The sequence below is a fragment of the Primulina huaijiensis genome, chromosome 7 (genome assembly GCF_012295235.1).
Source record: "Primulina huaijiensis isolate GDHJ02 chromosome 7, ASM1229523v2, whole genome shotgun sequence".
In the NCBI taxonomy this organism is placed as follows: domain Eukaryota; kingdom Viridiplantae; phylum Streptophyta; class Magnoliopsida; order Lamiales; family Gesneriaceae; genus Primulina; species Primulina huaijiensis.
In genome coordinates this window covers 6,415,495-6,487,583 of record NC_133312.1, presented here as the reverse complement: position 1 = coordinate 6,487,583, position 72,089 = coordinate 6,415,495, and the positions used below count along the sequence as shown (strand labels likewise).

General features: G+C 35.5%; 7 protein-coding genes across 12 annotated transcripts in view; 2 read left to right on the top strand and 5 right to left on the bottom strand.

The window, feature by feature from the left end:
• Window positions 1-1,049, top strand: part of LOC140981434 (J domain-containing protein spf31-like) — a 7,283-nt gene extending 6,234 nt beyond the window's left edge. Inside the window, exons 8-9 of the mRNA XM_073447837.1 lie at window positions 601-639; window positions 735-1,049. Coding sequence (XP_073303938.1) covers window positions 601-639; window positions 735-821 — 126 coding nt within the window. The 3' untranslated portion in view covers window positions 822-1,049. The remainder of the gene's footprint in view (window positions 1-600; window positions 640-734) is intronic.
• A 6,111-nt stretch (window positions 1,050-7,160) lies between these two features.
• On the bottom strand, window positions 7,161-17,737 carry LOC140980500 (serine/threonine-protein phosphatase BSL3-like). 2 transcript variants are annotated; one of them, XM_073446343.1, is made up of 21 exons: window positions 16,881-17,736; window positions 16,430-16,490; window positions 16,273-16,351; window positions 16,105-16,181; window positions 15,881-15,975; window positions 15,704-15,803; window positions 14,584-14,653; window positions 13,722-13,823; window positions 13,532-13,613; window positions 13,230-13,409; window positions 12,220-12,490; window positions 11,898-12,132; window positions 11,632-11,802; window positions 11,042-11,280; window positions 10,174-10,258; window positions 9,983-10,081; window positions 9,699-9,898; window positions 9,534-9,609; window positions 8,125-8,260; window positions 7,898-8,037; window positions 7,161-7,778 (listed from the first exon to the last, which is right to left on the bottom strand). In XM_073446343.1, exons 1-21 carry the CDS (start codon window positions 17,278-17,280, stop codon window positions 7,695-7,697), a joined length of 2,982 nt encoding a protein of 993 aa, XP_073302444.1. In that variant the 5' UTR covers window positions 17,281-17,736; the 3' UTR covers window positions 7,161-7,694. The 2 variants fall into 2 exon arrangements, with proteins under 2 accessions (XP_073302444.1, XP_073302443.1); XM_073446342.1 differs by having other exon boundaries at window positions 9,699-10,081; window positions 16,881-17,737.
• An 18,053-nt stretch (window positions 17,738-35,790) lies between these two features.
• On the bottom strand, window positions 35,791-38,515 carry LOC140980221 (glycosyltransferase BC10-like). Of its 2 annotated transcripts, none has more exons than XM_073445941.1 (2): window positions 37,263-38,515; window positions 35,791-36,452 (listed from the first exon to the last, which is right to left on the bottom strand). In XM_073445941.1, the coding sequence occupies exon 1, from the start codon at window positions 38,389-38,391 to the stop codon at window positions 37,285-37,287; it is 1,107 nt and encodes a 368-aa protein (XP_073302042.1). In that variant the 5' UTR covers window positions 38,392-38,515; the 3' UTR covers window positions 35,791-36,452; window positions 37,263-37,284. The 2 variants fall into 2 exon arrangements, with proteins under 2 accessions (XP_073302042.1, XP_073302041.1); XM_073445940.1 differs by having other exon boundaries at window positions 35,870-36,452; window positions 37,273-38,515.
• Window positions 38,516-48,797: 10,282 nt separating this feature from the next.
• LOC140980966 (protein IQ-DOMAIN 5) lies at window positions 48,798-54,567 on the bottom strand. Of its 4 annotated transcripts, none has more exons than XM_073447117.1 (7): window positions 54,412-54,567; window positions 53,609-53,703; window positions 52,859-53,110; window positions 50,890-51,117; window positions 50,225-50,338; window positions 49,563-50,070; window positions 48,798-49,248 (listed from the first exon to the last, which is right to left on the bottom strand). In XM_073447117.1, exons 2-7 carry the CDS (start codon window positions 53,690-53,692, stop codon window positions 49,097-49,099), a joined length of 1,338 nt encoding a protein of 445 aa, XP_073303218.1. In that variant the 5' UTR covers window positions 53,693-53,703; window positions 54,412-54,567; the 3' UTR covers window positions 48,798-49,096. The 4 variants fall into 4 exon arrangements, with proteins under 4 accessions (XP_073303218.1, XP_073303219.1, XP_073303221.1 ...); XM_073447118.1 differs by having other exon boundaries at window positions 54,279-54,417; XM_073447120.1 differs by lacking the exon at window positions 50,890-51,117.
• A 5,030-nt stretch (window positions 54,568-59,597) lies between these two features.
• Window positions 59,598-60,648, top strand: LOC140980185 (NDR1/HIN1-like protein 10). Its single transcript, XM_073445890.1, has one exon. It carries the CDS (start codon window positions 59,723-59,725, stop codon window positions 60,488-60,490), a length of 768 nt encoding a protein of 255 aa, XP_073301991.1. The 5' UTR covers window positions 59,598-59,722; the 3' UTR covers window positions 60,491-60,648.
• Window positions 60,649-63,497: 2,849 nt separating this feature from the next.
• Window positions 63,498-64,243, bottom strand: LOC140981449 (NDR1/HIN1-like protein 1). The gene has a single exon (XM_073447858.1). The coding sequence runs from the start codon at window positions 64,177-64,179 to the stop codon at window positions 63,544-63,546; it is 636 nt and encodes a 211-aa protein (XP_073303959.1). The 5' UTR covers window positions 64,180-64,243; the 3' UTR covers window positions 63,498-63,543.
• A 5,369-nt stretch (window positions 64,244-69,612) lies between these two features.
• LOC140980864 (secreted RxLR effector protein 161-like) lies at window positions 69,613-70,266 on the bottom strand. Its single transcript, XM_073446942.1, has one exon. The coding sequence runs from the start codon at window positions 70,264-70,266 to the stop codon at window positions 69,613-69,615; it is 654 nt and encodes a 217-aa protein (XP_073303043.1).
• Between the last annotated feature and the right edge of the window lie 1,823 nt (window positions 70,267-72,089).

Genomic DNA, 72,089 nt, shown 5'->3' with positions numbered 1-72,089 from the left:
CATTAACTTGGTTGTTTATGCTATATAATGTAACTCAATTGTTTTGGGCTGTGTTTGATTACTTATATTCTGATTGCATACTCAGAGATGTGATTTTGTTTTATGGGGTTCCTTAGTTGGCTGTATCATATTTGGGGTTACCAAACTTTGGAAAGCGGATAGAGTTAATACTAAAAATTGAGGTCCTAATTCTTCCTTTTTATGAAGTAGAAAATCGAAAGGAATGGATTATATAATATAACCGCTGAAACTGATGCCAAATGACGCAAACATCCCCCCACCCCTTTTTTCGCTCCGCTTAGCCTTGCCCTCCTCTCTTTGTTACCCGGGCCTCTAGTGAGTTACAAGCATAGTTCAAGAAGGTAAAATCTTTGATGATTCCATCATTTATGATTGAGTTGAGAAAACTTCTGTATAAGTATCCTACCTCCGAACCAAATTCTTTGAATCTCTTTCTATTTGCTCTGGAACAAGTAGGAGATTAAAAAAAGCTTGTATAGTAAACCTCCTACATCTCATTGGACTTGACATACAATCCTTTGATATCTCTGATGCCAGTGTATTTATTTGGTTTCTGGCTTCGTTTCATTTTATTGTCAGGTTTCTAGCTGGAGGGACTTTATGAAGGGTGGGAAGAAGGTGAGATATATATATATACTTCTTCCATTTTGTCATACCAAGAAGAAATACAAAAGAACATGACTACAGAAAATTTTGTTTCCGTGCTTGTATAGGTTAAGAAAGGAGAGCTTCGACCTCCAAAGCTCAAGACCGAGGATCCTAACAAATCCTACGTCCAAAGGCCAGTGAATCGAGGTTGATTAAGTCGGTACCTACCTGTACCTCTCAAACGTATAAACCAAATGTACTTTTAATTGAGAAGCCTTTGAAGGCACAGTGCTAGCATTTGTATAACCTGTGTTTGCTGTAGGCTTATATTGTGCACAGCTTACTTTGAGAAATACAGTATTTAGTGCAGAACATGAATTTTATACTATTATCCGGTAACAATTGGCTCTTGCTAGCTATATATATGTTTATTTTGAGAATGACCTCTCTTTGGCATTTCTTTGAATTAATTAGCAAAATATTTCTCCTTAATTTGTGTTGATAGCCATAGACATCTTAATGAATCCAAGGATTGATTTAGTTTTTGTTTCTATTGTCCAATTCGTACATATTATTGAAGATTGTGGTAAAAAAATAGGCCTATGAATTTGCCATATGCTTCATGTCTTTTTTCAAATGTCGCTCATTTTCATGTCTTGTTTAATGATGTAATGTTCAAATATCATCTCATTGTTACTAAAAATAACTGTTTTATCATATTTTAAAATATTTCGTCATTGACTCGAGATACTCTATTTTTAAGAGAGTGTTGTTTATATTCCAATTTGTTAACCACATTCTATTTTACGTATTTAATACTTTTTATTACTCATATTAACCTTTTAATATCATTACATCCGATTAAAGTTCTAGTGTGTGTGTAAGTGTGTGTGTGTGTGTGTATATATATATATATATATATATATAATTCCATATCATTTTTTTCTCTCATTTGTGTTTTTTTTCCAATTTAATATTACTAAAAGTTATTCCAGAACTTGCTATTTTTTCATGTGAATATGATAATACATGTAATTATTATACTGCATGATAAAAAAAAACAAAAAAAAGCACTTGATTCTTAAAAATGGATTATTTTTTTCCTGTAAACAATAATATACCATGTATTGAAAAAAATAAAATCTATGGATAACATATTTTTTCTGATTATCAATAATATTTAGACTATTATATATATTTTAAGAGTAGGTCTTTTGTGAGACGGTCTCACGAATTTTTATTTGTAAGACGGATCAACTCTACCGATATTCACAATAAAAAGTAATATTCTTAGCCTAAAAAGTAATATTTTTTCATGGATGACCCAAATATGAGACATGTCTCACAAAATACGACCCGTGAGACCGTCTCACACAAGTTTTTGCTATATTTTAAAATAGTGGTTATTATTAAATAATTATACATCATGATTTTTTTTAATTTTTACCGATAATAATGTAATAAGAATTTATTGAGTATCATATAATGCATGTTATATTATTATTATTTAAATTAAAAAGAGTAATAAAAAATTGAAAAATCTAGCATTTTTCTTCCAATTTTACCCTTATATGATATTAATATTACACTTTTGTTTTTTGTTTTTTTTTAAATTTCAACACACTTTTATTTTTATTTCAACAATTCAAATATCAATTTAATTCCTCCATAATTTGTCAAATTTCACTTTAGTCCATCGATAATAATAAAAAAGATTGTACACACACGTATCGCGTGTGCATAGTAATTAGTAATTACTATGATTCAGTCTAAGTTAAAATTAATAAAATACTTTTGAATCCAAACTTTTTTCATGTAAAGGAGAAAATATATTGAAATTCCACGTATTCATAATTGTGTTGAAACGGTTCAGTTTACTAAATTTTTTGATTTATTTAATATTTTTATTAGGGCTGAGTTGTTGTTCGGTTCTACATGATAATTCGAACCAAACCATAATATATTGGTTTACAAAATTTCAAACAAAATCAAACAAATTTTTTATAATCAGTAGCAAAAATATTTTTGGTTTCGGTTTGGTCTAATTGAATTATTAATTATTAATTTTGAATTTCACATTAACTCAGTTCATTATATATTGTAATAAAAAAGAAATAATTGACATTTGAAAGAAAGTCTAGTAGATGTTTTATTTGATTGTGTAATTAAATGATTATAAGTAAAATATCATAAATTAAAATAATTATGGAGGTTCCAAAATTTTGCAATTTTATAAAAACATAAACTTTTATGAATGTGATTATGTTTATTTGATCTAAAATCTGCAATAAATAAATTATCAATGTAATTGAATGTTACAATTCTCACTATGAAATAAAAACTAAAAATCAAATATAATATTTCTTTGTTTCAACATAATCGATTTGGTTCAGATTATTTTCATCCAAAATTTTAATTAAATCAATTTTTTAGGTATGCTTGTTTTTTTTTAAACTGATCCGAACTATGATCGATTAAAAACCGATCCAAACTATGCGATTTGTTTTGGTTTAATAGTTTTGTTTGGTTTGGTTCCTTTCTTGAATACTCCTAATTTATCATTCATAATTTTTTTTATTAAACTCATAAAAAATAATCTTAAAATTACTAAAAAGTACAGAAATGATGGCAAAAGGGCTAATGAAAGCAAATCAAGTTTTAAAATATATTTTTTAAAAAATATAAATAGCATTCTGTTTTGTTGGAAAAAACTTTNTATATATAAAAGAATATTCATTTTATAGGTTTATATGAATAAAATGGAAAGATATTTACTAGCGTTTCAATTTGGTGCAATATATCAAAAAATTTTAAACAAAAACAATAAAAGAAATTATGGTCGCCTTATAAATAAATTAAAAGGATAGAATGAATCATGGATTAACATAAATTGAAGGTTCTCAATCTTTAAATCTCATACTATTATCGCATCAATTTGTTCGATATTTTTCTATCGGCATACATGCACAAATCTCTTTTGAAGTATGCTCAAACCCAATCATGGTCATAAACTCAATTTGAAGGCATTTTTACAAAATCAATGTAAATACCACCATATTTGAAACGTCCACAACTCATTTTTTTTTAAATATAATAGAATTTTTTTTTCTCCACTAAGGCATTCGGTCGAAATTACTCTATGCATACGTATATATTTTTTAAAAATACTTTTGCAAAATTTAAAATAAGCCAACCAATTATTATTTGAAAATCCAAAATAAAGTAATTCAAAGCATAAAATCGTAAAAGTCAACCAACCTAGACTAACATTATTTCAAAAATAAACTTAACTCTAATATCCTTTCAAAAACCTCTCAAAATCATATAAGACATAAAATCTTTTAGATAATCATAAATATAGTTTTATTTGCTGAAAACTAGCGATTATCACCGGGTTGTGTGCACATTCAGTCCAGCTAGATCAACCATCAAGACCTCCATTAACATCAATCTTATACTCGACTGCATCAATCACAACTAATGATTCTATTGACTCAGCAAACCTTAACCATGATAACAAGTAATACATATACATTCACAAGTAACAGTGAAACTACTTTTAATAAAATAGTTTTTTATGAACATAAACTTAAACATTTTTCTTTCAACATATCATATCATATTTCCTTTCATCATATACGTATACTTTCTCTTTTTATTGAATTCAGATCCTCAATTGTGACTTTCATATTAGCTGAAGGTCGATGGATCCATCTACGTATTACCACGGTACCGGGCGGCGGGGACATCAGCGACACTCTCACCCGTCAACTGAGCCTTGGCCTTACATATCATCGTATTAGTTACAATCAATTCACCTCCTTCAACTTTTCATATTTCCATCACTTATAAAAATTCATGCACGTATAAACCATTTTTCTTTTAAACCAATCGTGCAACATGTCTTTTAGCATTAACGTTTCATCATAAAATTCCATAATCATTTAAAATACATATTTTAACATATATTAAGCATTCAGGGTACTTCCAGGACGTCTACTATTTTTCAGGTGTAAAATGACTGTTTTGCCCCTGGAACTCTAATTTCTCAATTAGTTTTTAAACTTAGACGTACATCCCGATTTGAATCATGTTGACTCGAAACTTTACCAAACTTTACCAAATTTGCACCAAGACTTAATAACACCTAACTAAACCATATTCAACCTAATTCCATCCCATAAAAGCCTTTGAACACCCTAGGACGGCTACTGAACCCTTGCCCATATTTTCGAAACCCTAGTTCGTATGGCCATGCAAGCTTCGACCCTTGCCTTCAAGCAACCTGACCAGACCCTAGACCTCCCTCCTAGGACCACGACCGACCCCATTAAGGGCCCCGTTAGACCAGCCCCTAAGGCCCATGCACGTGCGCCCTAAACCTCAAGGCCGAGCTAGGGAGAGTCCTACCAGTGCACCGCCTCTCTTCCTGTCCTCCCAGCCCTGCGTGGACCACCTTGGCTCGAGGCTAGAACCCTCACGAGCCCAGCCCTTCGCTTGGACGCACCCCGCGCGGCCTCCCTTCCTAAATCGCCCAACCCGAGCCCTAGCCATCTTTAAACCCTCGAGCCGTGCAACCCTTGGCTCCCCATGATCCAGCCTTGAATCGTGACCCTCAAGGCCCTTAAAACAATCTGAATTTGACCGCTTTTTACGTTCCTATCATGGCAGCCCCCTTGGTGCTATATTAACATAAGTTTGAATTATAAAATCATGTGTTTTTGACATAGCCAATAAATAAAACGAAAATAATTACAAGACACATATTTTTTTCATGCAAACATACATTAAACACAAAATATGATGTGATAGATGAGAAAAAAGAGATTAAGACGTGCATTTGCGTTTATTACGCACGAAATTAACTTGGCAATGAGAGGAATGATGGCGGAGAGGAGGCCCTTACTGAATTTTTTCCAAAACCGTGACCTTCCCTAGAGACGTGAGGTGTGTGGTGTATGGTGTGGCTGATGAGGAGTCCTAGAATTGCTTTAGGGGTGCGCGCGTGTGAATTATGGGGTTTGGGGAGGGTTTGATGGTTTAATATTAATTAAAACTAATGGTGTAAGCTTAAACTCATTAACCTAGTATAATATGCCCATTAAGATTTTTAGTTAATATTTAAAATATTTTATTTAGGAAACTTTGTGAAAATAATAGTCGAGTTCTCAAAAAATTTCATATTTTCGTCGAAAATCGAATACCGTTTAAAAATACGACTCGGCGTGTAAAAACACCTCAAAACACCTCATTTTCGAAAATTTTATTTTAAATACACCACACCTTAAAAAATTAAAAATAATCATTCAATAAAAATCTCTCCTATGATCCCCGGTCTCCGTTCCTCGATCGCATCTCGAATAGCCTTTAAAACACAGTTTGTATACATTAATGTAGAAATGTACATTTTAAACATGCAAACATGCACACCGTATTAAATTTATGCAATTAAAACCATTTAATTAATTATTTTCCATTTTCTCTAAATTTGCATGCAGTTAGATTGCGTCATCGTATTTTGGACCTTACAATATTGATCCAAATTTAACATGAAAATGCCAATCTCTTTTAAGTTTATAAACTCAAATTTTAAGAATATAGTAAGAAGAAATGAATGAATCTGACCAGGTATGGCGTGCTAATGTTTGGAATGAAGAGATTCAAGGAAGCACTGCATGGACTCATGAGTAATCGAGAAGAGCTTGCAAGCAAGGCGCTAAATCTCAAAAGGTTCATGATGCATGGAAGTGAGTTTGGGGACCATAGGATTGTTGTTCAAGTGTTAAATAATGAGGAGGACAGAACACTCGGCGCAAGGGGGGCCAAATCTTACCGCCCGAGCGTGCACTACTCAAGACCGTGGAGTCCAGAACACTCGGCGTTAAGGCGGCCAAATCCTACCGCCCTAGCGCCGCCTTGCGGGAAATTTCTTTGTTTCCTAGTTTAGAATCCAAGTTATTTAGGGAACTAGATTTTGATATCTTTTTGATTTGTTAATAATATATACACGGAATTTGATCGTTGTAAACAATTAATCTTGAGTTTTAATACAACTGATTGAATTTTTCTCTCAAATTCAAAGCTTGTTTTATATACAACTTTGTGTGTTTATCAAATCAAACTTATCAAAATTTAACATTTTGTTGTGTTTATTAATTGTTCTTCACTCAGGTTTTCAAAGACGAATTCTTTAAAGGTTCGTTTGACATCGATTGTTATCTTCGTGAATATTTGTTGTTAGGTTTTTCGTAGCTTAGAGATGAATGTCACAACAATTACTTGTTTCAAAAAGATCGGGACAACACAATGTTCTTTGTTTCATCGAATTCAGGCTTGACTCCGTTTTTGAGCGCGTTTGTTTTTCGTGATTAAAAAATCACATCAAGACATTTTTACAAAAATACCACCAAATTGTCACCAAAATTAATATGAGCTTGTCAAGTTATGCAATCAATTGTCACTTCCTTCTAGAGGAAACTACTCGAGAGATGTTAGCTATAGGATATTTGCAAATATTATTATAGAAAATTAAATTATTGTTCAAATGAAGCTCAAAAGAAACAGGCTTAAAATCAACAAATGACTACCGTATTTGGGTGTACAAATGAATGACCAAGAAAATTTCAACATGATACATCCCACCAATCACGTAAAAGAGCCTTATATCCTCTTATAAATTAGCAAAGACAACAAAAACCCAAATGAAAAACCAAAAATACATACATATAACACTTAAAAACAGTAATATATAAAAAAAAAAAAAAAAAAAAAAAAAAAAAAAAAAAAAAAAACCCAATATGCCTGTTCGAGAAGGAACCAAATCATTGTGTAACTTCTACCTGATACCTGTGTTCCTTCAAGTCCCATGTACAGATGATGTCATTTCAATTCTTGATTTATGTCTTTTTGGGATCAACAAATTAACGGTAGACCTTTCTGGTCAAACATGCCTTCTCATTGTGTCGATGTCACTCCATTGTGAGACCGATAAATTCAACGAATTCACTCTGTGCAATGGACCATGAACAACTCACTAGCCCGAGGCAAGGAAAGCTACAGGAGGAAGATTGGGAAGAATAGCATATCTAAATCCAAGCAAGAGAACCTCGGTCGTTGGCAACTTGGGGACGGCCTCTAGTTGGCGTAGGTGGCCTATTGGCGTTGAGCTCCTACAAATATATGACAAAAACAAGCAGAGGGAGGGAGAATAACTGAGCTTCATCACAAGATGAAAGATGAAAATAAGAATCACATTAAAAAATGAAAAGTAGGAAATAATTGTAGATACCTGCATCCAAGTGTCTTCTGTATGGCGTTCAGGAGAGGTTTCTGGAGATGAAATTGCAGGTGGCAATGGATGAATCAGTTTAGGTACAACCACTAAATCTCTACCAACAACCAAGATGGCACCGGCATTGTTTGCAGTACCTGCAGAAATGAAAAATAAGAAGATTGGACAGCTAATCTTCAAATAAATTGTGACAAATAAATGGAGGACATCCTGGCCAACCATACCACAATAATTTGTGGCAGAAAACAGTGTAATTAAATGCCCCTGTGCAAATCTTTCAAATCCATCCATCACACATTCATGTGCCCGGATAATCAATTGAAGATCATTGTTGTTACAAAATTCCTTAACGCGATCAGGCTGCAATGACGAAGAAACATTGATTAACTCCAGAAAAGTCTCACCAAAATATTAACAGAAATGGACCTTACCTTTGCAATAGACAATCAGTATTTAAAACTTGTCATAAATAATTGTCACACTCTAATCACAATAACTGTTTTTATCAGAAACTATTGTTCAGGAATGCTAGAAACAAGCACACTTCAGAAATTATGAGTTATACAAAAGCTTATGTTCTTGATTCATGCAATACCGTAATAATTATGTGTTCAATAAGCTCCATATCCCAAAGGCAGGCACACAGTGAGACAAATGATGTTTATGACTTTATTTATAGAGTGCTCTTAAGTGCAGTCTACGTAAACCTTCTCTCATAAGGCCAGGGAAAACATTTTGGACTTAGCTTCCACGAATCCCAGAGAGTATGAGGATTTAAGCACCTAAAACTGTGTCAGATGGTTGAACAGAACTTGCAGGCGTGAGATGCGAAAAGGGAAGCACTTAAGAACAACCCGGTTTTAGAAAAGAATCTTAACATAAACGTGAAGACTAGATTCTTTCTTCAACTGTCATTTCACAAAACCCACACGTAAATATAATCCACAGCTCTTAAGGACGTTATTCATGATGAAAAATAACAACCCGTCTTGCCCCCATCGACACAGGAAATGTCGCTTAATCGAGTGGCTCAGAGACAAACTCAATTTAGATTTTAATGAAAAAAACTAAAAAATAAAAAGAAATTGAACCTCCCAGTTTTCTTGTGGTGAAGGAGCCTGTATATTCCGAGATTGACTGAGCTTATTTCAAAAATCCTACATTTCAGTTTTGGAGCTTATAAGATGTTATCAACCAAGCACCACACTGAATACATCTTTAAATTCCAGAGACCAACCACTCCTTCGATGGAAAATAGAAGGCACATTAGAATTCAATATCCAACCGGAATTGGACTCTCACAACGCTATTAACTTTTTTGTGCGCAATTTTATTTGAATTGCTTCCTATCCTTGATTTGCTAACTGTGGTTTTTTTTAATTGCAAGTGCATCTGCAAAAATATAACTGTGATCTAACAAATCATCGAACCCAGGGTCTAAGACAATGCAGGCTAGAACAGTTGCATAGCTTGACCACATAAGGCCAGCCCGAAAAGAAAAAGAAAAGCAATTACACACAAATGCATTTAATGAAGAAAAAGATTTAAAAGCCTCTGAGTCAATAAGCACATTAGACATATTCAATTTTTTAAAAAAAGGTGGTTTGCAAGAAACTTTGCAAGAAATACCCACCCCAAAGGTAACCAATCCAGGACCTCTAGCATTTGGCCGTAATCCTTCTACACTATCATTTTCGGTGGGATCGGACCTACAAGGAAATATTCATATCGAGAATATCAGACACGGATGTTAGAAGAGCAAGAACTAAAAACATGAAGACAACAAGTATGCACTAACCACAACAAATCCATAAGAACAATTGATCCCGCTTCCATTGCAATGGGACGCTGAATATTGTCAATCTGTTCTAAATGATTTATAGATCTACCAATACCACCATGCATACAAATAATTTTCTTTTCAATCAATGCGGCCAGAGGGAGCCAGTTGAACAATCTGTTTATTCGATGCCACGTCCAGATTCCATCTCTCTCACCCTGTACAGAAAACCATCCTGAAGTCCATGACGTTATGCCATAAAACAAAAACCACCAACCAAATACAGTTTTTTTATGCATTACCATACGCTCAATGCACTCAATTCGAAAGCCAAAAAGGGCATTGATATCCGCAGCTTCATGATTACCACGAATCAAATGTATTTGATGGGGATGTTCGACCTACAAATCATATATATCACATACGCACTATTCGACAACTAATATGTGGGGGTGGGGGGAATATGGCACTAGCAAACAGAAGGGAAAAGTACCTTAATAGATAGGAGAAGAGTAATTGTCTCCAAGCTGTGTTGTCCGCGATCAACATAATCTCCCAAGAAGAGATAATCAATATATCTGACAGACATTAATGCAAATCAGTTTCTAGTACAAAACCTAACTTATGACATTCGAATAAGTACTTTATGTCGATTGATGAAAGGAGTCTTTTTCTCGCTACGAAGTTTTAGGAGTAGTTGGGGTTGGTTAGGGCAAGACAATATCATAACCAACGGTGACCAGGGTAACAATTTTCCTAAAAATACTTGAACAATACAGTCATGAAGTAGTTAAGCAAAAAAAGGAAAAACAGAGCAGCGGATTTGGAAACATCAATAGAAACAAATAATGAGTTAAAGGGAATTAAGAATGAGCGAGGACAACAAGAAAATTTCAATATAAGACAATTAGCATAGTTCTTTCAGAAAATAAAAGGTTTATAACATAAAGAATGTTGGTCCATCCAATAAAAAGACTAGAAGATAAATAATATCAATTTCATATCCTGAAATCCTCTCTCCGCAAAGCCAATTAAAAGGGATGAGTTAAAACTTCCTGGTTAAACAATAGCTGACATCAATTTAAATGGTTCAGACACTTCCACAGAATAATAAGCCAATTAATGTAATACCTACCACAAAAGTGTTTCTGCGATGAACCAATAAAATGAATTCAATGCTTGGACATCAAGGTTTAGACGGTGCTTATTGATCCGATGGAAATGAACATAAAGTTCAAAAAGTCATTTAGCCAGTATGTCAAAAATGTGTCACAAAAGAAGTAAAAAAATTGCATTAAACAAAATAATAACTTATCAAGAATTTTAGTATGCAGCGAAATGTTATAAGTTCTACAGCTTACGCTATATCACCAGCAGTCGAAGGGGAGCCATATTCATCAAAAAGCCGCATAAGATCCCCAAATTGCCCATGTAAATCGCCAAATATCTTAATAGGAGCCTTCAGCTGTAGGACAGTAGGTTCACCAGCAAATATTTTCTCAGCGCTATCACATAGATCTGCAATCTCATTGCAGTCCAAGAAAAAATGTCTGCGGACAGGAGGCTTCCAACCACGAGGTTTCAGCAGATGAGCAATGACCTGGGTGACGTGCAAACAGAGTACATAAGGCTGCTATTTAAAAAAAATGTGTAGGATAGACAAAAAAAAAATCGAAAATAAAATTGAGATGGTCAGTAGAACAACTTTGGGTGATGATGTACATATTATACTGAAACAAAATCAGAATAACAAGGAACATGAAAAGTTTAACTCTTTATCAGATTCCTAAGCATGAAATATTTATAAAAAGCACCCATATTGATCAGCAACGTGTGTCATATGAAGACATAAGGCAAAAAGAAAGCATGAGCAAGAAGCAGTGCACTTCTAGAACTCATCAACAACGTTCATCCTGATAACCTAAAACCTGAACAATGGGCAAAAGGAAACCTTCTTTGGCACACTGTTAATAGACATCTGGCGATCAAATAGTTTCCTAGCCGCAGTTGCATTATCAGGAGTCCCATAACTGACTCGTCTGCCTTCATTTTCAAACTGATCTATTGAAAGTTGTCTGACCATACCACCCAAAGCACCACCAGTCTCCGCAGCTATGACAACCTGCAAACATATTAATGAAAATAATATGTTCAAACACTCAATCATTATTACTTGAGATATCAAGGTTATGAAATATATATTATACAGATACTGACAGCACGATGATGTAGCCTGACTCCAGCTGGTGAAGAATTATTTGACACCACGGAGTCAGGCTTGAACATGGTAGATATCTGTTTTCCACTAGGAGTTGCCTCTGCCCCACGATCTCTATCTGACAGCTCAACTTCTCCATTATTTTGTCGAGCTTTTGCAGCTGCTAATGTCGCACTGATAGCCTCAGCTTCTGCTGCTGCTGCCTCAACCAAGTAGTCGGTGCCTTTACTCAGTCTTCGATGGAAGATATTTATTATCAGAAATCGAAGCAACACAAAAGGTGATTATATCACAAAATATAAACAACGATGAAAAATTTACCTGGATCCTTGAAGTGTTGCATTTTCAGTGGTCATATCTCTAAAAATGTCCACGTTGACAGGGGTAACAGGACTCCCCACCGATACTTCACCATCAGCAGCAGTGTCGGGCAATGGCACCCTTGTCCCATCATCAGTAAATCCATATCTACCTTGTGCATTCTCCTGCTGCATATTGGACACAGCAGCTGCGGCAGCTGCATGAGAAGCTGCACTAGTTGTTTCAGCAGCGGCCAGATCTTCAGCAACAAGTAAGTCGCGAAGTAACACCCCTGTGGTGACAAACATTCAAAGTGTCAATACAAAAAGTGGATATAAGTCAACTGATTTGTAGCATTTATCTCAAGATCTACATCAAAGCTTTAAAGAAACAGAAAAAAAAGCTTTAAAGTTGCATGCAACAGACTGCCCATGAGAAACCATGTACAACGGGTATCAATTTAGGAGCATAAAAACACGTACAGAGACTATTCATAGACTTGAGTAGGAATGATGTTCCATAAAATGGTATTGAATAATTGCAGATTATAATCTTAATCAACTTCTCAGCGTAACGCTAGGAGGAGGCGTGTAAACTGGCAAATCTGCCCGACTTCTTATATTTCAGTACACACTCCATGTTCAACTCTATACACACATGCAAAGGTTTTGGATGTGCATCTCTTAATTGCTTATACAATTCAGCAAACAAAAAAAAAGGGACAAAAAAACACCTCAAAAACATAGATCATTAACTTATGAAATTCATCATGCTTAAATTTTATATAGTTAAGCTGTTCTTATAGCAATGTTCCCAATCATTTATGATAAAGTACACAAAAAAACTTCGGTTGATGATGTCACCATGAGTTCCAAGTTATCAACCAGATCAAATCATGTGTAACTTGAAAAAAACTTCCAGATTGTTCAAAATTCAAAATATGGATGATACGAAATAGAAAACCGGTAATAACTGGAATAACCGCAATAAAAATTAACGTGTTCCAATCATGAAGCATTATCATATCTTACCACCACGTAGACCACCGTAGATGAAGATCAAGTCACCAACAGCAGCAGCAGCATGCCTACAACGCCTTGTCAATTCAACTTCTGCATCACCACCAGCAGCATCAGCACTGTATCTACCAGTTCTTGGACTTGTAACAATGGACTTTGTGTCACACCAGACTCCTGCTGCTGTATCCAAAACTATATAGAGAACGAAAAAGGTGATATTTTTAGTAGTACAAAAAGAAGTGCTCTTTTAACGCAACTCAAATTTATGATATGTACAAGGAGATCGAACTAGAAAATTAAATAAAGACATATACCAGCGACACTTGAGGAGTCCTCCACCATGCGTCCGCCTCCAAGTGCCCCCCCAGATACATGAAGTCGTGCATTAACAAAAACCTGTAAAAACGATAGATTTCACATGGAAAAAGGGACAGTAATTATTTGATTTATTTAATTTCACAAAATAAAAATACGAGAGTTATCAAATATTCATAAAGAACTTGCCGCTGCATGTTGGTATCTTGGAGATGGTGAAACACCGGGAGCAATTGCCCATTCCCATCTGCCATCTCTATGTTTTGCTAGACCATATGCACTAGCTAGTGGCTGCATAAGATCATTTTGATAAAAGCAGTTACAATACTCTTAAAGCAATCAGAATGTTCACGACCCTAGAAGACCAAACTCTTCAAGTTAAAAACAATTGAAATCTAGATGCAATGATAAAACCAACAGTTATTGGTGCCATAATTAAACGCGGGATATAGGAAGAGTCAAATAGAAAAAACAACCAAAGCTTTGAATATACTCAACATTACTAACAATAACATTTGATACCACTTAATGAATCACCAAAATAAACATCTGGTTGATCAGAAATGTAGTATTATGTGTTGGGTTTTAAATAAATCATGCACTTGGGTAATCCATGATGACAGAGAAAATATGGAAGTGGAGAGCACCATAAGTTACACACTTGGGTACTCATGTTATAAATTAAACTCATAAAGTCTCATATTATGTTACCCTTCGGTACAAATTTCAATTAACAGCTTCGGCAATGTAGAACCATAAAGAACTCAAATACATCCCCCCCCCCCCTCCTCCCCCCTGGTTCCCAAGGCGGTATGGAGAACTAGCAAAAGCATGGGAAAACCGCTTTTAATTATCATGTGAGTAACCAAATGTCAAATACACTAAACAGGTAAGCATAGTGTTAGGATTCCATAAAAGAACACGAATCATTTATTTTCTTTACAAAAGAGTAATAAATCCCGTGACAAAGAGAATTCATAAAACAAGGTCAAGTGGATCTCAGCAAGTCTTAAATCATGCACGATGCATTCGCCATAGGACTCCCACTAACCACGCTATTCGCATCCCTCCCACCAGACAGTAGAAGAAGACCATCAGAGCGAGCACTTGTTGTTGCATACCTGCAAGCAGAGACACATGATAAATATCAAAATAGGACACGCTCATACAATTTCAGAAAACCATGAGATGTCATAAAATATACAAATTTTCTCCAGTGCAAATTTAATAAATCTGTTCGGTATAGGCTAAATAATGAAACAAGACCACTTTTAAGAACCAAATTTCTAGTTCATAAAACTGATATGGAGAAATCCAATCATGGCAGCTTAACAAAAAGAAAAATTAAAAATAAATCCAAGTCGATGCAAGAAAACATTAATTCAAACCCATCAAACAGAATACAATCTTTAGAGCACTCAGGTATTAACTCAAGAGAAGCATTTACAGGGTGAATTCTTGCCTCCTAAGTTGTCACATCCAAGATTCTTCCAACTCAAACCCACATCATCACACTTGAGTGACAATTTACATTTCAGTAACAAACAGAAACCAGGCCTTCTAATTTGGAAACTCCAATTTACGTAATTCGTAAACATATAATACGTGAACCAAAATCTTGGGTGCCGTTTCATGTGGGGATATTTTGGGTTTGTGATGTCACACATACAGAGAGAGAGACAAGAAACACCTATAGAAAATTATTGGGCCAAAAGAGAGACAATAAACACCTATTTTCATTCAATCAACTATCAAGCAAGATCAAATGAGACATTCCGGTATGAAAAAGACTTTTCCACGGTAAGGACCAAACAAATGCGAAAGCACACAACAAGAAAGCACTGAGGAAACTTTAAAACAGCCAAGCTTAGGGAAGCAATTTTTATGAAAAGGTTTCATGCTTTTCATATATTTAATTAATAAAACGTAAAATCCTCCCGAACAGCACAAATGAACCACAATGTTTGTTCACAACCATTTATTTGCTGAGCCACTGCAAAGGAAAGTAATAAATACGAAGCCCTTATTCAGCTCAATGTCTATTGGTAAAAGAAAAAAAAAACAAGGCAAAAAAAGAGAAGGAAACCGAGAAGTTTCAAGGAAAGAACATAAATGGGAAACAAAATTCTTCATAGAAATGCTCAGATTAGCTATGAGTTTTAAGAAGTTACATGCATGGAGGAGGACTTTCACCCTCTGGTTCCAGTTTCCGCCATTCATATGGCTTTGCAGCAGTGTCTAGAGCCCATACATCAGCTAAAGCTCTTTTTCCTAAAAAACATTCACGAATTATGGCCAACAAAAATAATATAATGCACCAAGAAAGAACAACTGATCATGCAACAAACCGTCATTTCCACCGATTGCCATGAGATAACGTTGCCCAACCAGAGCCATGACATGTCCATAGCGTGGCCCTGGTCCAGGGCCCTGAACCACAACCCTAAATGAGAGGTATTCAGTTTTGTGACTATAAAAGACAACGATAACGAATATACAACTTTTTTTGTTTGTGCAAGGGTAAAACATTTTGCGCATATGTACATGCATTAGTAGTTATCAAGAGAATAACCTGTGCCATCTAGGTCGTATAGTGAGGTCCAGAACGTGAAGATCTTCTGAAGACAAACCTGCTGGACCTATCCCACCCTATGATAAGAAAACAAGAAAGACATAAATATTCAAATCGCAGAAATATAAATTGTCAAACTTATGAAGACAATGCCATGTGTCACCTCACCTGAATAACGACCATAGTACCCACCGCGGTGGCAACATGAGCTGCCCTAGGTGTAGGTGGTTCTCCTATTGGGGTAAGTCTGACAATTAAATCAAAAAAGTTTATTACAAAACACCAAATAAAGATTCAAGTTGACATGTCATCGTAGTTATCTTACCTAGACCAATTATTTGTCAACACATCATAACAATGCACATCGGCCGTGGCCCCAGCCAACCCTGTGATCATATTGATACATGTGTGTGTCAATAATAGGTCAAAATTACTAAAACAGCCGTTTTCACAGTTAAAATTAAAGAACAGTGAGCACCATCCTACTTCAATAATGAGAATTGCATATTTGAATAGCACTTAAAAGAACTTCTTCATACCAATAATATGAACCGAATAATTTGCCCTTACTTTCTCTTTATTAAGAAACTTCAAGGATGAAACTCACATATATTTCAGCTTAATTATACTTCCATCCATTCTCTAAAGAAAGTTTATAAATGTTTAAAAATTTCTATATTAAAAATCACAATTCAAGTAAAGAAAAGGCAAAGGATAATATAAATAATAATAAAAATCCTCAATTCATTTTGAATCTCCGAATACAACAAACATACGGATTCCTGCACTTCCGGCAGAGGTAGGAGTTCCTGGTGCTGCAGAATTCCCTTCCAGCGCCGTCGCCCCACCAAACAGGATCAATCTCGGTCCAATATATCCAGGACTCCCCACCTCCCCAATAGCCGAAACAGCCGTCAGGGTGTGACCACACCGTGGTCCTGGGTCATCATCCTCCTTCTCGATATTGACGTTAACTACTCTGTATTTAGGCGCAAAACGGGGACCCGTCACCGCCTCCCCTCCATTACTACCAATATCATCATTGCTCCTATTACCATGTTGCTGTTGCGGCCCTGAGGATTGAGATTCCGAAGGCGCGTCCCCATCATTAGCAGTGGAGGGCCGCTCCGACGGATATTGGTGCGGCTCGTTCCCCATGGAAGAATCCGCCTCCATTTCCACCCAAAACCCGCAAATTTCGAAACCCTAAAACAAGATCGGAGCTTGAATTCTCAGCAACCCGCATTCTCAGCAATCATTTTCGAATATCCCTATCCCAGAAACTTATCTACTCCCTCCCTCTCCCGCTATCCACATATATCCAAAGCGGTGAAGAGATTAATACAAACAACGAATCCCAATCGTTTCTCTGTGTAAAAAATTGTGCAAGTGTATGTACGTATGTGTATGTATGGGTATGTATCTGTGTGTGCTTTCGGAGGAAAAGGTGGAGAAAAGGAAAGGAAAATTTCAGTTTTCTTCGGTTGTTTCTGTTGTATGTGTGTGTGAAAAATGTGTGCACGATTTTTACGACTCCGACCACCACCGTCCCACACGGCGGCGGTGTGACGAAATTTAAGGAATGGTAAAATTGTAATTTCAATATGTTAGAACAAGGTTGTACCGAATTGCATCTCATGTTGTACTTTTAAGGAGGATGTTCATATCTCAAGTTTAGGTAAGATCACGATGCAATTTAGTCGTTTTTTTTTTTTATCAATTCAAACATAATAGGGTAAATTGGAGATACGTTTTTAAATCAAAACATAAATTTATCTTAATTTTTTATATTCAAAAAACTTTATTTAAATTCCCTAAAACAATAAAAATGACAAAAATATCTTTATATTTGTTGAGTTTTAGTGATTGATTTACCTGAGCCAGAAATGATATCAGAACAGAGGTAAAAATATTTCAAACATACAAAAATATTCTTATTGTGTAACTAAATGGTTGAGGAGGATCATTTTCTCAAATAATAAAGATCCGAATACATGTTCGAAATTAATTATTTGTAGGAATTATTCCAATAATTTAGAATATTTGAAACAAAAAGATCTAACAAATATTAAATATCAGGAGCAAAGTGGGACTTATCAGAATCCAAAGGTAAATTTATGATTCAGTCTAATAAATTCCTGAAAATAGTATTGGATTCCTCTAAGCTCTTTGAATATCTAAGGGAAATCTAAAATACGGTACATAATTATGGTGATATGATGCATTATGTACCACAAAAAGTGGGGAAAAATCCTTAAAAACAAGAAGACATTCTTGTATCATTAAATGATATTCAAATAAGAATCCAAAATCTAGAACAACGAACAATTTCTAGTAAAAAAGATTTAGAAGAAAGGTTATCAGCATCTTTTGGTACTGAACCTTTATTACATCAAAGAGGGATGACCAAGGTTATGCCAAAATGTTTAACCGATGAAGAAAAAATGATCAATATAATTAAAAATATCTCATAAAAGAAATTAATCTGATGAAAACTTTAGAAAAGATTGGTCTCGATGATCTCCAAGACCTTGCAGAATCTTTTACAAATCTCATGGTCGTAGATTTGAAGATGAACGAAACTGGAGGTGAACCACCTGCAATAACCAGGTCATCTTTTCATGAACCACCAAGGGAAATTATGAGATCTCGTGATACAAATATGATAGGACCCCAAACGAACTTTCATGTTGGTAGAGAAGCACGCCCAACGAGAACAAGGTCAAGGAGAAATCAAATTTCTTTACACCAAACACCCTATGGAAAATATGTTTTGGAACATATATATCCTTATAGAATTATTCTTAACCTTGATGTACTAGACTTCAAAAACAGAGAAAATCTCATTGATGACTAGACAACAGCTGTGAGAATCACAGCAAGAATATTTGATCTCAACAGAGAAGGATTCATTAAACTTTTACAAATGAGTCTTTTGAGATCAATTAAAATTTCATGAGATATGACTTCAATAGAAACTTAAGAGTCAGTCCTAGCCGGAGAATCTCTCAGTGAAATAGCTGAAAGAATGGCTACCCTATTTAAAGCACAATTTATAGGGGTGGACTATTTTAACAGTCAAGAAACAGAGAAGAAAAAGAAATATACTTGAGCTCTGTATAATCTTGGATTACATGACATCTGTTTAGTGGATACATATATTATGTTATTCACTAAATATAGATGTAATTAAAAGGTCGAAGAAAATATAGTGATACAACTTTTCTCACTAAAATGTCAAGTCTCTTGAGAGAAATGCTAATTAGAGAATATGTCTCTGTCAATCTAGATACTTTGGCACGAAGAGCCTATTTTCTCAAAGGAAAATTCGTAGAATGGTTTCGTATGACAGCATTGTAAAATAATTACAAACGATTAAGATATATTGATAAATATAGTTCTTTATGTTATAAAGAAAATGATCTTCCAACAAGCATTAGAAGTAAGCCATCAAAGTAGAAAAGAAAGAGCTTTAAATCTCATCTATATGCCTAAAGTTGAAGAAGTGAAAGTGGTTCTTGAAAACCAAGAACAATATGTTATAGACAAAAGCTAGATCTTATAAATCTGGGCAAATGAGTAGACTATCAAGAAGCAAGATGTCATCCCAAGAATCAAGCACATCTCGAAGCACGGGAAGAACACCTACAAAAAAAAATTTCAGAAGAGCTCACATCCGAGCTAATGAAAGTTTTAAAAATTGTAATTGTCGGACATGTGGAGCAAGAGATCACATTTTGACCAATTTTTCTAGAAAATGATATAAGGGGAATAAAACGCTTCGATCCGACCCCGGATAATTAAGAAGCAATTTATTACCAAGATCTTGTTCAAATATACTAGTTTGAGGATATTGCCTCAAACGAAAGTATATATATATAAAGAAGAATAAGCCTTGAGTCATGATGAATCTGATGAAACAAAATTAGAATCTGACGGAAGACGAGGTGTTTCGACACGAAACACATGAAGACTTGTCTGGTTTATTTAGCCAGACAACAATATCTCATAATATGGTATAGAGATCATGAGGGAAAATCCTAGCCTATAGAGATATCAAGAATTCTCTGCAGGACTGGTAGAAAAGTTCTTAGAAAATCTTGGTTTAAGAAACAGATAACATCATCTAATCTATAAAGTTTCCAAAAGAGAAATGAAAATTTCAATGGAACTTACGGGAAACCGAATGAAGATGCAGTTAATTCATTCTAAAGAAATTAAGGAGGAATTACAAAAACTCAATATATAAGTAGCACAAACCATGTACTGGATTTATATCGGAGCAATCCAGATTATGATAAAAGATACTTTTAAAGAAATAATAGATTCACCCATTGATATTGCTATATGTGATAAATAAATGAGTAATCTTCAAGATTCAATATTGGGAACTATCTCATGGAATCTATGTTCAGGAAAAATTGTAGGAGCAATTTATCCAAAAATTGCCTACAACCTGGCAGATCGAGACTTCAGCCAAGCTTCGACGTTGCATCAAAACTCAAAAGAAAAAGGTTGATGAAAGAAAGTAATAGACTATATTCTATTACATATCAAAATTCTTATGTTTTATCTAATACATATCATTTAAAATTGTTTATCATAAATGAGTTTATTGAAATACCAGAAATATTTATAAAGGTTGCTCAAACAATTTATCCAGAAAGAAACGAGTTTCCTTCAATATAGAAAACTGATATCCAAATTCAATACAAACTGATTCTACAAAGAAATCAAAGTCTTAAATTAGAACCAAGAAAATTGTCTTTTCAATGAGATACAATAACAAGTCATAGATGGGGGAAAACACATATCCAAAAAGTCCAACCAAGAACAAAATGTTTTTTAATAATAGGAAAATTTAGGTGTCCAGAAGGATGGAGGGAAGTCAAAATAGTATTTGATACGACAAGATAAAGAATTCAATTTCTTTGTAATACTGTACACTATTTGAAACAACTTATAATAGAAACTTTCAAATGATCAATATCGGAGAACTGAAATTTCACGTCAAAGGAATCCCAAGAAAAAGATCAGATCAATTGGCTATTGGGCTAGAGTTTCTCGAGGAACACAAACCTTGGAAACGACTGGAGAATGGAATGAAATTCACGGCAGATGATAGAATGTGGAAAATCCAATGACCACGAGTCCATTCTCGATATATATCCCATTAGAGATGCTATATGAACAATATAAGACATAATATTTTGTTACTTATTGATTCAGAGGCTGAAATCTGTACAAGAAAAAGAGGATTTTTCCAAAATAATTAGAAGCAGAATTAGCTCAGATTGTTGTACGAGATTTCTCAAAACGAATCTTAATCTTATGTAAAGGGATTAAGATGATATAAATATTAATTGGATGTAATGGACAAACACCTAGGTACAAAGTAAAAACAAACCGTAAAATATTATTAAAATAAAGATTGTTTTTAAATAACAGTCTTTAAAGCTCAAGCCACCAATTGGCCCCTTGACACATACTCTAACAATCTTCCACTTGCCCTTCATCCAATTACCCACAAATTTAAGGCTCGTTGCTTCATGATGCTTCTCAAAAAATGGTCATGGCAGGGGCTTAGTCATTGGATGAACAACGTTATCTTCACATGTGACTCTCTCTAGTGATATATCTCATCTTCCCACAGTTTCCCAAATTATGTGGAACTTTCTCAGTATATGTTTGGATCGCTGATGAGACCTCGGTTTCTTTGGTTGTGAAACAGCACCAGTGTTGTCGCAGTAGACCGGGACTGGATCAACTGATTGAGGAATGACACCCAACTTTTGAACGAAATTCCTCATCCAAATAGTCTCTTATGCCACATCTGATGCATCTATTTATTCGGCCTCAGTAGTTGAATCTGTTGTGGTGTCTTACGTGGAAATTTTCCATGAGAAAACACCGCCATTGATCTTGAATACAAAAATTATGTAAACTTATTTGAAAGTCTTTTAACTTATGTAAACTGAATAACTAAAATAAGGGGATCAGTTCTTGCATATATCAGTTCAGTTATGGTGAGAACTGAACTGATAACATCTCGAACTGATCAAATCAATTTGGAAATGATAGTTAAATAGTTAAGTACACAAGATATGTTTATGGATGTTCGGAGACTTCAACTGCTCCTACGTCACCCCTTCTACCACCTCGGGTAGGATCCACAAAAAGACTTTGATTTATACATTATCTTGTATAAACCCACTCAGCTTAGGACTTATCATACTGCCTAACTGAACTCCTAGTCTAGAATGAAGGCAACACATTCCAGCCAACATTTGTTTAACGTCTATGTGTTAAAGACTACATACACAAGTTTAATGTCTTTGTGCAATACTCACATAGCTTTTCAATACGCTATACTTTCTGTATATGTGAGTGATTGTGTGTGTGAGTGTGTGAGAACTGATACGAAAGTGTTCTCACACACTGAGGGAAAAATGTTCCTAATCTAAGCTGATAACATTTTGAATTGTTCGCCCAAATCTGGGCTGATTGCTTCTTGAAAGTTGATATGAGTTGAGTGTGCCCTTTTTTCTGATCTTCACACACTTCTGTATTATCCTCTCTTCTTTGTTGATGGTAGGTCGTTCATCAAGACTCATCAAATTTGTCCGTTGCAGTTTGAATTTGTTCCTCGATATTTGTGTCTTGTCCTTCCTGACAGGCATTCTAAAACGTCTTGAATTTAGGCTCTGCTGCAACGTCTATTATTGTCATTTGACTGGACAATTGCTTTTCTTAAATGCGCACAGCTGGATTCCATTGACATAAGCTTGTCGTATTCTGCAAACTGGTCGGTTCCTAACTGATACTTTGAACTGGTCAGTTGAACTAATCTTGAACTGGTTTAGTTAAATCAGTTGGCTTGTCAGCTGAACTGATTTCACAGCATCAGTTGAACTGGTAAGCTGGGCTCTTCTTCATCAGCTGACGGGACTTCTGAAGGTCTTCTGCTGAACTACCTATCAGCAGGTCAATCGGTTGAACCGGTTCAGTTTTGGGCAATCAGTTGGCGTTTTCAGTTTGCGTGTCGATAGCTTCAGTTTTGGCTCGGTAGCTTTCTGCGCACTTGGGTAAAGTTATTAGAAACAAAATAACAAGTTTTGTTAACATCAAAATCAAGATTGCGAACATGAAATGTTCCAACAGTATGTTTGCCAGATTCAAGCAACTTTTGTTATTATATTAATAATAACGCGTATACTGATTATTTATAACATATCATATGCATTATAATGAAGGATAATCGAGAGCTTATTGATCCATATGATTCATATATAGACTTTCGTGTTCATCTACGTCTACGTCTACGTGTTGGGCGATGGATCCATCTACATGTAACCACAGTACTGGGCGGCGGGGACACCAGCAACACTCTCACCGGTCAACTGGGCATTGGCCTTACGTATTAACATATCATCGTATACATCTACATATCCGTATCCAAGGAAACATGATCCGTGTCCAAAACTTAGGTAAATGCAGGGATGCAAATGCAATAATACATAAGCTTTCAATATTTTACATGTATTCAATATTCAAAACTCTTGAGGATCGGGGGGTCCGCCATCTTCAAATCTTGATCTCTCACTAAATCTTATATTTATATTAAATTTTCATGACACATTGATATACAAATTTAGGGGGTGGAACAGGGCATAAACCACACCCATTTTTAATAATTATCAAATAATTAAAAATACAACATATAAAATATCTTAACACTCACTTAGCAAATTGATCATGACTCTCGATCATCATTTTACATATAATATCATATACTATATTAAAATCATAATGTCAAATATTATAAAATCATGTATATTACAAATATGTCACTAACCTTCATATTTTAAAATTAAATAAATACCTTGATTTAATTATCCAATATATTAATAATTAAATTTATTGTAAAACTCATTTTACAATAAACAATAAAAATCATATCTTTAATTTATTTATTTTATAAGATTTTATTAAAATTATTTTCAAGGACAAAATTATTCAATTTTCATAAAATATCAACTTTAATCCATAATGTTTTTAAAATTTAAATCGCACTCGAGCCCAAGGGCCAGGTGCTGCCCGTGACCATCTCGGCCATCTTTTTTTTGCCCTACCTTCTACTCGAAATTTTCAAGCAGCCGCCGGTGGCAGCGTTGTCAAACATCCCTTGAAATAATTTTTTATTTAAAAATGAATATGTGAAGTCGCCGCTGCACAGATCATCAGCTGCACATGTGCAATTTTCTGTTTGGAACTGTTCTGGGCAGAACACGCAAAATTTATTTATTTTTTTTGAAAAACTTTCAGGGCCTGATATCACTGTTGGAGTAGTGTTTTCTCGCATCCAAGAATCAGCGAAAGTTTGAATTTTTTTGACGTTCAAAACGTTGCTTGGACGTTGTATAAAAAATGTTTGTTGGATTGTGTTCTCGGCACCAAAGGCGCTTCAAACAAAATATTCTCCATGAGCTGTAGTAGCTCGTGTTCTAAGAATGTATACACCGATGAATTAGATCGAGTTTGGTTTACAAACCAAATGGAAGGCACTCGAAATAATCATTCGCTAAATAAACTGATATATTTTATATAATGTGCAACTGAATAACTGAAAAATGGTAGATTAGTTTTTGCATTCACCAATTCAGTTATGGTGACAACTGAACTGATGAATACCCTTGCTAATCCAGTTAGTTTGAAAACAAAATTTGATCAGTTAAATACACAAGATATGTTTATGGATGTTCGGAGACTTCAACTGCTCTTACGTCACTCCTTCTACCTCCACGGGTAGGATACACTAGAAGACTTAGATTTATACAAATTATTGTATAAATCCTATACAGCTTAAGACTTACACAATTGCCTAACTAAACTCCTACTCTAGACTGAAGGCAGCACCTTCCAGTCAACACTTCTTTAACGTTTATGTGTCAAAAACTATATACACAAGTTATTGTCTTTGTGTAAAACTTTATTTGAGTGGTGGTGTGTGTGCGTGTGAGGGTGTTCTCACACACTAAGGGAAAATAGCTTCTGTACTAAGCTGATATCTCGTGAATTATTCCCTTGCAACTGGACGTAATGCTTTTTGAAAGCTGATGAATAATAAGCGCGCCCTTCTTGTTTTTCACACTCTCACTTTTTTTTTGCTGATGGTCTTGGCTTGTATTTGTAAGGTCCAGGAAATTAATTCTAGTAACCTGAATGCATACAATCTAGGATTTTTATTTTTAAGTATGTGTTTAATTATTTTTATGCATAATTAGTGCATGATAGGATTTAATTCACGAAATTTTAAAAGTTCACGCATTAGGATTTCTAGATGCATTTCACGTTCGAACGAGGAGGATTGGAGACCGGAGAATTTTCAAGAAAATTATTTTATTACACGATTTATTTTTATAAATTAATATAAGGTTTTTTTAAGTGGATTTTTCAAAAATGGGAATTTTTGGGTATTTTTACCCGCAAGATTTTGATTTTTATCGGTACGCTAATTTTATCAAGTCGGGGGACTTTTTAAGTTTTCGGCTAATATTTTCAAGGACTTACCAACACGAAATATTTTTCGGGAGCATGTTTGAATTTAACGAGCTAAATTCTAAGCCCATCGGGCTTAAATATTCTTTTAAACCTTTAATTGTCAAGATGATAGTCCATTAACCTTTTTAATTATTATATCATTAAACCTAATCACCCCTTAACCTCCTGTAACCCCCACAGCCGACACTCACCCCTTTTCCATTCAAAATCCTCTCGTTTTCATCGTCTACCGCTATAGGCCCCATCGGTTTCTCTTGTTTTGCAAAGAAAGAATTCTCTCGGGGTCCATTGTCTCGTTCTTGCACTCCCAAAACATCACAAGGCACGCTTGTAACCTCCTTTCTACATCATTCACGTTTTATTACTGATGTATGTGTAAATATGTAAGAAAACTTTCGATCCACGCGCGAACTTGAAAGATTTCGTTTTTGTTTCATGTGTTTTTGTATCCTAGGCTTTGCTCTCACGATTTCTGTGTTTGTGCAAGGGGTGGTTGTATCGAGTTGTTAGGGGGCTGTACAGGTTGTGATCAAGGGGATTTAGTTGCTGGAGTTAGAAGCTAGAACTAGATCAGTGGGTTGTGCGAGAGGGGAGGGTGCATTTGATCGGGTTCGTTCCTGGTTCTGGCCGCACGAGGGCCTCCTCCAGCCCTAGGCCAGACCCTGATGGGTATGAGTCGGGGTATGAAATGGCTCGAACCGTACTAGAGTCGATGGCGAAATCGCTCGAGCCTTGCGAAGAGAGGCGAGCCGCGATGGGAGTTGTAGTTGAGCCTCGGTTTTTAGGGGACAGCAGCGTGCATGGGTTGGTTGGGTTGGTTCTGATAGTTACCTTGGGGTCTGGTCTGGGTCCCTAGCAGGCTGGAACGTCGGGTTGGCCAATGGCGTGGGTTTTAGGGAAAGAAGTGCACGAGGGAGCGAAATTGGGCTTAAGGTTGTGAAATAGGATAGGACCGAGAGGTTGGCAAGTTCTGGAAATTTCAATTGTGATTTTAGGGGCATAATGACATGGTTTTAAGATATTTTAGTGTTTGTAAGATATGGAGAAAAATTGAGAAGATTTTGGTAGAGTTTCGAGGCAATTCTGGTTAAAAACCGGGACCTCGGTCCAAGTTTTAAAACGAATCGGTCCAGTTGTATTTTTGACTCAAAATTACGTCTAGGAATATTTTTAAATATGTTTTGGGATATTTTAAGGAAGCTTCGGGTCAATTTTAGAAGTCCAGGGGGTGAAATGATAATTTTTGGGTTCCAGGATTTTGCACCCGGGATGAGATTTTGGTCCTAGCAGCGCCCTGAGCACAAATTCATGATATTTTAAATGTTCATGCATCATGTTTACGATTTTTACGCAATTATGATAAATACGGTGCGTGCTTGGTTTAAAGGAAAAGTTACGCATATGCATGTTTTTATTAAGTGATGAAAATGATGAGATTTTTGAATAATGAGAATTGATTGTGACTGACGATGTATACGTATACGATGACATGACATATGATGAGCTGAGGCCCAGGCTCAGTGGACGGGTAATGTGTCGCTGATATCTCCTGCCGCCGGGTACCACGATTTTATAGATGGATCCATCGATAGAGCTGATACGAAAGTCACAAATAATGAACTGAATTCAATTAAAAGAAAATATTTAAGTTTATGCTGATTTGATGAGCCGTTTTGACACGTACATGATGACTTGAGATGACATGATTTGACACGATATGATTTTCCACGACACGTGTACGTTACGCTTTTAAGTTCATGAAAATTATGTTGAGTATGATATTTTTCACTGCTGTGTGCTACGTATATGTACTTGTTATTATTGGTACATGTGTGTTGAGTCTTTAGACTCACTAGGCGTGTGTGATGCAGGTGAGTTCAATGTCGAGGAGACTGGATGTGCTGGACTCTGAGTCAGCGGACCTGGTGGGCGACATGACCCGAGGACCTATGATTTTCCGCACATTATGATTTTATAAGCTGTTTTGTTTTACAGTTGATGTTAGGATTTTACTCGTCTTTAATCAGTTATATTTTATTGGTAATTGTTCGTGATAATTGTTAAATGATGTTTTTAAGTAGGCTTGCATGTATGCGATTTATTTAAATGTGATTTTCAAAATGAGAGCTTTATTATAAAAAAAAATATATTTCCGCACTTTTAAAACGAGTAGACGTTTCAGTATTTATAGCAGCAAGATGACCATATACCAAGACTCAGCGCATGTGACCGTTGCACCTTGAATGCATTCTTTGAAGTTTGTGTCTCGTCTTTTTTCGACATATCTTCTGGAACAATTTGTCGTTAAGCGTTGCTGATCGGTCCATTATTGTCCTTTGACTGAACAAAAGCTTATGTACCTTTGCACACAGCTGGAATCCAATAATGTTGACTGTCGTGTTCTGCAACTGATTGTTCCTGACTGAATTTCTGAACTGGTTATTTGAACTGGTCTGCAGTTGAAGAGGTGAAATCAGTTGGCTCATCGGCTGAACTGATTTCACTGGTGCAATTGAACTGATCAGCTGGGATCTTATCAGTTGAACACTTCATCAGCTGACCGGGCTTCTGAAGGTTTCCTGCTGAACTACCTTTCAGCTGGTTAGTCAGTTGAACTGATTTAAGATACATTAGTTGGATTTTGTTCAGTTCATAAGATCAGTTGGTGCGATCAGTTGGCGTATCTGATAGTCTTCAGTTTGGGCTGTCAACTGATTATTTCAGTTCCAGTTTTCTTGCGCACTTAAGGTAGATTATTAGAAACACAACAACAAGTTTTGTCAACATCAAAATCAAGTAAAAATTGTGAACATGAGATGTTCCAACAATCTCCCCCTTTTGATGCTCACAAAACTTGAACAGTTTAAAGCAGACTAAAATATACAACTGAATTTTAAAACCTAACTGCCCCCTTTGTGAGAATCAAAAACAAAATAACAGAAAATTTCATTTTGAGGGATAACATGTTAAAATCAATTTAACGAAAAGAACAAATCCCCCTCAACAACTGAATTAAAGAAAATTTTAATAATAATTTTTCAGTTCGAGGGATGATTTTAAAGAGAAACTCCCCCTCAGAAACTGATTTAAAAACTCCCCCTTAAAAATATAATCGATTACGCGATTAAAGAAGTTTTAGCAATACTCAAGCAGTTTAGGCAACAAATCTTAAAATAACAGTTCAATTATATGAAGGCTAACTGGATGAACATGATGTTTATTTAATCAAATAAGCGCCCCTTGTATCATACATTTATGTACACCAACAAATGTAAGGGAAATTGCTACTACAGTAGCAGACTATCAATAACATCAAATATCAGTTAGTTTACACATATTAGAACTGAATATACTAACAACTGGTCGCCTTGAATGCAGCAGCGATTTTGAGTCCCTTTTCCAGAAGAGCAGCTAATTTGACTTGAACTTGATCTTTGTGCAATCTAACTGGTCGAGCTGACTCAGAACATGACTCAACTGATGCTGAACTGCATTGATCATCTACTCTGATCTGATATGGCAATGAAGCGGCGGTACTGCTGATGATTAAGCTCCACTTAAATCATCAGTTTAAGCTGGTAGTTGGATTCGTCTGTTGATCATCTGGACTGATAGAAAGGCAGCTGAGATCTTGTACGCAGAGCAGTTTAGCTGAACTGTTGTCAGTAGACCTCAAAACCATACAAGCAGCTAAGAAACTCAAGTTAAGGAGTTTAGAGAAGTGGCCATAACGATTGCTAAGTTAAGGAGTTTAGAGAAGTGGCCATAACGGTTGCTGCTCAGCCAAGACCTTCTCTTTACTCCCAGTAAACTTATATAAAATTTTTAAGAGGATTTTGAAATCCATTTTAAATACCAATTTAAAACACATTTTAAAATATCAGTTTTCAAATGTCTTTCTTAGAACAACCAGCTCTGATACCACGTGTTGGATCGTGTTCTCGGCATCAAAGGTGCTTCAAACAAAATATTCTCCATGAGCTGCAGTAGCTTGTGTTCTAAGAATGTATACACCAATGAATTAGATCGAGTTTGGTTTACAAACCAAGCGGAAGGCACTCGAAATAATCCTTCGTTAAGGAAACGGATATATTTTATATATTGTGCAACTGAATAACTGAAAAAGGATAGATTAGTTTTTGCATTCACCAATTCAGTTATGGTAACAACTGAACTGATGAATACCCTTGCTAATACAGTTAGTTTGAAAACAAGAGTTGATCAGTTAAATACACAAGATATGTTTATGGATGCTCGGAGACTTCAACTGCTCTTACGTCAATCCTTCTACCTCCACGGATAGGATACACTAGAAGACTTAGATTTATACAACTGATTGTATAAATCCTACACAGCTTAGGACTTACACAACTGCCTAACTGAACTCCTACTCTAGACTGAAGGCAGTACCTTCCAGCCAACACTTCTTTAACATCTATATGTCAAAGACTACATACACAAGTTTATTGTCTTTGTGCAAGACTGTATTTGAGTGGTGATGTGTGTGAGAACTGAACAATGAACGCACCAGAAAAGTGTTTTCACACACTAAGGGAAAATAGCTTCTGTACTAAGATGATATATATCTCTTGAATTATTCCCTTGCAACTGGGCGTAATGTTTCTTGAAAGCTAATGAATAATAACCGTGCCCTTCTTGTTTTTCACACTCTCTCTTTTTCTTTGCTGGTGGTCTTGGCCTGTATTTATAGCAGCAAGATAACCATATACCAAGACTCATCGCATGTGACCGTTGCAGCTTGAATGCATTCCTTGGAGTTTGTGTTTCGTCTTTTTCCGACATCTCTTCTGGAACAATTTGTCTAGAAGCTTTGCTGCTCGGTCCATTATTGTCCTTTGAATGGACAAAAGCTTATGTACATTTGCACACAGCTGGATTCCAATAATGTTGACTGTCGTGTTCCACAACTGATTGCTCCTGACTCAATTTCTGAACTGGTTAGTTGAACTGGTCTACAGTTGAAGAGGTGAAATCAGTTGGCTCGTCAGTTGAACTGATTTCACTGGTTCAGTTGAACTGATCAGCAGGGGTCTTTATCAATTGAACACTTCATCAGCTGGCCGGGCTTCTGAAAGTTTCCTGCTGAACTACCTTTCAGCTGGTTAGTCGGTTGAACTGATTTAAGATACATCAGCTGGATTTTGTTCAGTTCATAAGATCAGTTGGTGCGCTCAGTTGGCGTATCCGATAGTCTTCAGTTTGGGCTGTCAACTGATTATTTCAGTTCCAGTTTTTTACGCAGTTAAGGTAGATTATTAGAAACACAATAACAAGTTTTGTTAACATCAAAATCAAATAAAGATTGCGAACATGAGATGTTCCAACAATGTTCATGAGGCGTTTGGAATATTTACCTTGTATTCCTAATACGGTACACTAAACTATTCCAGATTTTAAGCGGAAATAGTCATTTTTGTAAATCCCTATGAATGGATCTCTGTTCTTTGATCGTCTGTTCAAGTCCACGATCGGAGACTGAGTTCTTCGTTTAGATCACACTAGAGATCTAAACAATTCAGCGTCAAGATTGGATTGCCGGAATTTCAAAAATCAGGTGCTTTTGCATCAGCGTCATGGCAACGACATGATGGAAGAGGGTGGCCAAATTTTTAATTCAAATATTCAAGTTGACCGAAAATTTTGTGTCCAGGAAAGAAGGGCAAAATTTTGGTGTAAATGTTATGTTATTTCATATAATCATTAATGAAATATCTATAAGTTTTGATTGTTAATCAAATTAGGAATTTTACTTAGATCAAAACTTGGATTAGAACACTTTTATTCCATTATTTAAAATCTATCATGTATTAATCTTTTATTCTTGAAAAGACCATTTAAAATTAAATCATTATCAATTTCTGATATATATATATATACATATATATATATGTTAAATAAATTTTATTTTATTACACAATCAATTAATTAATATATTCTAGACTCTTCTAGAATATTTTATGAGAATTTTTACATTTAGTAGTTAGTACTATTTATATTATTATTTAATTAATAGATTCTAAATATACTAAATAAATAATTACGAACTTATTATAACCTTGATCGATGATCAGATATCGCCGATGTGTCGATGGTACAAATCTCGTTCGTGTAATGAAAATAAAAATTTCGAAATATAAAATGTTTCACTCATTCATTTTTTGCAAGTGTCGGTTTTGTGAACTCCTTCACAAAACGAGTTCACAAAACTAGACAATTCTACTCTCCTAATAAAATTAGCATTCAAATTAGTTTCCACAATTTTCAATAATTGAATCAACTTCTGTTTCATCTCCATCAAATCAAGGTCGTCAAATTCAACTCCTTGTATTTGACTATCTCAATAGAAATACAAAATTTAATATTTGTGTGACCCTCAATGGTTCAGGGGATATAGCTAGTCGCTGCTTCACAACTCCATGTGATTCAGAACAACACGTGTTTCTATTCATGCTTATCCTAATTAGCCTCATTCTTTTCATCAATACCTTGATTAAAAACGTCATAACTCAAGTTTGATTGCACCCATTGGATCATGATAAGAGCGTCTAGCAGCATCGTCCATTATCCCTTAGGTATCACTGATAGTGACATCAAAAACCTTAAATTATTGTTAGCATACAGTATGGTCCCTTAAACTCATATATCTCAATCGAATATGTAATAATTGGTATATCGAGAGTTGCAAATGAATTCGATAACGATGTGATATATATTTGAGTAATAATAGTGACATCGGATGTGCAAGAGAACCAACGTCCCTAAAGCACAATGCATTGGCTCCTACGTATTTCAAAACTAAACCCAACCTCATCATGTGATGACCTTCAATGGATTCGGTAAACGGATCAAATTGCATACTAGTACATAGAACCTCTGCGTTATCTCGAGTCAAATGACTAATAGAGTACAACCATAATTGCGAACTTTTCCACTCGATAATTGATAACCATTTGAAAAGTTCGAGGGAAGGTTGTTCAGTGTATTACCAAATGATCGTTCATCAGTATGAACGGATATCCCCATGCCCTTACCAACGAAGCATGACTTTTACATCACATATGTTAGTCTCAAGCTCAAGCAACTTTTATCTTTATTTTAGGCGGATGAATCGACTAGAAACCTATTTAAAATATATTGTATGCTTCCTAATGAGTTTCAAAATCTTACTTGTTTAAAATATACGGTATGCTTTTTAATGAGTTTCATGATCTTACGCTTCGAGAGAGACCTCATGGTACTTACAGAATATTCAATAACTTTACCTATGTAGCTTGCATGAGTTTACAAATAAAGTAAATGATATAATTAGATAAAAATATAAAATACTATTAAAATAAATATTGTTTTTATATAAGAGCTAATTAAGTCAAAATCACAAGTTGGCTCGCTGAGCACATACTATAACAATAACACTTTATAATACATTTATTTTGGGAGCACCTAATCTCATATGCTTATCATCAGAAACTGATTTAGAACAATTACATTCTTTGAGTCGACAAAAATATGAACTACGTGTTCTTTTGCAGAATATTAATTAGTTTAACCTTTAGGAAAATGGAATCACGGATGATACAAAATAAAATTTTTATGATCTAAGAAAATTATTGACACCTTTAAAAAAATATTATTGACAAAAAAGTTCAACTGCAAACAACTTAATAAGTTCAAAAACATAATTTGGAGGATGAAATGCATGTCTGAAAAAAGACTTGAGCGGAAATTGTGTGAAGCAACGTCCAAGTGAGCCTCCCGAGTTCTTTAGGCAGTCCGTCTACTATAATCAAAACTGGGCAATATGATAGCATGAAAATGTTATTACTAGAGTAGTTATTTAACAAGTCAACTTGTGACTTGTGTTTTATTAATTCTAATGTAAAATAATGATATTTATTTTGATAAATATTTTACGAATTTTATCCAGTTATGACATTTACTGCATCTGTATACTCATGCAAACTGGATAAAAAAATTACTTTGAATATACTTTAGTACCATGTGGTCAATTTTTTTTTTGCAAGGTTGATCAAGAAATTCATCACGCGTGTACTATATATTCTAAATATGTTCTTAGTCGATTCAGCCGCCTAAAATAAAGATAAATGTCACTCGAAATCGATATTGATATCTGTAATGTAAACATAAGTTTAATTGATAAAGGCATATAGATGTCCATTTATATAAATTTGTGATCATGGGATGGATCACTGAACAATACTCCCTCAAACTTTCTAAGTTGTTATTACCTATATAAAGGAATAGTCCGTGGTTATGATTACACACCATTAGTCCTTAGACCCAAAACAACATGAAGGCTCTACGTATAAGCACTGCACTTTAACTCGTTTACCGACTTCAGAATGGTCATCAGGTGACGAGACTGATTGTAGCTTCGAAATACATAAGAGTCAATGCTTTGTAGTCGGAGATTCACCGCTCACCTATGAGTATGGATATTCTATGTAATCTTATGAGTTAATAATACAAAGAATCTCTGGTCAGAGTAGGATATGTGTTTTCGGGAAGGTGGTTCTCTAGTGCTTGCAGATTCGATCGAGATATATGAGTGAAATGACCGTATTGTACGCTAACCACAATCTATTTGTTCTTGTAGGCACTATCAGTGATACATAGGAGATCATGAGGCGATGCTAGTAGATGTTCTTACCATGATCCGATTGGTGCTATCGGACTTGAGTTTTCACATTCTTGTGATCAAAGAGTTGATGCAAATGAACAAAAAAAGGTATACCCGAATAAGAAATAAATTTTGATTTGAATCACCTAATTTAAGTGAACATACAGTTAGCTATATTTATGAGCCATTGAAGGATGATACATATATTATTTTATACGCATATACATGCAAGTACAATTATATGAGTAATAAGCACAAAAGATTTAAAAAGTCCGAGTGCCCCTGAATGTCATTAAGTGTTAAATTTTTTGTTTTGTGTGTATCAAACTTATATAAAAGAAATAAATAAATAGCAAATATTAATGAAATAAATAACATAGACAAATCCCTTTACGAAACATAATACGCTATTTATCATGTAAAATATTAATGACATAATACTGAATTTCAAGAAGCATATATATTTTTAAATTGTTCATTTCAAAATTACATGTATAGATTTGCAAATAAGAAACTCATATATTAAAAATTTCATGTAATAGAAATCAAAGGGAACAATTCCCACAAGCCTGATTCTTCATCATATCCATACAACAACCCCTCGTTAGAAATCAACCATCTGCAAAGTGAACGACACCTATTGTTATCTCTTTTAGCATCGTATGAATCAAAATGATACCATTTCGAGTCTCCCCATTGCACATCACAATAAAATAGAGTCGTGCCCCAAAAGTTCGCGGTGAAACTCCACACTGTGGAGCCGCCTTCATCCACTACATGATATCCCAGATCATCGTCTCTTGATCGACAATGCACATTCATATGTCGACCATTTTCCAACCTATTAATCACTTGTACATAGATTCTTGCGGTAACACATGATGAAAGTAATAGTACAAGGGCCAATATAACAAATTTTTTTGAGATTTTTTTCATTTTGTGCTATAAAATGGCATGATATTGACTTCTACGAGGGTGACCATTTTATACATGTGTGGTTGAATGGTTTTTCAAGTCTCTTGGATTTTGATGAAAATGTGTGTAGGTGGAATAAAAGAAGATGAATTAACCACCCCCTTACTTTCTTTTCTTTAATCTTTTTGTTCAGAGTTATTCTTTTGATGATCAAGATAGTGTTGTTAAAGCTATAGATATTCACAAATTTATGATACAAATAATACAAGAAAATTTGTGGATATTCTTTGCTCCATTTGGTGTATATCACAACCGTAGATAATCGGCCTATATTTTGAAAATGTTACACCATACAACATTGAACCTACCTAGTATCTACCATAAATAGGATGGAACACTATTGCTGGTCAATCACAATTATAAATAAATATTTTATTTACAATTCGTGTATCCATGGACAATTTTAAAAACTGTTTCGATACAAACGAATCATTTATTTACATTTATGATGACAAAAGATTTTAAGAACAAAAAAGTGCAAGTATAAGGCAAAGACATTTTGTAAGAGAAAATTACACAAAAATTCTTGTGAAACGATGTCATGAATCAATTTTGTGAGCCAAATCTTCTATTTGGGTCACCCATAAAAAAATATTACTTTAATTATAAATATATACATGATTGAAAGTCTCACGAATAAAGATCCTTGATGCTTTCTCAAAATAGAACTACTCAAAAAATTATGTTTATGAAATAGGAGATTCTCGTCTTTGAGTTTAGCCTCCTCAATCCACTAACACAAAAATGCATCAAGAAAAAGGTTATGGCTTTGGGATTGTTCCATTCTCTCTTCTTGAAGCTAAAGCCAAGAACATTCTAGACTGCCAAAAACAAAAATCCCGTATCACAAAATTCAACAACCCTATACTTCTTGAATTCATCAGATCACCATATAAACACATCCACTTCAAAATTTTGGATATTTAATGGTATCAAGCATAGATGCGAACAACCTGAGACCTCTTCCAGTGCCACTAGATCAAAAGGTAGGCTGATAGAATATTTAGCACTCTTCCATAGTTGAGTTGGACTCCTTTGGGTTACTTTGGTTGGGGGCAATTACTTTCAACAGCCCCTAAAAGCCTAATCCCATGAGGGCAACTCCAACAGCATTTCACTCAAAAGCCTCAAAGTTTTGTTTAGCTTTTCACTTCTGTAACAAATAAAAAAATGATAGATTGACAAGTTATATTTTGAACTTGAAAACAAACAAAAAATTACAGTATACAAAGAACGACCGCATACACAAACAAATGAAGAAATAATTTGGACAATTCACTCTTCATATGAGAGCATGCAAAGAACCATTTGGCTAATATGAGGTATAATTATCTTCCCATTAAATCCACAGTACATTCCATCACAATCTATCTCAAAAAGGTCAAATATGGCTATGAAACATGATATTTTCATAAATGAAAAAGTAGCATTAAGTTAACTAAACACTAAAACAGACCATAAAACACTTTCCATATTGCCATACCAAATTCAATAATTCATATAATATCCAGAAAACCTACTTTGTTAATTAATCCATGATAAACTGAGCCCATTACACTGAAAGGCTGGTATTTATGATGGGTAGGTCAAATCCAGTACTGGAAGCATAATTACAGCAATCAAAGAAAATGCATGGTCAAGTTATTTCACATGAAAAAAAAATCCCTTTTCTAATCTTAACAAGAAATATACAACCTTAGACTAAATTCACAACCTCCCATCAAAATCAATCTCCAAAAAAGTCAATATGGTAAAAGATTTTTCCAACATAAGATCTACGTTGCATTAATTCAATCAACTAACCTAAACAACGTAAAAAACAATCTACATTTTAGTAGACAATAATCAATTATTCATTCACTATCCCTCATAAACCTATCCAGTAAACTCACCAATAGTAAACTGCGTAAAATGGACTCACAACAAAGCACAATTAGCATAAAAATGACGAGAAAAAATCTACCTTTACTTACCAAGTGTAAAGATCAATCCTTGAAGATAACCGAATCAGCTATTTCCATCAAAGGTTTCAAGCAATCTGGCGAGAATTTTCGGGCAAACATGTAAGAATAACTCGAATTTGATTTCCTGAGCGTGTAAATCAGTTCGGGGGACACTTCAGGGGGATGATAAGTGTGTGGATGCCCATTCACACTATCGGTCCAATTCACCCTTGTTAATGTATAATGAGTAGTACCATTGGGATCCTGCATCGATAAAAGTGAGGGGAAATAATGCTCCTCTGGATAACAGGAATTTTGATTCAAACATGGAAGCTTAAACTTCCTCCATAGCTTCCGATCCTTGATCACTGTCAAGGCGTGCTTTCGAGTAAGCACAAAAAACTGAGAACCCACTCGGAATTCATTAAAATGCACCTCAGGTAGCATCACATTATCTCCTCTAGCATTGTACCTGTCCCATAAATTCGGATCATCATCCAGAATCTCAATGTAGCTTGAAAACTCCAAACCCCTCGACATTCTGCGTAGATCAAACAGAAAGCTATACAAATAATTGAAAGAATGAAGTGGGATGCAGGTCTGCGAAACCAGAGCAAAGTACGTGTTAGCGGGGTCATCCAGCATCGCAGTCGCTAGAAGGCGGCGTGTGGAGGAAATGAGAGTAGGGGAGGATCTCTGAGTCCGTTTAGAAGGGATAATTTTTCCCTTAAACACGCCATCCAAAGGATCAATCTTCACAACAGGGTCTGCGTGGACGTAAATATTATACAAATGGTGGTTTTTAATGGTCATATTCGAGGACGTGAAGAAGCGCTCCCAAAGGAGAGCGAAATGGAGGTTGGAGTTAGTGAGGAAGAGGAAAGCGATCTTGGATCGGCGGAGTTTCCCGGACGAGAGGTGGGATTTGACGGAGGGGAGGCGGGGGTGCGGGCGGCGGGAGAAATCGGCTGAATCCATGGCGATGGCCTTGTGGAACAGGGAGAGATCGTCGAGCTCCTCGGGATTGGAGATGATAATTTGTCGAGGAGGGAGAATTCGAGGGGCCAAGAAATAGAAGAAAATTGGTAGAGAGATTAGGAGAGTTAGGGTTGGGATCAGTGCGGCAGATGGTGTGGAAATCATCACCATGGAAGCGTATGATGAGAAAAAATTCTAGAGCTTTCGTCACTAATGGCGGCGACAGCGACGGCGACGGTGACGGTGACGGCGGGGTTGGGATTAGACAGGTGGGGTGATTCAGAGTGCAGGAGAATCTCAAAGATTGCGATGATAATAATAATAATAATAATAATAATAATGAAAAAATAGGAGTGGGAGTGAACTGATAGCAGACGGAAAATTGGTCATGAGATTAACGGCGTTAATTGGACTTTTTCTTGGTTTTATATTGTAAATAAAATATACATAATTTTATTTAATCATAAAGTTTGTAGCTTATTGGGAATACAACATAATATTATATCTGAAAAAAAGGAAGCTTGGATTTATTTATCTGAAAACAACCATTTACAATATTTGAAATAAAAAAAGGTTACTTGATAGACATTTGTTGTTTGTTGTCTTCTCATTTAGATCTCTACCTAATAGTGTATATTCCTTAATTTATTTTCTCGTTTGATTGAAAAGATATCTGACTCATAAATGAAAGTTTCCTTATTTGCACAAGTTTCGTGATTCACTTAAATCAATCATATGTTACTAGATTGCAACACGTTTTTTTTTAACTCGACTCACTATAGGGATACAACTAGCGTTAGGTTCACAACTTTCTGTGATTCAGAACAACATTTTTTCCTATTCGAGCTTATCCTAATTAGCCTCATTCTTTTCATCAACCTTTGATCAAGAACATCCGAACTCAAGTCTGATATCACCCATCAACTCATGGTAAAAACATCTAGTAGTATCGTCTCATGATCTTCTAGGTATCACTGATAGTGTCTACAAAAATCTTAAGTTATAGTTAGTATACATTATTGTCCATTCAACTCATATATCCAGATTGAATCTACAACCATTAATATATCTAGAGTTGCAAATGAATTCAATAACGATGTGATATATCTTTGAGTAATAATATGCAACTGAGGAAACACATTTCCCAAATGCACGTCTTACTCTGGCCAGATATTCCTTGTACTATTAACTCATCAGATCATATATGATATCTTCATTCATAGGCGAGCGGTGAATCTCCGACTACAATGCATCGACTCCTACATATTTTAAAATTACGCCCAATCTCGCTATCTGATGACCCTCAAAGAAGTAGATAAATAGATCAAAGCGTATAATACTACGTAGAGCCTCCATGTTGTCCCGGGTCAAATGAATAATGATGTATAACCATAATTGCAGATTATTGCACTCGATAAGTGATAATTACTTGGATAGTCTGTGGGAGTATTGTTTAGTGCATCATGAAATGATCATACATCTGTATGAATAGATATCTACATGTCCTTATCAATGAAACATGACATTTATATGGACTTAGTTCAACAACATTGAAGGAGTATCAAGCACAAATCTCCAAAACGATAGTGGCAATTCGATGAATCCTAATATAGATCGAACCATATCCATCAATATCTGATTACGATGTTCTGACACATATCATTCAACTGATGTGTGGTAGGTGGGCTCCACTGTGAGAAAATCATATTCTCCTTAAGGTACTCCTGAAATTTAGTAGTTAAGTATTCTCCACTTCGATCAGATCAAAGTGTTTTAATACTCTTTCTTAATTGTTTCTCTACTTCATCTCTGAATTTTTTGAACTATTCAAAGGCTTCAGACTTATATTTCATTAAATACGCATACACATACCTCAGTCATCAGTAAAGTTAATGAAGTAGGATTCGTCATATTTCATGCTAACACTTAACGGGTCATACACATCTGTATGGATCAAATCCAATAGACTATATGTAGGTTCTACTTTCTCTGGGAAATGGGCTTTAGCCATCTTTTTTTTTTTTCCAGACATAACTCGGATGTTTCAAGAGATTTTATCTCTGACATGTCAAACATGCACTCTCCCACTAGCTTGTGCTCCTTCTTTGAGACATATGTCCTAATCTAGATTGCCACAAGTATGCTTGGTTTAGACTATCTTGTTTTCTTTTGTTTGTTGTTGATATTGTTTGTACACTCACTTATCATTGACAAAATATTTCTAGCCCATATATTTTATTATGTCCAAACCTCTTGCAGTGAAACAAACATGTTCTAACTTATCGGACTTTGTGGGCCTTTTAAATATTTTTTAGAGCTTGCATCTTATTGCTTTTGTTTTTCTTGTAAGGGGCAGAATGTTTCTTTCTTTTACCTTGTGGGCCATTTTTCGTCCTTGACGAGACTAAGAAAACAACATTTTCTTACTTTACGGTGGCTCAAAAGTTGTAAACATATTGACTAACTCTTCAAGGCTAGCCTATATCTTATTCATGTTGAAGTTCACCACGAGCCCGTCATATGAGTAAGAGATTGAAAAAAATATGATGTCATCATGTAACTCGTGGGGAATCGTCAATTTCAAGCCCACCACCTTCTCAATAAGCTCAATCATATGTACATCATGCTTATGAGTCGGAGCCCCCCATCTTGCATGCATGTAGTCATGAGCTCCTTGAAATTAGTGTGCATCATTGTACGAGTTTCAATACCATACAACTCTTGCACTTGCATCGAATGTCGACAACATTTATTATTTCCTCAAACTGTCTCCACAGTTTATTTGTCACAGAAGCGAATATATTACATTTTAGCTCACATATTATTGTTCCATCAGCTCGCATACTTTGCCAGTTTAACAAGATTGAAATGAGTGTGTATGTCATTTTCTCCAAATTCAAAACAAATTTTCTTAGTCAATCATGAAAATTGGAGCTCGGTTGGCTTATTTTAATAAAAAATAACAGAAATGGAATACGTGAAAAAATCGTAAATATACTTAATATGAAACGGATAATCATTACCGATTATTTTAAATATTTTATAAGACATAAAATATGTGAGTTTTTGTTTTTATGAATTGTCTCTCACTATTTTGACATTTTCACCTTCCTCTGATAAAAACATGAAATCCAATTTCCTTAGGAGTATGCAATGTTCAATTGTTAAATTATGATACCGAATAATATCAGTCAATCATAATTTTCAAAAAGTAGTGCCTAGTTGTAACTATTTGCAACTTCACGTATTTTTGCCTCAAGTTTGATGAAGACCCAATAATATGATCCTCTTTCTCTTCACATGTCGAGCCCGACTTATTAATGTTGAACCTTAGTAAACGTTCTCCATGAGATCCCCCAATAATATGAGTCGAAGTCATGAGAGTTCCATGTAGTTCACATCAAATATGTTAGTGGAAGACACAACTTTTCGGCATCCGAGATTCCTCGATAATATGAGCCAGACACTGACCGTGTGTAGCGTTCATCATACAACCACTGTTGATGAAAGGCAATGAGATATTACAATTTCTTTTAATTTTCCTTTTAATGAGTTTGTTTTAAATTTTGAATTTTATTCAAAGTGAGAGTTTTCTTGGATTGTTCTTCTGGTAGGAGCCATATCCACGTCTTGAACTCAAATTCTCACATACGACACCAATGATATGATCGGGTAAAAATGGGTGCGAGATGTGTAGGTAATTTTACCAGGTCGGGTTGTGAAAATGATGAGGAATGAGAGCCTGGTGAGATGTGTCTAAACCAGAGGCTTCTTCTTCCGAGAAAGACCAGTGGTGACCTGTAGACACGAAGATAACCACGTGAATGGGCGCCGGAGGGATGTCCGACATGGCCACTACGATGCTAAAGTCAGCAGGTGAGTGAGGAAAAAACTATGTAGTAAAGAGAGATGTTGTAGAAATGGTGGATATTCTTTGAGAGTAAAATGATGTGGACAAGATATATATGTATGAATGAATCTTTTAAATTTGAGTAAACATGAGCAAGAAAGTCAATGATGACCTTGTTTTCAGTGTCCACTTACTAATTATGGCAAGATGGTTGCCCATGCCCTATTTTCTGACAACTTTTCTAACACTCCAAATCCATTCTGATAGTAATGATTATCACGGTAAAACATCCCATACTTATGCGCTCGAGTGCGGTGCTACTATCGAGGTAACCCGGATAGAAAGCCATTATCCGGGAAGTTGTCTGGAAGCCTGAGCTTGTGCTAGCTCGAGGTATATTCCCTGCTACTAGTAGCCCGGGGAGATGATGTCTCGGGCATATATTTGCCCGATTATCTGTCGGATTGTCCCAAAATTTCTCATAACCTGATCCATGATCTGGGATCATCTGATACACATGACTCGGGCCTCCCCGAGGGGTTTCAATATTGACAATGAGAAGTCCAAGCTCCGAGGATCATCCTTGACGGGGATATATTTTATGCTCTCTCCCGTAGTGGGAAAGATCCAACAGCCCCCATATAGAATCCCTCGAACCTCCTAAAGAGTAACAACGAGCGTCGAGCGAGAAAAATTACGTGGTTCCATAGACAGAATATGATCAATGTTCCCTTCTGCTGGAAAAGTAAATAATATAAAGTTATTGTTGGCTAGTACCTTAATTTCATGCCATCGATCCTCCAAAGTTGGCTGATAGTGTCCTTAAAAGCTTTCTCTAGGCTTGTTGTAACCGGGTTTTCTTCGAGATTAAAAGAAGACCATTAATTGAGAAGTTCTTCCATAGTTACCTGATTGCTGGAATGGAGCCAAGATTCACAAGTGTCACTATCCCGTTGTAGACAATAATATGTTCAATTAAAACAAAAAAAAAATAGCGGGACTAGAGCTCACATTAGTCCAAAGATGGCTCCGTCCCTGCCTGATTGGCCGACCTTACGTCGGAGCAAGAATCTATATCCATTGACGTTGATGAGATTAGTGATGTGGTAGAATAAATGCGTGCACGACTGTTAGAACAAGCCAGAGAGATAACACTGTTCACCATCCCCAACTTGAAGTTGATAACACTGTTCACCATCCCCAACTTGAAGTTGCATGCACATATTTTAATTTTCTTATATTATTATTAAGTACAACTTGCCATCATATTATTATTTTTTCAAGATATATTCTGAACAGTAACTGGACATTTTAGGGATACAAGTTGTTAATTGGAGGAAGATTGACAGCTAGGATTTCAACTATTAAAAATGGATATGCAGCAGTAACTGAAAGACATTTTTCTTTTTATTATCATTTCATGCTTAAATTTTTCTTGCTTTTTTATTTGAATTTTATTATTAGTTTTAAAAATAATCTGAGCAATCATTTGCGTATAATTATTGTTTAATCTAGGAACAAATAAAATATAGATAACAAATTTCTTAAAAATAATCAAACAATACTTAGTAAAATTGTGGATATTATCTCAAGATGTTGACACTTCGGTGGAGCCTTGTTATTTTCTGTTAGAGTTGGCTTAAGGGCACAAGGTGAATTAACATAAGTCAAGAAACGGTTGAGAGTGGCAGTTGCTTACATATAGTGTACACATACATGGAAGTATATATGTCCAGAGGCCTTGAAGTTCAACGTGGCTGCTTCTTCCATTTTACACATTCACTCACAACAAATGAGATTTTTTTCCTCTTATTCTATTCGGATTCATTGTTGAGGAATTGAGTGGAGATCTGTGTATAAGAGATTGATTCAGAAACTTGTAAATTAACTAGTAAGGTGTTCTTGAGATCAATAAAGATTGGTCGAATGTTGCTTGTCCGTGGATGTAGACAAACTTGTTGAACCACGTTAAATCGCTTTGTTCTTTGATCGCATTTCTTATTTTTCAGTTCTTTCCTTGATCACCGTTAATTGCTGATATTGTATGTTTCAATATTAATCCGAACTCGATATTTCTTGCAATCGGGACGAGTTAATTCGAACGTAATCTAATCGAATTTCAACAAAGTGGTATCAGAGTCATGTTTGAAGGACATGGCGTCTGCAAGATATGAAGTTGAGAAATTCACCGGGAAAAATGACTTTGGTATGTGGTGTCTGAAGATGCATGCACTGTTGGTCCATCAAGGATTAGATGAGGCGCTACTGGGGGAGAAGACATTATCTTCTTCATTATCTGATAAGGAAAAGAAAGATATCTTGAATAAATCCCACAGTTTTCTGATCTTGAATCTTGGAGACAAAGTCCTAAAGGAAGTCTCGAAGGAAAAATCGGCAGTTGCAATCTGGACGAAACTAGATCACCTATATATGACAAAGTCATTGGCCAATCGACTCTATCTGAAACAAAGACTCTATAAATTCAAGATGTTGCATGGGAAGTCTCTGGAAGATCATATAGATGACTTCAACAAAGTCATATTTGATCTTGAAAATATCGAGATAAAAATTGAAGATGAAGATCAAGGTCTGTTGCTGTTGAGATCTCTACCAAATACTATGAGAATATTGCAGATACACTGATCTTTGGCAGAGAATCCTTGTCCCTAGAGGAAGTACAAACAGCACTGGTTTCTAAAGAACCAAAGAAGAAATCTGAGATCAAAGAAGAAGAATCAGGTGAAGGTCTAATGGTTCGTGGAAGATCTGAGAAGAGGGAATTCAGTAAAAATAGGTTCAAAACAAAATCCATGTCTAGAATTAAAAGGAAATGCTTCTTTTGTCATAAAGAAGGCCATTTCAAGATTGAATGCCCTAAAAGAAAGAGGAAAATCCATGGGAAACCATCTGAATCAGGGGATGCAGCCATTGTACAAGATGGGTATGAGTTAGCCGAGATTATGACAGTGTCTGATAAATATCCCTCAAAAGAATGGATATTGGACTCAGGGTGCTCATACCATATGACACCCAACCGAGATTGGTTTGAAATTTTGAACCAAATGGAAGATGGTTCAGTACTCCTTGGTAACAATAAGGCATGCAAGGTACTTGGAATCGGATCTGTAAGAATCAAGATGTATGATGGAATTGAGAGAATACTACAAGAGGTAAGATACGTTCCAAAATTAAAGAGAAATTTGATATCTCTTGGAACACTGAATAAAATCGGGTACACATTCAAGGCAGAAAACGGAGTTCTTAAGGTTTCAAGAGGTGCTCTAGTAATGATGAAGGGAATAAGAAACAATTGGATTATATTCTCTTGTTGGAAGCACAATAATTGGTTCGGCTGCTGCAATGGCAAAAGGTGATGGTAATAACACTCAGCTGTGGCATAAAAGGCTAGGCCATGTGAGTGAACAAGGACTATTGGAATTGTGCAAACAAGGAGCTTTCGATGGCGATAAAATAGAAAACCTGGGATTTTGTGAAGAATGTGTGTATGGAAAATCTTGTAGAGTCAAATTTAATACATCAACTTACAGAACCAAGGCTACCTTAGATTATATCCACTCGGATCTCTGTGGTGCTTCAAGAACAGCCTCACTAGGTGGAGCTACGTACTTTTATGAGCATCATAGATGACTATTCTAGAAAAGTGTGGGTATATATTCTGAAAGGTAAAGATGAAGTCTTCAAATCGTTAAAGGAATGGAAAGTACTCGTGGAAAAAAAGACAGGTAGGAAGGTGAAATGTCTAAGGACAGACAATGGACTTGAATTCTTATCTAATGAGTTCAATAGGTTTTGTGCAAAAGAAGGAATCACTAGACACAAGACAGTAAGAGGTACTCCACAGCTGAACGGCCTTGCAGAAAGAATGAATAGAACCATCCTTGAAAGAGTAAGGTATATGCTGGTAGCAGCAAACTTGCCAAAAACCTTCTGGGCATAAGCTGTGAGACTTGTTACCTCATCAATAGATGTCCCTCTTCTGCCATTGGTTTTAAAACACCTCAGGAACTATGGACAGGTAAACCAGCAATATATAAGTACCTAAGAATCTTTGGGTATATTGCATATGCACATTTAAGACAAGACAAACTTGCACCAAGAGCCTTAAAATGCATATTCATTGGATACCCAAAGGGAGTTAAAGAATATAAACTCTGGTGCTTGGAAAGCGGATTCAAATGGATGATTATAAGTAGGGATGTTGTGTTCAATGAAACAGATATGACATATATAAGCAACCAAACAGCGGGTGGACCTACTTTGGATACTGAATCGGCTGGTGTGGGAATGAGGCTGGATTTTGAAAGGGTGACCGGTGCTGATCATGATTCCCCATCTATAGAAGAAGAACCCTAACAGGTACCAGAAGAAGGGTATAATCTAATAAGAGATAGAGAAAAATGAGCAAGCAAACCACCAGAGAGGTATGGTTATGCTGATCTCATATCATACGCCTTGATCACAGCTCAAAGTTTGGATATTGAAGAACCAAAGTCCTACAAATAAGCCTTGAGCAGTCAACGTAAAAACAAATGGTTAGAGGCAATGAGGGAAGAGATTAAGTCACTACAGGACAACAAGACCTGGACACTAGTAGGAAGACCACATGGACAGAAGATGGTTGCATCAAAATGGGTGTTCAAGAGAAAGGATGGTATACCTGGAGTAGAACCACCAAGGCTGAAGACAAGACTTGTAGCCAAAGGATTTACACAGAGAGAAGGAATTGATTTCCATGAGGTATTCTCTCCAGTAGTAAAACACAGATCAATTCGAATTCTATTGTCCATTAGTGCAAGATGGGACTTGGAACTGGAACAGATGGATGTGAGGACAACTTTCTTTAATGGAGAGCTAGAAGAAGGCATTTACATGTTTCAACCCGAAGGCTTAACTATGGCAGAAAGTGAGAACAAATTGTGTAAACTCAAGAAATCATTGTATGGGTTAAAACAGTCCCCAAAGCAATGGAATAAGAGGTTCGATGACTTCATGTTTAAAGCTGGTTTCAGTAAAAGTAGATATGATCAGTGTGTGTACTTTAATCGTGGTGAAACATGTGCAATGATATATCTAATGTTGTACGTAGATGATATATTGATAGCCTTTGCAGAAAGAAAGGAGATTACCAAGCTTAAAACTGAATTTAAAACAGAGTTTGACATGAAGGATTTTGGTCCAGCAAGAATGATGCTTGGTATGGAAATAAAGAGGGACAAGGGAAGTAAATTGATTTACTTGTCACAATGATCATATATTGAGAAGGTACTGGGTAAGTTTGGAATGTAAAGTTCAAAGAGTGTGCTAACACCATTAGCACAACATTTCAAACTCACTGCATCCCAGAACCCAGAAACAAGTGAAGAAAGGAATTACATGACTAAGGTACTTTATGCAAGTGCTGTAGGTTAAGTCATGTATGCAATGATATGCACAAGGCCTGATCTAGCATATGTTGTAAGTATGGTGAGCAGATTCATGGCCCATCCAGGGAAAACTCATTGGGAAGCCCTCAAATGGGTGATGAGATACCTCAAGGGTACAGTGAGGTATAGGTTGGTCTATGGTGGAGCCAATGAGACAACTGAAGCATTGAATGGTTTTGTGGATTCTGATTGTGCAGGGTGCATTGACACTCGGAAGTCAATCACTGGATATGTTTTCACAATGTTCGGAACAGCTATCAGTTGGAAAGCAAGCCTTCAACCAGTGGTGGCATTGTCAACTACAGAAGCCGAATATATTGCCATTACAGAAGGAGTTAAGGAAGCTATGTGGCTACGTGGATTAGTTGCTGAACTAAAAATTCAAGATGCAACATTAAGGTTGTTGTGTGATAATCAAAGTGCAATTCACCTAACAAAGAATCAAGTGTTTCTTGAGAGAACTAAACATGTGGATGTGAAATTGCATTTTGTGAGAGAAGTAGTTGGCAAAGGTGAAGTAGAGCTGGAAAAGGTTAAAACTGATAACAATGCAGCTGACATGTTAACCAAGCCAATCACAAAAGATAAACTTCAACATTGCTTAAAATATTTGATCCATGTTGAAGAGCTGGAAGGTCCTTAAATTAAGGGCTGATACTGACAAGTAGCACTTAGTTGAATCTTGAGACTAGGTGGAGAATTGTGGATATTATCTCAAAATGTTGACACTTCGGTGGAGCCTTGTTATTTTCTGTTAGAGCTGGTTTAAGAACACAAGGTGAATTAACACAAGTCAAGAAACGGTTGAGAGTGGCAGTTGCTTAAATATAGTGTACACATACACGGAAGTATATATGTCCAGAGGCCTTGAAGTTCAACGTGGCAGCTTCTTTCATTTTACACATTCATTCACAACAAATGAGAGTTTTTCCTCTTATTCTATTCGGATTCATTGTTGAAGAATTGAGTGGAGATCTATGTATAAGAGATTGATTCAGAAACTTGTAAATTAACCAATAAGGTGTTCTTGAGATCAATAAAGATTGGTCGAGTGTTGCTTGTCCGTGGATGTAGACAAACTTGTCGAACCATGTTAAATCGCTTTGTTCTTTAATCGCATTTCTTATTTTTCAGTTCTTTCCTTGATCACTGTTAATTGTTGATATTGTATGTTTCAATATTAATCCGAACTCGATATTTCTTGCAATCGGGACGAGTTAATTCGATCGTAATCTAATCGAATTTCAACAAAAATCGACTAGAATAGAATTCGAAAAGCTAACTTGTTTAGAATCCGATATTGAGATAAAATGGAAACCCAAAGAGAGTAAATTCAAAGATTTCTTCAGTCTCAGAATCAAGAATGGACAAAGGGCACAGTCCAACAACCGGCGACTCAGTAGCTCAAATACGAGCAGTAAATAACGTTGATGAACAAATAAATACATCATCCAGTTTGTGCACAAACAATTCAAATTTCTACATTATCAAGAAGTGATGTAATGCAATCACATTTTACTCAGAGAGCACGCTCTGTATGTGCAAAATGATAAAATGATGGCAGATGAGCGAGACAAGGATCTTATGCCGATGGTGAAAAGCTATTGACCGGTGAAGGTTTAGAATCATTTCCATTCAATTTGGACTTATCTTTTAGAGTCTTCTGAGCAATTGGAGACCTTTTAACAGTCGTTCGATTGAGTTGCCTTGCTGGTTGCATACCATGGTCAAGTCCTATCCAAATCAGAAGTAAAAACGTAAGCTGTTTCACAGCAACCCAAGTGATTTCAGAAACTTAATTGTGCTGTGTCCATGATACACCATTTTGATAAAGCACAGTTCAAGACATATAAAAATCAGAGATATTTCAATTCTTTTTTTTAAAATCAGAGAAAGTTGTGGGTTTAGATGGTAGAAGTACTTTAACAAGTGCGCCAAGTGGATGAATTAAGAACAAAATGATAGGGTTCCAGATACTGAGACAATTGCAGACGCACATAATATATACATACACACAGAGAGAGAGAGAGAGAGAGAGAGAGACTGACCAGTGCCAGGAAGAGACAGTCTCTTCTTTGCTTGTTTATCTGCAAGCGAGGATCTTTCTTTAGGATTACTTAGAGATTTTGAACCATTCTTGGGTTTTGATGTAGCTTCCTCAACCAAGTCTCCAGGAACTGGTTTAGTCACTGTATCCAATAGGGCGGGTATTTCATGCATGTTAGTTGACCTGTTGGGTGAAGAACTGCAGCCATCAGACTGTGATGGCCTTTTTTCATTTACGATGTAGTTATTTCTCAAACGGGGACCTATTTTTCCATCTGTAATGCTTAATCCCGACATCCTCCCAGCGGAATTCGACAGATTTGTGGATACGTTATTTGCTTCATCAGGTTCATTCTCAAGAATTTTAACACCATCTTTGAGGTTAACGTCTAGAATGCGGGTTTCCCATGGGCGAACAGCCATCCATCTCTCCAACCAATTCCAGCCCCAGTTGCTTTTATCTGGCTCAAAATCTGAAGTTAAAGCTTGCAGTTTTGATCCTGCCTGCCACTGCATATAGGAATTTCACTCAAGGAAATATGGGCAATTGTAAAAATGATGGCAAACAACTTTCTCCAAAGATTGCTGCATTTTACAAATTACTTAACAGTTTGTGTATTTCTTGGAAAAGGTTAAATAAGTCACAACTGACAGAGAATACCACCTGGTTAGCCAAAGCATATGCCATAGCTCTTTCACGCTTGGCAGCTGCCTCCTTCCTCTTTAAAAACTTGGCATGGATTTCTTCAACAGATCCAACACTGTCACACCATCCCTCCTGAGTTAACAGTGAACAGATCAGACACTACATAAAGCCCAAGGTAAAGCCTATAAGCCACAAACTGGTGGACTCAAAGAACATATCATTGAAATGAACAACAAAACAATTTTTGCCTCTGCAGGTATTCATCTAACAAACGGGCCAATGCGCCCTTATGGCACACCCATCAAATTCGTGAGTTCAAAATCTTCTTAAAACAATTCGGGATCGAGTTTCATACACAGATACTTTTAAATGAACCAGAATGATGGTTTCATTCACAACTTCAAACAAGATTTGATATTTTTTCACTGCAGTCAGTTTCTTAAATTTTGGAAAAACTGTGTATAAACAATTTGAAATTTTGCATATGAGCAAGATTCCAAGTAAACCCAAAGATGGAACGAAGGAAGCTTACATGATACCTTACGCGAAATCCATTTAAGATCTATCTATTTACAGCTTCTATTTGCTATTTGCACGTTAAGAAGCTTCACTAGTCTAAATTCATATACTCAAGCACACCACAACAAATCAATACTTATCAAAGACTGCATACATCAACATACTTCAATTTCTTTAATATGCGCCTCATGTTCATGTTGTTGTTGAAGTTTCTGTTGTGATGTTTGGTTTTCTAATGCCATGCGAACATGTCTAGCTCGGACACGAGCCTGAACTCTTACTAAAGCTTGCATACAACGGAGGGTGATAGCTGCTTGTTTTCTCACAGCATGACCCCTGACAAGAGCTTGAAGTCTCACCAATCCTTTTAAAGCACGTAAAGCGCGTCTAGCCTGATACATAATACGGCACAGAAACATTAATGACAATGTCAACAAATAGTCAATCTTCATAGGACTAGACAAACTACGAGTTCAAATTTACAAGGCAGGGTACATGGATATTGATTTCAAAATGTAGAATTATTTAGGTTAAATCTACAGGATTTTCTGTTTTTTTCCTCCTTTTAATATTACGATTTGTTGAATCTTTGACCAATCTTTTAGCTGAAATTAGGGTGTGTTCTCAGTTACCATTTTTTGAGCATAATTAGTTCACATTCCTTAGTTAGGTTTTCTTTCCCCTCTTTGCATATATTGCTGTTGGAATTTATTTTATCAATGGAATGAGGGTGAAATCCCTTTTTCCCTAAAATCTTCAGGCACCAGAGCAGGTTGCGGAAAGCTAAAGTAAAAAATGGCCGCTGACTGCTGAAAAGGGTTCTTAATCATCAAATGTCATCCAAAGTAATACAGGAGATGTCTACGAGGGTTTCCGGGAAAGGGAAAGGGAAAGATGAATCTCTCACTAGTGATGCTTGAAAACCCGAGAATGGAGATCCCAACTTTTGTTCTTGGAAAACAGAGAATAACCTAGTAAAATCACGGCTCCTCAACACCATGACAAACGAGCTTGGAGAAAACTTCCTTCTTTATGGAACTGCAGCATAAATTTAGGAAGCTGAGAAGGAAGCATACTAGCACATGGAGCATACATCTAAATTGTTCAAGATTGTGTGTCACCTCCATTATCAACAAAAAGATCTCACATCGACACAAGACTTTAGTATCCTCAACTGATGGTGGCAACAATTGCACATGTTCAACGATAAATGGAAATACGGAGAGAAGTTTGTATAATAAATATACGGTAGGACAAACTTGTCTACTTTTAGGAGTAATGCACAAGCAAAGTCTACATTTGAACATGGTACTTGTAAAGGAATATGGATATTAAGACTATTCGAAGAACTTAATGTCGAGATTTGAGGCCTTATATATCTCCTCTTTGACAATTAATCTACCATTAGTATTTTAAATGATCACTTGCATCATGGCTGAACTAATATGTAAAATTTATTTTCATTTCGTCAAAGAAAAATTGAAACAAAAATCATCAAGCTAGTCTACATAACTACTAGTCGTCAAGTGGCATACTACTAACTAAAGCCTTGCCACGGAAGTGCTTCTATGCCATCAGCTCCAAGCTCAAGATAAAATTTATTTTATCCCTAGTTTGCGGGAAAGTTTAGAATTGGCTTTGGCCGAATAACTCGATTTTGCTGTCTGTTTCCTTAGTTCATTATTGTCATTTGTTTCTGTCTTTAACCAATCTTTTAGCTGAAATTCGAGAATATTTTCAGTTACATTTTCTGTAGGATAATTTGTTGCCATATTCTTTCTGTCGTTTTTTTCCTCGGCATATATTTTGCCGTAGTAAATAAAGCTTGATAAATAAAAATCAATTTCAAAGCTGTCGAACCAATTTAAATCCATCGCATTCTGGTCTTTACCAGATCTGATTTTACTTGTTAAATGATACGCTCCTATGCTGTTTGCCTACTTAATTTTACATGTTATATGACTATTCAGGTCAAAAAAATGGAAGGGGGGAAACACAAAAAACAAGCAGGCAATGATTACTGATGTAAGGATTTATTGACAGTCCAATCCCCATGTTAAAGGTATAAATAATTGAGTACTTGTATAACTCCAGTAAGGAATGCAAAATCCAGACAATAAATCGATTTGATACCAGAAATCCTCTGAAGGCTGTTTGAATCCATATGGCTGCCCATTCTTCTCTCATGTTATGCTGATATTGCCCTATATTTTGCATCTGAGCTGTAACAGAAGGAGAGATAGTTGAAACTGATTGGATATTAATGCCCCTAGCATATTCATTCTCCATAGCCACATGTTGACTTGCTTCATCTCCAAGTATGCTGCTTTCTATCTCCACACTGTGCTTCCCTCGGTGCCAAATCCTGCCAGTGCTTCCTGATTTCTGTTTTTATAGCCCAGAGTGAGATTATAGTAATATCCATACAATTAACTACTTAAAATGTTGTAAATATTTAACTATTATTTAAAAGTCTGAAAAGTCTTAAATAGAGGTCGTGTAGTATTTTCCTACAGATAATGCTGTATTTAAACTGCTATGGCTCCTGATCCTAACAGATAAATAGCAGAAGGAATTATCCTCAATATGGTATCACTTATATACAGAAAGATTGAACAAGACTCTGATTATGGGGTTGTTGGATGTAGAAGCCCAAAGACAGGGACATTCAGGTCTATAATGATAGAAAGGGAGGTATATTTTTTTAAAAATAATTTCAGACAAAAGCATCTCCATCTCTGTCCTCTCTCACGCCCCTTTAAGATTTAATAAAATATAAATTAAATAATGAATAAATTTTTTAAAAAAGAATATAGAGTAAAGGTATAACAGAGAGATTCGGGGGGGTGTCAGAATTTTAAAAATAACATAAATGCCACCTACATTTTCTTGCCCTACTAAAGAATGTGATTTATCAGATTTTTTCAAACTTAGCAATGCTTTGATCCACTTCTTTGAGGCACCCATTCTTCTCAAACCTGCCACAAGTTAAATTAAGATTATAAAGGCAAAAGTATAGTTGTTTCTTGACAATGAAATGTCAATTAGAAGTAACACACCGAGTATGTCTATAAATTCTTGCTCAATCATAAACAAGAACCTAACTTATGTAAATGTGGAATGTAGATCACAAACTCAAAGGGGAAAAGGTAAAAACCTCTATCCATTCACAATTAAAAAAATCATAATTTAACTACTGATAATCACCCCCAAGATTACCATAACAAACTCATCAACCAGTGGAAGAATAACTAACAAGTTTCAAACTATTGGCGATCTTAAAAAAAAAGAAAAAAAAAAAAGAAAAGCAAACTCATCTCTAATATCTGATAAGATCAGTTCATCAGAATCAGCCCATAAATCCAGAAATGGGATACCAAAGAAAAGATAAATTATTATCTTTGCAAACTGGAGGAACATAGAAAAACATGATACAGCAACGTAAACTCTGAATTATGAAACCATTACAAAAATCAGGAGCCAAACATCTAATCCATCAAGACTGACAGACGTAAACACCGCAATCGACTGATTTTCTAACCACAATCCTTACCAAGAATCAGCTTGAAATTCGAAAAACAGAAAATTGGAACTTGAATTCAGCTGACATACTAAAATGCAGCAATTTTAAACACACTAGATCTAATTCAAGGATCAAAATAAGGGTCGGATCTTTCGTAGATCACCTGTGGTCGTCAAAGAATTTGAAATTATGCTTCGGGTAGCGCTGATGGCCGAGATGAGAGAGCGAGCGATGTGGGATACATTCGATTTTGTTCGGTTAGTCGGCACCGGGTTCGGGTCCAACTATTCGGCCCACATCTTTACTTCCCAATTTATCCCGGTTTGTTCGAGGAGAATAAAAAGATGAAAGTGACAAATTTTATATAATTTTAAAATAATGAATTAATTGTACAGATTGTACTGTGATAACAACCATACAACCATCATATATATCTACTAATAAATATTCTTAACATAATTGGATAAATAATTAAATTTGAAGTTTAAGCATCAAATCCTTTCTCTACAGGTGTTTGTATGTCTGAGTGTATCCAAGCATGCAAGGCACAATGAAACAAGGAGCTTAAAAGACAAAAATTAGATGAAAGCCTTGAATTCTAAATATTGAAAAAATTCATGAGCTTGCGGCGGGGCTCAGAAGAACCCTCGGCAGAAACCAAAAACCAAAACCAAGAACTGTTGGAACTTGGAAACCAAAAACTGTTGGAAAAAACCAAAATGAGCTTCCATCTACACTACCCAAAAAAAACCAAAAACTGTTGGAAAAATCAAAGAACAACTCGAGTAAAAAAGGAGTCGCGAGTTAGGATTTCGGGTTTCAACTTGGTTTGCGATTTATACACCAAAATTGGTATCAAAATGAAGCTTATGGTGTGATGAAAAATACCTCGATCAATTTTGAGTTTCCACTGTTTGAGGGTTGCGTTTCGGTCCAAATTATAAGCCCTTTTTTTAAAAAAAAAAAATCGGGTACCCGATCGGGTTATACGGGTACCAACAATTTATCCGAACCCGATCCGATTAACGTATAGTCGGGTTCGGGTCGACTAATTATCCTATTTTATCCAAAAATTACACCCGATCGGGTTCGGGTCGGGTAAAACCCGAAAAACTCGATCCGATTGCCCACCCCTACTAATAAGTGAAGTGTGATATTGGAAACAAGTTGAAATATAAATAACCTAAAACCTGGAACACAAAAATTTAAAGATTATATGGGGATTTTAAAAGAGTTTAGATGATGTGAATAATTTTTTTAAAATATTTTGCAAAACTTTAGTTGGTTTTAACAATTATCAGCTGTTAAAACTCTTTTTTGAACGGCTGGACTTAACTAGACCACTAAAGAATTTTAAGTATGAAAACGGTCCGATTAGACTAGTGATATAATATATATTCAATGAAATCAATCAATTAACACGATGGCTAGATAAAATAAACAGAGACCGAAGTAAATGCATGAATAAAAGGAACAAGATTTTATGGATGTTAGGAGATAATAACTCCTGCATCATTAAAATCAAAAGTATTGGTATAATATTTCCAAGTTTCTGACTGGAACATGAGGATCTTCGTGGATGTTTTGTCTGTTCCCTTAATAAAAATTGTGCTTTAGTAAGTGAAGAAGTAATATTATTAGTGGTAGTGGATTGTGTTTCATGTGGGACAATTTGTCCACAATATCTGGCATTATATTAATTATAAATATCATATAAATGAGTTTTAATATTAAACAAAATCAATGAGATATTAGGAATTATTTCCGTAGCAGGGTCTAAAGAATCATAATATAATGTTAACATTTAAAGTAAATCATCTAATTTAAATCTAGAATCTAAAACAAAACCACATAAAAATATTTCGGGAATTTCTAAAAAATATTTTTCCCTTTTTCTTTCGTGAAATAAATACGTTGAACTAAAACATCATCATTAGATTTAATATGTTCAATAAAAATACATGCAATGTTGCAACGATGTGTTAAAACTTAATGAGAAGTTAGATAATAAACACCAGATAATTGGTCACTAGCATCATTTAAAACTTCTAAAATTTAACAAATACTAGTGCATATGTTCCATTGATTTGAAAACAAATAAATATCATGAACTTGAACACGTTGATGAAAAATATACATAATAAATCTTTATATTCAAAAGACGATAATAACAATTTATATGTTGAATTCTAACGAGTTGAAATGTCTCGTGCAAACCATTTAAGCTTGATACCATTTATTTTACAAAATTTGCCTCATTGTTTCATAACTTGACGATGTGTCCATAAATAATTAATTGTGTTCTTAATTCGTTAAATAAGTGATGTTAAATTTTTTTAGTCCATCGGAACACACAAATGTTACACAAATTTAAAATATGACATGTGCACCAAATATGAAAAAAAATTATGATATAGTGATGATTTACATATTTCAAAAAGTTCGGTAATACTAGAAATATTTGCACTAGCATTATCAAAAAAAAATCGATAAAATAACTAATAAAAGTTGAGAAATATTTTGTGTTTTGTGCGTTTAGTTAAACTTCTATATGCATTCAATCTTTTTTTAATGTTCAAAGAATTATAAATCAATTATTCGTAATACCTATATATGAGCAACTTTGCCAATGATCACTTCAAATATCAGAACACAAAAAAACTTAATTATTTAAACTAGCAAATTCTTTAATTAATTATTTTTATAAACGACCAATTTTTTAAGTGTGTGTTTGAGATTATTTCGTAGATACGTCTAATAGAAGGATTTGCACATGTAAAAAGCCAATTTTCAAAACATAGCTTATCACTAAAAAAATTTGTTCAACCTCACAATCGTTTCTTCTCTCAATTTAGATTCATCAAATTTAAAAAATTGAGAATCATTACCCAATTAAAAAAAGAATGTCACAATTTGAGTTTGAGAACTGTCAATATCAGCTTCTACGAGATGATTTTTCTTTGCGTGCCCCGTCAAAGTTCCATAACCATTTCCTTATTGAAATTTGTAATTTTTCGAAAAATATTTGCATTTGCCTTACATATCACCGGGGAGAAGTGTCACATTTTCGAAATATTTGGTGAAGATATCGGATGTTAGTCAAGGCACGGCTCGATTTTTACTTTTAGGCGCCATCAGATTGCTCATACTTTCTTCACTTTGATGATGACGTGTTTGTTGAGCCTCTTGTTCACGTTCTTGATGTTTCTCATTTAAAAATCAAGATCATAGAAATCGACATTCAATGAAGAAAAATCGCGATACTCGAACTCGGGTGGCATTATGCCCTTTCCCTTTCCTTTGCCACCTCTACGACTTGATCCGGCTTCGGCTATTTGTATATATATGAAATTGAAGTAATAATGAAAATAAATCAATAATTGACAATAAATCAATAATCGAGACTTGATATTTTGGTAATCAAGAAACAATCGAGAATTAGAGATTTAGAGAAAATTGTGTGGAAAAAATGAAGGGGTGGGGAGGGTATTCGTAGAAAAAATTTCAGATAAAAATTAAATAAAAATTTGCAACGGTCGGCATGTCAGTCCGAGTTGACCGTGTACAACGACAACTTCATCGTGTTCGTTGATTTCAAACGATTTTTTTTTAAAAAAAATTGTTGGGCCCGACAAACAATTTTTTTTTAAAAAAAAGCACCGTCAATCCGACAGGTTGACAAAGTCACATAATCATAGCATAGATCTTGAACGATCATTTGATCAATCGATCGTGACAGTTCACTTAAAATGTAAAAAAAAAAATTGGCCGATCCGCCAAGTCGAACCTTTCTAACCTGGCGGGTCGATGGGTTTTACCAGGGCCGATCCTAACAATATTTGGGCCTGAGTCTAATTTTTAAAAAGAGACATCTGAATCATAATGTGTGTTCATATTTTTTTTTAGTTCTATTACAATTTTTTAAATTAAATCAATACTTTAGAGACAATATAAAAAACTAAATGAATAAAAATATCAAACATGTCCAAAATAATCACTAAAAAACAACATGTCTAACAATTTTAGAGCTAAAAATACTAATCAAGTCTGTATAATCAAGTTGTTCAGTAATTTCTTTCTCAATCGATAATATAGCCAAACAGAAACTTTCTTTTAGAATAACACCTTATTCTAAATAAGCTTCACAGTCCAGACGGACTCCAAGCAGGTAAATCTAACAAATATTACAGATAATAATGCTGAAACAGCTATGTTTCCTTCGAGGTTACATGAAATTTAACTACATTTTCATTTGAAGGGTGTAAAGGACCCTATTCGACCCTCCACCAGTACACAACTAAGCAACCTGTAATATATCTCCAACTCCAATTAGGCAATTACTTGTGTCTTCTGAACAAATCCAAAAGTCTCGTTAAGGTTTACGTACAACAATACTGCAAACCCAAGTTAGAATGCGGAACATATTGTGAGTCCTTGTACATTCAAAACAGACCTTTCTGTAAACATAAGATGTGGTTTATATGCTCCACAATGTCCAAATTTCATCATTTTAAACCATAAAATTGTATGGGTATATTAGAAATACAAGGAAAAATACATTTTTTTTTATCAATCTTGTTCAGAGCACATAATTCAAAAATAGAAAAGAAACAAAGAAAAAGCCACTCATACCATAGTCCATAAACATCTCATTTTCTTTTTCTCTTGTAAATAATTTAAAGAAGAAGAATGATGCGCTATGACCACACACTACACGCGTCAAACAAAACCCATAAATCATGCGAAAGAAAACTCAACTTGTAAAGAAATTCCATTTAAATCATAAAACTACAAACCTAAATCCAATATATCAATAGAAATCAAATTATTCAAGTAGCAAGATTCAGGAGGAAAATCATTATAATACAAATTATTACCGTACATAACATTAATACACTTACAAGGGTGAGCAACTGATGCTGGAGTTGAAAATGGAGAAGACGAAGGATAGAAGAGTGGAGCGGTGAATATTTGATACACTTTTATTTGATATTTTATTGATTCTTTATATTTTAATATTTATAAATTAAAAAAAACAGTTTTTTCCTTTTATATATAATAATTTTTTTTTAAAATTTTTGGGCCCAAAAAAAGGATGAGTCTGAGTCATTGAACTCATTTGACTCTTAATAAGCACGACCCTGAGTTTTACACATATAAACCGTAACCAAACTAACTTAAGATGTTTTCGATGACAGTTCTAGATCAACACCTCGAACGATTAACCGACTCAACGAATTTGACCCGCTCTTGATCAGGTCTACACGTTCATAATTAGTATCACGTATACGTATAACGTGAATATGCTCCCTGGATTTGTGAATATATAGTATAAATATATTCTATTAAGGGAAACTCGCCCACTCCTCTCGAAACACCCTTTGTCCCGTCAGCTCTCTGCAACTTGCGCGCGCGCGCGTGTTCCGGTTTGGATCCTCCGCCGGCCCGGCAGCAGAATCTTCTGTAGATTTCATATGGCTGACCCCAGTAGACCAGTCACAGGCTATCCGGCCCCAAACCCTGACTCCAACGGTTATGCCGCCAATCCACCCCCCTCCGGCACCGCCTACCCTTACGCCGCCCCAGCTCCGCCTTCCAACCCTTATTATTACTCTAACAACCCCCAATACCCTCAGAGTTACCAGACTGACAATTACTCCGCCCGCCGCGCCACTTTCCTCCGCCGCGTCTTCGCCTTCGTCATCGCCCTTGTCGTCATTTTTGGCGCCATCACCTTCATCGTCTGGCTCGTCCTCCGTCCCGAGCTCCCCGAGTTCCGGGTTGAGTCCTCCTCCGTCTCCAATCTCACCTTCTCAAACAACTCGCTCGTTTCATTCACCTCCGAGTTTCGCCTGAACGCGAGAAACCCTAACAAAAAGATGACCCTCTCGTATAATCAAATCGATGCGGGCTTCTACTACCAATCCAATTTGCTTGCAGAGACCAATGTCTCTCCGTTTTCGCAGGGCACCAAAACTGACACTCCTCTGACCGCAAATTTCGCTGCTGCCAGTAGTTTTGTGGGTAGTTCTGCCGTGAATGGGATCAATTCTGAGAGGAATAAGGGCAATATAGAGTTCAACTTCAGAATGGTGTCCAGAGTTGAGTTCGAGGCAAAGGCATGGAGGACTAGGAGAAGGTTCTTGAAGGTGTTTTGCGGGGATTTGTCTGTCGGGTTTCCGAGCAATGGGAGCTCTGGAACGTTAACTGGTGGACCGAAAAAGTGTCGCGTAGGGATTTGAGGTGAATTTGAATTCTATGAATCTTTAAAGGGGTCTTTCTGTTGTATGTTATTCTTTGTTTTTGAATGGATGAATTTGATTTGGATTCTTGGAATTATATTTGTTAATGTACAGTTATAACATATGTTTTTTTGCTTTTAATGGATTACTGATTGGAATTTGGTGTTTAAAAATTCAACATCTGCTCTATATGGTATCTATTTTTAGGATTGAGCCATCGGGGAAATGTTTCTATTTTTGGTAATGAAAGTATAGGATGCCTCTGTGTGAGAATTGAGATCATATGAATTTTTTGGGTCATCTTTATTTCTTGCTGCGGAAGTGTATCAGATTATATAGTCGTGGATTCTTGTATCTGTTCTAAGAATGTATGTCACATCATATTGGATGCATATACAATCTGTTGTTGACATTACTGTGTGTCTTGAGGATTTGCATTTACTTTATTTTTTGTTGCATATGAAACTTATTTGAATTTCGAATGCTATGACAGTGGTGAATTAGAAAATATGTTGCTGACATTAGCAAGTCTGCATATTGAGAATTTGCGTTTACACGATTGTTTGCCCATCACCAATATGTCCACAAAACCCATGCATTGCGGTTTTATAGAGAAGGATATGTTTGAAATGTATATTGAATAGGTGCAACGGATTTTTTTTATCGTTCTCTTGTTCACGAATAATTGTTTGTTGGGGCAATTGGGGATTAGGTGGAACCACAACTCCATAAGTTTAAAGGAAGGTAGGTTGTGCGGTGAGGGAACTCCAGAGAATATAGAATAGAGTATGTAAACTGAGAACTTTCCTTCAGCATTATGGTATGCGGTTAACAGTTGTTTCAGTGATCTTGTTAATTGGTGAATCACACATCTGTTTTCTTCGGGTTGTTTTTTTTTTTTTACTGCAGTAACTTACCACACATTTTTTTAGAGGTAATGGATGCGTGGGTTACAATTTCATCAAAGATTCATTTCTTGATTTCAGATTGAGTCTTCTTAATTTGCCCTGGACCTTAGATCATGTTAGGCTTTAAAACTAGTTACTACTAATATAACTATCAAAACGTGGTGCTTATATCATCAGCATGCAATTTGAAATATGGAGTTATGATTTGATAGTCAAGTGTAGCTACTTATACAATATATGCTTGGTCGTCCATATTTACTCTCCGTTTTTCACGGGTGTATCCGAAATTGCGGAAGCGGGGTGAGATTGAACCTAGGTGAGGTGCTTGGGTATATTTAGGGGAGTTGAATTGAATCGTTCCGCCAGTACTCTTTCCTCCAAGCCCTGACCACTCCCCCCAGTTCGTTCCACCATTACTCTTTCCTCCAAGTTTATGCCATGCCGGTGGTGGCAACCATGTTTGGTGCAAAATTATGATGTTTTACCTTTGTTTTATGAAGTCTTTCGGATTAAATGTTCTACTTTCTTGATGCTGAGAGCTATCTTATCCCCCGGTAACCTAGGCATCCGAGCTTCGCCCAATTAATCGAGCGAGTAATCCTGAGAGAGAACTACCTTCCTCTTTGGTTCGCGCTTTAGATAAATATAGATGCGGTCACAGGACTCAGTATATACACGGTTTCAGCCCCCGTTAGTCCCTCCAAGTTTGTATATAACAAACATCCTTGGTCTTTATGTAAATAAATATTCAAAATATTAATGTCTTATAGTAAATTAGATGAGGGTTTTAAATTTTTAATCCATTATTTTGCGGTTATATAAGTTTTTAAAATATTGAAATCTTATTATTTTTTTTTAAATGATGGGCAAATAATCATTTCTACAGGGGACGAAATTCAATTAGTTGATCATTTGAATCTGCCACCCCAACGTTAATTACATTATATTTGAATAAACGGTCAAGTGTACGGAAGAAATATGCTTGGGCATCTCCCGGCATGCAGTTAATGCTTGATGTCTTTTTTCTATTTCAAAATATAAAATATTTTTAAACCTTGTCTATTCTTTTAAAATCAATTAGGATTAATACTATGTCACATTATAAGTTAAAACCTAGCATTTCTGTAAACCTGTCCGAACAATCATAAACCAAAAAATCAATTTTTGTTTGGTATAACTAATCTATACAACATTCTAAATTTTTTATTAACTATCTTTTCATATAATATTTATTTATATACTATCGATATATAATAATAATCTTATTTAATAAATTAATATTTCATTTAACTTTAATAATTAATGTATAATTATTATCTTTGATTGTAATTTTCACTTAATATGTAGTTTTGTTTAAGAAAAAATAATTTGATTAAGAATGACGGGGATATTTAGACATTTATCCAAACTTCACGGATGAGATTTTCTATAGATCTTCAGACATTTCTGATATAGATATAGGTATAACTTGATTCGAATAAGAAATATAATGGAATGAGGAAACGTAAGTTCTATGTTGATATATATAGTGGAGAAGTTAGAAATGGTGAGCGAAAGAAGTAAAAAACATATAACATATTTATGGCAAAAACTTGTGTGAGACGGTATCACATGTCGTATTTTGTGAGACAGATCTCTTATTGTGGTCATCCATGAAAAGATATTATTTTTTATGCTAAGAGTTTTATTTTTTTTATTGTGAATATCGATATGATTGATCCGTCGTACATATAAAGATTTGTGAGACCGTATCACAAAAGACATTCCCCGAATAAAAAAATTAAGCCATTTACCCCCAATTTGCATCCTGAGATTAAAATTCTAAAAGTAGCCGTTTACTTTTTTCTTTTTATTTTTTTAATATTCTAATTTAGTAGTTTTCTCAATTTTTTTTAAANAATCGAGTCCTTATCCTTACAACCATCGTAGAATACGGTATAGGTGATTAAATTATAGTATGTGCTGAGTAAAATTTCTATGCTAGTTTATTTCGATCATGGAGAAGAAGTGATTTCGTCCTCCTCCCATTTACGCATTTATAAAAGTTTGTATTTCATTAAGAAAATACTGAAGAAGATGAATATATAGTTTGTATCTACACTGATAATTAGCAAGAAAGAGCCATTAAAATGCAATTAAAGAAGCTCAAACATCAACACCACAGCTCATGATCAACTGATACTTAATTACAGCAGGCCCAACTGCAATCCCATTGTTCTTTTCACCGAAATTTATGTAAGCTGGACAATCCACACTCAAATGATACCTCCAAGAAACGAATGCCCCAACTTTCCATCTGATTCTGCCGCTAACTCTGATGTTAATCAGCACTGTTCTTGCAGTTTGATCCTTGTTTAGATACACAGAAAGATATGTTGCCAGTGGGACTGAGCTCCCGTAGAGAAATGGCGACCAGACGATGGTATCTCTGTGTCCCTGGTAGGTGTTGGCAGGGAGGAGTGCGGGGAGTGTGATTTGCTGGCGGCGGTAGGAGGCGTAGACGTGGATTTGTTCGTAGAGAATGGAGATTTTGCTGTTGGGGTTGTGGGAGGAGATGGTGGCCTGGAGGGTGGTGGTGAGGGAGTTGGTGGCGGTGGTGAGGTTGAAGGCGTATATGGTGGCGTCTTGGAGGATGAAACGGGGTTTTTTGGGGCGGAGGATGACGTATGTTATGAGGAGGAGGAGGAGGATGAGCAGGATGAGGGAGAGAGCGGTGGCGATGAGGCGGCGGGGGAGCTTTTTCCGGCTGGTGTTGTGGTGGCTGGTCTCGAAGTCCGTCATGGTGCGGTGGCGGTGCTCGGTGGAGTAAATGTGGTGAGGTGGGGGGATGACAAAGGGAAAGTATTTCTTCCCCCTTTAATATGTTGAATATATTATTTATTTGGGAGATTTTTTTAAATATGGATTTAACTATACGTTAAAAACATTTTTTCTTCGATTCGTATGGAATAATTGAATTTAAGAATTATTAATTTAATTGAAACAAAATGCTAAGGTTCAATTCGACATATTTGAACTCAAGAAGCTGGTCTGATAATTTCCATACAATGATGAGCGGAACTTTTAACATAATAATATATATGACAATTATAAAATATTTTCCAAACTTTATTACTAAAATATTTATTTTATGATGAATGTGAAAAAAATTATCTGCATTATGTGATTTTCATTAATCTCTATTTAATTATCCTTGAAATTGTACTATCATTTTATTCGGAAAATACAATTTTTGTCCACTATATCTTTTAAATAAGGAACTCTGGTGGTAGATCATTTGAACGAGATCTAAGAATTGGAACATTTATCAAATACGAGCATAAAATTTGATGACGATATGATAGTTCTGATTGTGTTAACTTCATTACCATAGTCTTAGAAGACTCTGAAAGTATCACTCACGAACACAACACCGAGAGGAGTTGTGAGTATAGATTTAATCAAGAGTGACATCTTGAATAAAGAGATGTGACATCTGAAAGTATCACTCACGAACACAACACCGAGAGGAGTTGTGAGTATAGATTTCATCAAGAGTGACATCTTGAATAAAGAGATGAGTCCGAGATCTCAAGGAGCCTCTACCTCACAGTCAGATGTTTTGGCTGCTAAGTCAAGAAGGAGAAGCAAGATAGAGAAAAATACAAATCAGAAACCAAGAAGATGAAATTAATCGGGGAGATATGCCGACATAAAGTGTTATCGTTGTGAAGAAAACAAACATATTAAAAAAACTGCCGGCAACCGAGGGCAAACATGAAACCGATGATGAACAAACAAACGTCATTGACGAATTCAATGTTGTTTCACGAGCTAGAGCAAGGGTCCGTAAATTTGGCAACTCAAACAACTAGTTGGGTAATCAATAGTGGAGCAACAGTCCACGTCACATCTTGAAGATAATTCTTTACATTCTACACACAATAGGACTTTGGTATGGTCAAGATGTGGAATAACGACTTATCTAGAGTCGTAGGAAAGGGAGATGTGAGCTTGACTACCATGGATGGCTCTACACATGATGTCCTGAAAGATGTTAGGCATGTGCCAGATATGCGCCTGAGTCTGATATCTGTCGAAAGACTTGATTAAAAAGGTTTCTACACAACCTTTCGAAACTGGGTATGTAAGATTTCAAGAGGAACGCTTGTGGTGGCAAAAATATTAAAGATGTCGAAACTGTATGTAGTTCAGGAAAATCATTTTGAAGGTGTGAACTACGCAGTTGAAGAAAACTGAACAGAGTTGTGGCATCGATGTCTTGGCCACATAGGTGAAAAGAATCTTGCACGCCTTGTGAGCAAGAAAATTATGCTCGATATAAAGCAGGTTCATATAAAACAATACACGAACTGTTTAGCCGAAAAACAACATTAGATATCATTCAAAAGTTCACCTCATAACAGAGCCGATAAAATTCGAAATCATGCACACTCAGATCTATGTGGTCCGATGCCATTGTCGCTCGGAGGACCGATGTATGAATAACTTTTATCTGTGATCATTATCGGAAAATTTGGGTTTGGACACTCAAAATCAAAGATCAAGTAGCAGAAACATTCAATAATTTTCTAAACTTGATTGAACGACAAACATGCATAAAACTAAAATATATTCTAACAGATAATGGAGTAGAATATATTAGAACCTTTGATGAGATATGCAAAAAAAAAAAAACAAAATCAGACATCAAACGACACCACCAAAGACATCACAACTCAATGGATTAGCTGAGAGGATGAATATAATTTTTGCAGAAAGAGTCAGAAGCATGCTCTCACATGCAAAGCTGACTAAAGAATTTTGGGGTGATATTGAATCGCTCACCTTGTGTTCCTCTCAATTACAATATCCCGAAGCAGGTGTGGCAAGGTAAAGAATTTTCTTATAATCATTTGGGTGTGTTGCTTATGTTCATATACCAAAAGAAGAAATACAAAAGTTTGATGTCAAAACAAGAAAGTGCATATTTATAGGCTATGACAATGATCAATTTGATTACATGTCTTATAATAAAGATGTCAAAAAGCCTATAAGAAGTTGTGATGATATATTTCAGGAGAATGAATTCTTGGAGACTGCGGGAAAGAAGAATTATGGATCTGAACAAGATCTGGAATGGTGGCCTTCAATAGTAAATCCACAACAGGTTGAAGCTAAAGAATTGCAGAACGATCATGAGGATGATGATGAGATCTGTGTTCACAATGAACCACTAGAAGAAAGTTCTCATGGTACAATGACCACACGTTCTGGAAGAGAAGTGCGACCCTCAACCAGATATTCATCAAATGAATATATCATGCTAACTGACGGGAGAGAACCAGAGAGCTTCGAGGAAGATATTACTAGTGAACACAAAGATAAATGGATGGAGGCCATACAAGATGAAAATACAATCATTGCATGAGAATGAGATATTTGAGCTGGTGAACTTGCCGAAATACAAGAAAGCTTTGAAGAATAAGTGGGTGTTTAGGTTGAAGCACGAAGAACACTGTAGTCAACCAAGATTCAAAGCTAGAATTGTTGTCAAAGGTTTCGAGCAGAAACATATGGTCGATTTTGATGAAATATTTTCACCTGTGGTGAAGATGACATCTATCCGGATTGTGTTAGGGTTAGCAGCTGAGCTTGATTTAGAGGTGAAAAAAATGAATGTTAGGACCACATTCTTGTGTGGGGATTTGGAGGAAGAAATCTATATGGAGCAACCAGACATGTTTGTAGAGAATGGAAAAGAGGACCTCGTGTGCAGATTAAAGAAACATTTGTATGGTCTCAAGCAAGCAGTGGTACAACAAGTTTGAATCAGTGATAACTCAATAGAGATCCAAGAAAACCACTGCAGACCATTGTGTATTTATAAAAAAATATCTCTGATGATTATTTGATAGTGCTTCTACTCTATGTAGATAACATGTTGATTGTTGGTAAAAATGCTTATGAAATCAAAGACCTAAAGAAACAACAAAGCAAGACATTTTCTATGAAAGACTTGGGGCCATCAAAAAGAATTATTGGCATGGAAATCTATCGAGACAGGTATGCCAAGAAGACCTGGTTGTCGAAAGAGAAGTATATTGAGAAGGTACTTCAGATGTTGAACGTGGATACGACCAAAGTGGTTGGATGTCCTCTTGCCAACCACTTCAAGTTGAACTTAAACCAGAGTCCTATTACAGAGGATGAGGAAGAATAAATGAAAATTATTCCATATGCATCAGCTGTTGGAAGTCTGATGTATGCCATTGTATGTGCTCGGTCAGATTTAGCTCATTCTGTATGTATAGTGAGTTTCAAAACTTGGAAAGAAACATTGGGCTGGATTAAAATTGATATTTAGATATCTACGGGGAATCTCTAAACATAAATTGAGTTTTGGAGGATCCAGACTTGAGCTTGTAGGCTATACAAATGTATATATGGTAGGAGACGTTGACTCTCGAAATTCCACATCAAGATACCTGATTACATTTGCAAATGAGCTGTGCCATGGCAGTCAAAGTAGCAAAAATGTGTAGCATTGTCAATCACTGAAGCAGAGTTTATTGCATCCATGGAGGTATGCAAGGATCTATTATGGTGCAAGATCAATACAAATTGTTATGTGATAGACAGAGTACAATTCATCTTGGAAAGAATCATTCAATGCATTCAAGATATAAGCATATTGATGTTCGCTATCATTGGATATGAGATGTATTGGAGAATAAATTTAAAGCTTGAGAAGATTCACACAAATGAAAATGGATCTGACACGATGACGAATATATTATTGAAATGGAAGTTGGAATTCTGAAGAGCTATTGCAAGTCTGATTAATGTGCTTGAGGATGAGAATTGTTAATATTGAAGCCAACAAATTAGAATTCAAAGTACATCATTTTTGACAAATAATTAACACATGTTTTGTGTTAGTTAAAAATAGTCGGTTTAATTATGTAAACAATGTTTTATTTATTTTTCTTTTCTAAAGTTCATTTATAAATATTCATCCATTCTCAATTTCAAAAGCACACCAAAACATAAAATCTTGTCATCTAAAATCATAAGTGTAGAAGTAAGATAAATAATTTGAGATTTCTTAAGGAGTGTTAATCTTTGGAAGGAATATGATTAGTAGAGAGAAAGCGAGTGTTAAAATCATAGTGTTCTGAGTAAAATACTTTGTATTCTCAATTCTCCTGTCTTTTTTATTAATAATAAAAAAAGTGATTTCCTTGAGAGGTTTAGAGTGGACGTAGTTCAATCTTTGGTGAACCACTATAAATATTTTTGTTAGTTTTATTCATTATTGATATTACTTATGATGTTCTGCTGTGATATTACCTCGATTATTTTTCTCTTATCCCACACAATCACTATACATGAACAAACATGATATTAAATTTAATATAGAAATTAAAAGGATCAACATATATCAAAATCCACACAAAATTGGAATTACTCCAACTAACATGCAACATCCATAAATCAAACGATCGTCGGTAATAGATGTTGATAGGGGTCTTCGGTGGATTTGTTGGTTTTGAATGAATTTGAAGGAGAGGCCTGAAAAAGTGTGGTTTCAAAATGAGAGGAAGCGACAACGATTAAACAAAAATAAATTACAGAGTGGAAGTAGAGCCATTGTTGTGTGAATTGGGGGAAAAGAACAGTTTTTGAAGCTAATACATGGGTTGGGAACTTTGTCCTTTCTTTCCCAATAACCACGAGAAACTTAGGTGAATTTTGTAGGTTAAAATTGTAATATGGTATGTTACTTTATGAAAGAACAAGAAACAGAGGAAGAAATAAAGAAATGAAGTGATATTATTTTCTTACTTAAAAAATGGTTACAAACTTGTGCTCATTTTATAGAGCTGAAAATGGATAATAACAAGAAACAAATAACTCCTAAAACAAAGGAACGGTCACTACCAGACTTCCAAAAGACTTGGTAAACATGGACTTGGTAAAAAACAAACTAACATTAAGCAAAAAACTAAATAACAAACTTGAAGTGAAATCTTGAACTACTAAAAAAACTTGACTTCAACAATCCCTCCCTTAAACTAGAAGTTGTAAAACTTCAGTTTATATGCAGCAAACCAACTCCAGTCTTCGAACATGGTTTCCCAAAGTGCAGACTCCAAGTAGCTTTCTCAGCTTCAGAAATGGAACTAGTTTAAGGGGCTTAGTTAAAATATCAGCAATTTGATCATCACTCCTTCAGTAAACAAGATCAATTACTCCTTCCTTTACTAGATCTCTCAGATAGTGATATTTTACATCTATATGCTTGCTTCTCCCATGAAGAACATGATTTTTGGAACGCTTGATTGCAGAGCTGTTGTCACAATAGATTATAACAGGTCCTTGTTGCTTGAAGTTCATCTCTTCGAGTAAATTTTTTAACCATACAGCTTGGCTAGCACAAGAAGCTGCAGCTATGAATTCTGCTTTTGTAGTTGATAAAGTGACGATTGGTTGTTTCTTTGAAGACCAAGAAACAACTCCTGATCCCAGCATGAAAGCATATCCCGAGGTGCTTTTCCTATCATTCAAATCTCCAGCATAGTCACTATCAGCAAAAGCCAACAGATCTGATTTTTCTCCATTTTTGTAGAACAACCCAAATTCAAAAGTACCTTGCAAGTATCTTAAGATCCTCTTGACAGCTAAAAGATGCATTTCTGTTGGACTTTCCATATATCTACTAATGAGACTTACAGAATACATAATGTCTGGCCTTGTTGCTGTTAAGTACATTAAACTTCCCACAATTTGCGTGTAGATTGTGCTGTCAACTCCTTTTCCTTCACAATCTCTAGTTAACTTTAGACCAAACTCTGTTGGTGTGCTTGCTGCATTACAATTCTTCATTCAAAACTTGTCTAGAATTTCTTGGATGTATTTCTTTTGAGAAATAAAAATCCCATCATCGGATTGTACTACTTCAAAGCCAAGAAAATAGTGCAATTTTCCAAGATCAGACATATCAAATTCATCCATCATAGACTCTTTGAATTTGACAAACATGTTGTTATCATTTCTAGTGAAGATAAGATCGTCAACATATAAGCACACAACAAGTATCCTACCCCAATTTCTAATTTTAATAAAAAGTGTATGCTCATATGGACATTTTCGAAAACCTTCTCTCAGAAAATAAGCTTCAATTCGACTATACCAAGCCCTTGGAGCTTGTTTTAGTCCATATAGAAATTTTTTTAATTTATACACTTTGTGCTCATTTTCAGTTTTAATACAACCAAGGGGTTGATCAATAAATACCTCTTCTTTCAACTCTCCATTCAAGAAAGCCGATTTCACATACAATTGAAATAAAGGCCATGAATTTTGTGCAGCTAATGCGATCATCAACCTGATTGTATCATGCCTTGCAACAGGAGCACACTTCTTTATAATCGACACCAAATTCTTGCTTGTAGCCTTTCGCTACTAGCCGCGCTTTAAACTTGTCAACTTCGCCATTCTCTTTTAACTTCGTCTTATACACCCATTTTACGCCAATGGTCTTTTGCCCTTTTGGACGCTCCATTAACTCCCAAGTGTTATTTTTTTCTATTGCTGCAATTTCAGCATCCATTGCATTTCTCCATTTTGATTCTTTAACTGCATCTTCAAAAGTTACTGGACCATAATATGAAAATAGAGCAAAATGAGTGAGTGGATCCTCATTATTGCTAATTCCTTGTACCTCATAGTCCTCCATCCATGCAGGTCTTCTTCTAATGCATTGAGACCGTGAACTACTAGCTGCATCAGTTTGTTCAATTGATAATATGTCATTAGTTTCAACCGGTTGACTTTGTGGGGTGGATGGAGCCAAATCTGCTGATTGTTGTTCCTCTTCTTCATCAAATTCATTTAGAAGTTTTTGTCCCACTTGATTGTCTTGCCATGTCCAGAATCTGTTTTCATCAAAAATGACATCACGACTAATAACAATTTTTTTCGTAATAGGATTATATAACCTGTATGCTTTTGACTGATCACTCATGGCAAGAAAAATGCATTTTTCTCCTTTATCATCTAGCTTTTTCCTCTTCTGATCTGGAAGATGAGCATATGCTATACACCCAAAGATTTTGAAGTGATTTACATCAGGTTTGCGTCCATTCCAAGCTTCTTCAGGTGTCATATTTTTAACAGCAAGTGTAGGACTTATATTCAAAATGTGACTGCTCCAGTTGACTGCCTCAGGCCAGAAAGTTTTGGAACACCACTCTTAGTCAAAAGACTTCGCACCATATTCATAATTGTGCGATTTTTCCTTTCACAAACACCATTTTGTTGAGGAGTATAAGCTGCTGTAACTTGTCTCTTGATGCCATGCATTTCACAAAAATTTGCAAATTCTTGTGAGTTGTATTCGCCACCTTGATCTGTGCGAAGAACTTTAATTGGGCTGTCAACTTCCTTTTCAACGAACACTTTATAATTTTTGAATGCTGAAAAAGCTTCGGATTTTTCGTGCAAAAAATATACCCATATTTTTCGTGTAAAGTCATCAATGAAAGTAATAAGATATCTTTTACCTCCATTTGACGATGGATTTATCGGCCCGCAAATGTCGGAGTGAATCAACTCCAAAGGCTTCTTTGCTCTACAAAATTTCCCATATGGAAACTGATTTCGATGTTGTTTGCTAACAACACATTCTTCACAAATCTGATCTGGAA

Bases quoted from the DNA above. Each gene is read 5' to 3' on its own strand.
- LOC140980500 (XM_073446342.1), bottom strand. From the start codon at position 17,280: ATGGAGGCGGATTCTTCCATGGGGAACGAGCCGCACCAATATCCGTCG. The intron at 15,804-15,880 runs GTTTGTTGCATG...AATGTTTTTTAG, and splicing joins GGCAATCGGTGGAAATGACG to GAAAAAGAGCTTTAGCTGAT. The intron at 9,610-9,698 runs GTTAGTGCATAC...ATTTCCTTGTAG, and splicing joins GTTCTTATGGATTTGTTGTG to GTCCGATCCCACCGAAAATG.
- LOC140980221 (XM_073445941.1), bottom strand. From the start codon at position 38,391: ATGGTGATGATTTCCACACCATCTGCCGCACTGATCCCAACCCTAACT.
- LOC140980966 (XM_073447117.1), bottom strand. From the start codon at position 53,692: ATGGGTGCCTCAAAGAAGTGGATCAAAGCATTGCTAAGTTTGAAAAAA. The intron at 50,339-50,889 runs GTATGTTGATGT...CTGTTAACTCAG, and splicing joins CGCATATTAAAGAAATTGAA to GAGGGATGGTGTGACAGTGT. The intron at 49,249-49,562 runs GTCAGTCTCTCT...TGATTTGGATAG, and splicing joins ACTGTCTCTTCCTGGCACTG to GACTTGACCATGGTATGCAA.
- LOC140980185 (XM_073445890.1), top strand. From the start codon at position 59,723: ATGGCTGACCCCAGTAGACCAGTCACAGGCTATCCGGCCCCAAACCCT.
- LOC140981449 (XM_073447858.1), bottom strand. From the start codon at position 64,179: ATGACGGACTTCGAGACCAGCCACCACAACACCAGCCGGAAAAAGCTC.
- LOC140980864 (XM_073446942.1), bottom strand. From the start codon at position 70,266: ATGAAGAATTGTAATGCAGCAAGCACACCAACAGAGTTTGGTCTAAAG.